Consider the following 72,089-nt stretch of genomic DNA (forward strand, 5'->3'; position numbering starts at 1 on the left):
TGATTATTGCATTTTTGTTTGCAAGCAAGGCATTTCACTGTTCTTGTGCATGTGACATTAAAAACTTGAAACATTAGTCAAGAGCAGGATAACTTTATTGACAACAGAACACAACATAGCTAACAAGCTTTCCAGCATGAGGAAATTTATACAGGTTGGGATTTATTGGTATGACTCATGTAATGGAGGCAGCTCTGCAGAGTGGTCACTACACTCACACTCTTAGAGAAAAGGAGAACCCTTTTTGGTTCCAGATATATCCCCCTCTGTTCTACATAGAACCCAAAAGGGTTCTACCTTGAAGCAAAAAGGGTTATTCAAAGGGTTCTCCTGTGGGTACAGCCGAAGAACCCTTAAAGGTTCTAGATAGCACCTTTTTTCTAAGAATGTAGCTGGCATACTCACAAAGTCATAAAACCTGATTTGAAACCTTACCCTAACATTAACTTTAAGTTTTGAGATTATGCTGCGGGACATAGAGGTAATTTGTGGTTTAGTACGGTACCCTTACGCCTAACCCTAACCTTAAACTAACCCCCCAAAATAATCAAATTTTCCCCCATTCATTTTTACAATATAGGCAAATGATGACTTTGCAGCTGCACTCGTAGGGGAAAAAAAGGTGCTATCTAGAACCCCAAAAAGTTATTTGACTGTCACCATAGTAGAACCCTTGGAAGAACCATTTTCTGTTCCATGTAGAACCATTTTGGTTCCAGGTAGAACCTTTCGGAGTTCCATGTAGAACCATTTCCACAGAGGGTTCTACATGGAACCCGAAAGAGCTACATAGAACCAAAAAGGGCTCTCCTACGGGGACAGCCAAAGAATACTTTTGGAACCCTTTTTTCTAAGGGTGTGGCGGAAATCTCTCAGTTCTGCCTCCAGGGCAAGATTGATGACAATACATGTCAACCTGCATTTTTGATGAATAAGCCTTCCCATAAGCTTTAGTATACATTTATTGGTATTATCTAACATAATAATGTCTTCCACATTCTCCCCCTGTAGCTAGAATCATTCTTCATCTGTATGTCTCGACAAGGGGTGGAGTGGTCATCTGGTCCTCTATAAACACAGGAAAACACATTACAGTCCTTGTAAGTCCCGGGTCTCTTTAATAAAACCTTATGGATTTGCAGCTATAAAGCCAGAGACTGAAAACATCCTTCTTGTTAAATTAAAGGGAGTCAGCAATAACATGACAGGAGTCTTGAGGTAAGCAGAGGTTATGTCATGTTGCCGGGGGAGATACGTTTATTAATGACAGTTAGAATCAAAGGCGCCACAAGAAATATGATCTTCGAAAGCAGAAACATGACAAGCAAAACATCCTTTCCCCCTCCAATTATATTCCAAACAATTCAAGATTACTCTTTGGGGTTAAGCGGAGAAGATAAATGAATTCATGATTACTCTTTGGGGTTAAGCGGAGAAGAGAGATGGACACAAGTATCCATGTAAACAGTTTTTTCACTCACACTGTGTAAAAAGTTGCACAATGTTGTTCTGATTCAGCAAACCCAGTGGTCTTTTAAATTCTTCCAAACCAAAAGTTCCTGGAAACTTCCGCAAAACCACCACACAAATATGGTTGTTTGTTTGTTTTACACTTCCTCATGAGGTTCAACAGCTGCACCATGAAGAGCATCCTGACCGGTTGCATCACCGCCTGGTATGGCAACTGCTCGGCATCTGACGAAAAGGCATCTGACAGAGGGTTGTGCGACCGGCCCAATACACACTGGGGCCAAGCTTCCTGCCATCCAGGACCTATATAATAGGCGGTGTCAGAGGAAAGCCCATAAAATTGTCAGAGACTCCAATCACCCAAGTTATAGACTGTTTACTCTGCTACTGCACGGCAAGCTGTACCAGAGTGCCAAGTCTAGGACCAAAAGGCTCCTCAACAGCTTCTATCCCCAAGCCATAAGACTGCTGAACAATTCATAAAATCGCCACCGGACAATTTACATTGACCCCCCCCTTTTGTACACTGCTGCTACTCGCTGTTTGTTTGTTACCTATGGATAGTCACTTAGCCCCCACCTACATGTGCAGATTACTTCAACTAGCCTGTACCCCTGCACACTGACTTGGTACCAGTGCCACTTGTACAGAGCCTCGTTATTGTTATTGTTATTGTTATTGTTATTGTGTTACTTTATATTTTAGTCTATCCCTGTAAATATGTTCTTCTTCTTGAACTGCACTGTTGGTTAAGGGCTTGTAAGTTTCACGGTAAAGTCTACACTTGTTCAATTCGGCGCATGTGACAAATAAAGTTTGATTTGATTGAAGAGGTTCATGGGTCATTGATAATGAAGGCACCAATATTATATCCAAGGTTCATCCCAAGTTTGCTCTGTGAATGTGAGTGATTAGGTTATGGTTAAAACCTACTTAATGCTCTGAGTGATGATGAGGGTTAGCTGGAGTGCCAGAACGCTGGCCTTGCCTCTTGCCTGCATGGGCATTAAAAGGGCTGTTGACTGATGTGTGTGACGATAAAAAACTGCCACAACATCCTTTTCCGAACACCAACTTGAGCCCCTTTATGTGGCATTTTAGGCCTGCTTTTCATTAGCGTTCAACAGCCTCTTTAACCCAGCAGCTGAATCAGTCAAGTTCCTGCATGGTGGGAAATGGGAACCTGGTGGACAAGGGAAAGCCTTTTCCAAAGCTAAAGAGCCTTATTACCAGGTTTAAATGAGCTCCATTACTAATGTTTAGGATATTTCCCAGACAGCTATTGAGCCTCTGTTCTTTAATAATGACTTTTCTGAACTCTTTGGAGCTCAACCTTCAAGAGTTACATCCTCCATTGCATTTCACCTTCTAATGTGACCTCTCCTGTGCTTACGCACTCCCTCAAGCCTGATGATATCAGTGGGTTTAAAGTACTTTGGGTTTATCCTAATAGTCCAATGTTATGACTGATGGGGGAATCAAGTATCCCATCTCCTGTATGCGTTCAGGGTAATATTGGCTGCAGTTGAAAAGTACTGCAGTCTGTTTCCTGAAAACCACAAACACAATCCTATTTGATTAATCCCTTGGGTACCTGGGGAGAGGCAGCTGTTTATCTTGCAATTACCCCTAAATTAATCTGTCCAGAAGAGTTTTAAATGCAGCACTTACAGATGCAATTCACAAATGCTCTGCACAGTATTTGCAATCTGCTCATGTTCATGTGAGGTGCTGAAGGCTAGCTGTGATGGAATGCACTAGCATCTTTAGGTGCAATGCACCACAGTTCAACTAATCATAGCCACAATGCAATTCAACTGTATTATTCTACTTGTTGGCCTTTAACAGTGAGAAGACAGAACATGAAGGTTCGCATCAACGCTACGGGCGACACCATCGTGATGAAGTTTGTCCGGCCCAACCCTGACACCAAGCTGGAGGGTTACATCCTGGGCTACGGCAGCAGCATGTTCTCTAAACAGTTCATCCAGCTGCCTGAGAATGGAGAGCCCTACGAGACTGAGATAGGTAAGACCAGTCTATGGTAAGACCACGCACACACACTAACCTATTGACTTTCAGGGATTCATCAGATAGTCATGAGATAACAGTGTATATTGTGACTCCAACATACGTCAGTAGATAACCCAGGGGAGAAACCGTTCCTCTGAGAAACCTAGCAACCTGTCTTTGTACAGCACAGAGATTCTCCAAACAGGGTGAAAAGGGCAGGAGTTACACTAAGCACGCCACAGTGTTGACTTTCCTCTTTAGAACCCTTTCCTGCAGCTCAATGGGTTCCATTCATCATCAACCACAGGCTCTCATGAGATACTTTCATCATCCCAGCATCCCAGCCCACTATGGCACCTTAGCAGGGCAGCACAGAGTCAGTGGAAGATTACCTTACAGCTTGTGTAGATCATCTATTGAGCGTGAAACCACATGCTTATGTTAGAAAGCTTATGATTATGCTTATTTTTCTTGATACTCCCACTCACTAAAATCACTTGAGATAAAGTAAACATCGGAGTGTTTTCATAATTAAATCAAACAAATACGGTTCCTTTATTGCTGTTTTGTGTTGATCTGTTTGGATTTATGATAGGCACGAAATGAGAGCAGGTCAGGAACAGGTTTCCTCTTGTTGTATGAAAAGGTCTCAATGGCCATTGGCTATGAAGTGTTGGAGTAGAAAGGAACCAGAGACTAAAGAGAATGGAACAACTCCCTTGGCTGGCTCCCCAATCAGTGAAGGAGCGCTGTTTGTTCAATGCCGAACAGCTTTTACATCACTTTTCCTTGAGCCCTTTCACCTGTGTGAGAGACAACAGAAGTGATCAAACATCATTTCTTACTGGTACAAGCTGTGACCTTCCACGTACAAAAACAACGACGACAGAGCCGAGTTAAATGGGTCTCAGGTGCCCCTCCAGAACACCTGATGGAAATACCTCATCACAAGAGAGCCCCGAGGGATCCAACGAGAGAGCAGAGGGTAGACAGAACCTTCTCAGCAATAATGACACACTTAGTTGTCCAATAGGGTATGGTTGTGTTACTGTGACTCTCTGGGATCCTCTTCTGTGCTGACTCTTAACTTATTTAAAGTGTTTCCCCACACCCAACAGTTTGCTTTATTTTAAGCAACCAAGTGACTATCATTTGTCCAATGCCCCACCCATAACATTGTGCCAGCTTCGATCCATGCCAACCTACTCCGGCTCCTGGCATGCCAGCTCAAGTGCTCTGGCTTTATGTTCATCCATTGCTCCACCCTTCACATCCTGTCTATTTTGTTCTGTACAGTTATTCATTAATGAGCTCGCCATTCGCATGCAATAGAAACACAATGTTTTTGGATCACTGTTTTTATAGCACATTGAATCCAAGCGGCCAGATGTGTCTTAACTGTGTTCTAGATCCATACCCATATTTCACCCCTCCTAGCTGGCCTCAGACATTGTTTGCATTTGGTCAAGTATTATAACAATAGACAACTGTTAGTTTGTGGCTGGATAATATAAACCCCTTAGAGAATTTACTGTATGTATTAAAGTCTCTGGAGGTTGGACAACGTTCCATTGTTCCGAGGAGTTCAAGCAACTCAATTGCATTTCAATTTACCATCCGAACAACTGTTTGTTTTCATCTGTTGTGCTTAAAGTCAAGCCCTTTCATCTGTGTATCTGTTCTGTTTCTGTTTACAGCTGATTTGAATAGTTTCAGCCCATCTCCCTAACACCAGAGACCTGGCTGGGTAGTGACTCACCAGGCGTCAGCAGGACTCTTTCTTCCCAAACCCTTCTTTCACTGCCCAGGAGAATATTTCCCCCCTTCTGGTATATTCCTTTTTCCAGGACAGAGAAATCAATGTGACAACGTTTTATTTTTTAACCTTTTAGACGCTGAACCCAAGTATCTTGTTGCTGTCCAGCCAATCCCGAGCAACGACGTAAAGAAACAATGCACAGGTACCGCGGCAGTCTGTCTACGCATCTAAAAGGTTAAATCAGGTCATCAAATCTGTTGCAAATATAGTGTATGACCCTTGACCTTTGTCCTCACAGGAAAGGTCTACCTGGAGAAGCCACTCCACCTGGTTATTGGCTCCGTCACCCCAACCTCTGTGCTGCTGTCCTGGGGAACCTTCCTGAAGACGCCCTACGAAGCAGGCAACATCATGAACGACTGTTTGGAAGACGGGTGAGTTATACCCTACCGCACCGCCAGCCAGGCATCTGGTTCCAGTTCCATGTTGCATTTTTCAGGCCAAAGCTTCCACAGAAACAGCCTCACTCAGCTCAAAATGGATGACAGGTGAATACAGTTACACACTGTTAAGGCATTCAGACTATCTGGTTTTCACAAAAGAGAAGGATCTAGTTGAAATCAGGTGCACACACTGAGATCTGAATACCAGGCTGTTATTGCTAGCTAAGTATAAAGATGACATACTTTATGAAGGCTTGACTAGATTTAAACTCATACCGTGCATTCATTGTACTGTGCCGTCGAACCTTGGAGGATTTATGACGCATAACAGTTCTGTAGAGAAACGTTGAGGAAGTGTGCCATTTATTTTCTATGGAAAATGGAGCATGGGAATGGACCGAGGTCTTTTCCAACGCAGGTGTGTGCAGGAGTTGACTGAGAATACATGGAATGTACTGCTGGGACACAAACACACTTTTCCATCACTCGATTTATGCTGCACCTTAAATACATTCTAGAATTTCCCCCACTCCGTAAGTTGGAGGAGTCGTTGGAAATCTCGACCTAAGTTACAGCTGAGAGTTCCCCCTTCTATCTGGTGGCTTATTAAAAGCTAATATCAGTTTCTTCTGTTTATTGCTTGGCTACCGCCGGCAGCGCTACCCAGAAAGACAATCCCTGAGGGCATGAAAATGGATCGGTTGACACTGACGACATGACCGGAGATACCGGAGCCAGAATTAACAATAGCTAATGGAGGAAGCTTGTTTAACATATTAGTCACTATGGTTCATCAGACCACAGCCGTAGAGCTGGAATAGCCACCCATACTGTATGATGTGGAGCACACCTGCTGTGCTTTATTGGTCGATGAGAAAAGAAGGCAGAATTTTCCAAAGGTTAGAGTTTGCCATAAAGATGCACAGCTACTGTACAAGAATCAGCATGTTGTTTACTGTGCCTTGTTTGTCCCTCCCATGCAGACACTACACCGTTCGCTATAGGGAGAGGAACAGGAAGTGGATCTACCAGACCTGCCCCACCAGCGACACTGTTATTGACAACCTGAAGCCCAACACCCCATATGAGTTTGGGGTCCGCTCCAACAAAGACGAACGCAGCGGAATCTGGAGCAAGCCTGTCATTCACAAAACCAACATGGGCGCAGGGTTGGGTAGGTTACTTTCTACATGTAATAGTTACTAGTTACCTGTCCAAAATTGTAATCAGTAATGTAACTTTTGAATAGCCCAAACTCAGTAATGTAATCTGATTACATTCAGTTACTTTTGGATTACTTTCCCCTTAAGAGGCATTATAAGAAGACAAAAAGGATCCATCAAACACATTTGTTGTGTCATCAAAGTGGTCTCTGACTTGTGGTCAGACTTGCTCCAGTGGAACAAACGTAAACTTACCGGCTTCTTTTCAATGCTGAATTGAATGCCATTGAGAAAACAGAAAGGTGTCATAATGTATTTATTTTTTGAGCAAACATCCTTCCCGAATTTAAAAGTAATCCAAGAAGTAGTCATCTAGTTTTTAAAACGTATCTGTAATCTGATTACAATATTTCAGCTGGTAATGTAACTGATTACATTGACAGTTACTTCCCAACCCTGCATGGGCGGTATGTACATCATACTTAGGAAAATGAAAATCAGAGAGTTCAGGCAGTACTTCCTCGTTTTATTTTTGAAGAAGCCTGTAAGAAATCTTTGTGGCTCAAGAACAAAGAATAAAACATCCATATCATGTGAGCCATTTTGTGCTTTATTGTTCCTACTTGCCAGACTTTCAAAAGATCACCTACCGACACTCTCTTCTCAGAATAGCAGTTGTTTACATCTTCTTCTCCATGTTTTGCAGACAAAAGCATCCAGAAACCCTACAAGCACCGGACCCCTATTGTGAAGCCAATGGTATGTGCTGTGTTTGTTGGCCATACAGCATAAGAACCTACGACCTACGGGACTCTCAGTCTCTGCATTAAATTGCTTCCACAGGCATACGTATTCTCACACTACAACTTTACCCTACCACTCATTTATTTTTCTTTAAGAAAATATTTTTCTATTTCCTGCTGTCACTATGGAGGGAGAATGTACAAAGGTGGTGAGAGAGGGTGAGAAGCAGAGCATAGCTGAGCTGTATAAGACCAGAGTAGAGTAGATAAAATGCTGTCTGCTTGCCCTGTCTGACCCCAGCACCCGGCCTGAGAGACTCTTTAACGTGGGTTTAAGAGGGTCACCCTCACAGCCCAGCTGTGACAGGCAGAACATCGCAAATCAACACATGACACGCTGGCACTGATATAGTCTTTCTGCCTACAATCAATCAATCAATTAAATGTATTTATATCTAAAGCCCTTTTTACATCCGCAGATGTCACAAAGTGCTATACAGAAACCCAGTCTAGTCCTTTATCCAATCGCTTTCATGGCGGCTATTTTGATTTTGTAGCTAATATGCAAGTGTGACTGTCATATGGCCCATGACCGTGTGTGTGTGTGTGTGTGTGTGTGTGTGTGTGTGTGTGTGTGTGTGTGTGTGTGTGTGTGTGTGTGTGTGTGTGTGTGTGTGTGTGTGTGTGTGTGTGTGTGTGTGTGTGTGTGTGTGTGTGTGTGTGTGTGTGTGTGTGTGTGTGTGTGTGTGTGTGTGTGTGTGTGTTAGGCTAAGTCAGGTACCAGTGAGTGAAGTGTAGACAGCAGACTATAAATGTTTTCTGGTGAAATGGCTTTTCCAGGCAGAAGTCAGGATTGATGTAAGTGCCGTTAAGGGAGGTTGAAGGGCACGTTAGAAGTCTCAAGGGAGACTCTCAGTGATGTAGCACTCAAGGTGAGACAGCCCAAAGCACAACGCTATCCTCACCATAAAATGAAAACATGGCTTTAGCACGGGTAGCGTGTTAGCGTTGACATATGGCTGTGGATCTGGTGGCAATAAAAACGTCCACCAACTGTAGATTGTTTTTGTTTCTCAGAAACCACCCATGTCCCGTGCACTTTTCCCACCTCGTCCAGGTAAGCCATTTCAGTGTAATCATTTGAAACCAGAACTTTTATATTGCATCCAAATGAAACAACGAGGAATGCTACATGCCCATATGCATGTCCAGGCAACACCGTTACATAGGCTTTATTCCAATATACAGGAATGTAGAGTATGTCATGATATTGTTCCAGGTGTGTAAGTCCAGACAGCTAAATGCTTCTTACCCTTGTTACACCTGTTTTCTGAGGATATAGCTGCATACTACACTGTTTGACACTGTTTTAATATGGTATAATGCCTATGTAATGTAAAGTGTTGGTTTACAGCATCACTACGTTAGACATAGGGAGTATGTTGCAGCTACTTGAAATCCTGCCTATCTCCTCTTGATTCCCTTTCTCCCCCAGCTATTCACAATAGGACTCAGCCTAGACTCTCTCTGACCAAAAACCAAGCTTTCCCAGGAGCTCCCAAGACATCTTTTGGTGATTACTCTCTCTCTCATTCTAAAGCACTTAACTTTTCATATATATATATTTTTTTATTGTTGCCAAAAACACTACTATTTTCACTGTCTTTAAAGACCTTCTGTGGTCAAACACATTTCCTGCCCAACACCTTCGCTACCTTTGCACTTCGTTCCTATTCACACTTTATGAAACGTGATATTATTTTCTACAGCACCACCAGAGAGCCACCTGGAAGCTAGACCTGACCCCCGCTCCAATGAGCCTCAATGGCCACAGTTCCCACTGGGTAAACGGAGACTGACATTTTGAATCATATCAAGCTTAATTCAAAGTCAGTCATCGCTTGGCTATGTCCACTACGCTGCTGCGAGGGGAGGGGTGGGCTGGGGTGGGGGGTGAGAACCGCAGCTGTTTGTTGTGATTGGTTGCATGCTGGCATGCCTTGAGTCCACTGAGAGGTAGAAAGTCCCTGGATCGTGGAGATGGTGGTGGCACAGGATGGTGCCGCCACAGAGTTGAAGTATGCGCGTAAGTTTCTTCCAGAGCAAATGCGAAGGGCACGCATGACGGTGATTTTGTTTTGCTTAGACCTCAGGCGCTGTGAGAGGATTGGCTGCTTGTTTTGCTCAGTTTCCCTCCATACTGTATCAGTCCAACTCTGCACTTTACCTCTCTCTTACACTCTTTTTTTCTTTCACCCATAGCTCATTCATTGATCTACACATCCATCCTTTTTCAATCTTTCTGCTGTTTGTTCTAGAGGTCGACCGATTAATCGGAATGGCCGATTAATTAGGGCCGATTTCAAGTTTTCATAACAATCGGAAATCTGTATTTTTGGACACAGATTAGGCCGAATTTCTTTTATTTTGTAATATTTTTTTTACATCTTTATTTAATCTTTATTTAACTAGGCAAGTCAGTTAAGAACACAGTCTTATTTTCAATGACGGCCTAGGAACGGTGGGTTAACTGCCTCGTTCAGGGGCAGAACAACAGATTTTTACCTTGTCAGCTCGGGGGATTCAATCTTGCAACCTTACAGTTAACTAGTTCAACGCTCTAACCACCTGATTACATTGCACTCCACGAGGAGCCTGCCTGTTACGCGAATGCAGTGGAAGTCAACGTAAGTTGCGAGCTAGCATTAAACTTATCTTATAAAAAACAATCAATCAATCAATCATAATTACTAGTTAACTACACATGGTTGATGATATTACTAGTTTATCTAGCGTGTCCTGCGTTGCATATAATCGATGCGGTGCGTATTGTTGCTCCAATGTGTACCTAACCATAAACATCAATGCCTTTCTTAAAATCAATACACAGAAGTATATATTTTTAAACCTGCATATTTAGCTAAAAGAAATCCAGTTTAGCAGGCAAAATTAACCAGGTGAAATTGTGTCACTTCTCTTGCGTTCATTGCACGCAGAGTCAGTGTATATGCAACAGTTTGGACAGCCTAATTTGCCATTTTTTACGTAATTATGACATAACTAAGTCTATGATTTGATAGAGCAGTCTGACTGAGCGGTGGTAGGCAGCAGCAGGCTCGTAAGCATTCATTCAAACAGCACTTTCCTGCGTTTTGCCAGAAGCTCTTCGCTGTGCTTCAAGCCTATCAACTCCCAAGATTAGGCTGGTGTAACCAATGTGAAATGGCTAGCTAGTTAGCGGGGTGCGCGCTAATAACGTTACTCGCTCTGAGACTTGGAGCAGTTGTTCCCCTTGCTCTACATGGGTAACGATGCTTCGAGGGTGGCTGTTGGCGTTGTGTTCCTGGTTCGAGCCCAGGTAGGAGCGAGGAGAGGGGTGGAAGCTATACTGTTACACTGGCAATACTAAAGTGCCTATAAGAACATCCAATAGTCAAAGGTTAAAGAAATACAAATGGTATAGAGAGAAATAGTCCTATAATTCCTATAATAACTACAACCTAAAACTTCTTACCTGGGAATATTGAAGACTCATGTTAAAAGGAACCACCAGCTTTCATATGTTCTCATATTCTGAGCAAGGAACTTAAACGTTAGCTTTCTTACATGGCACATATTGCACTTTTACTTTCTTCTCCAACACTTTGTTTTTGCAGTATTTAAACCAAATTGAACATGTTTCATTATTTATTTCAGGCTAAATTGATTTTATTGATGTATTATATTAAGTGAAAATAAGTGTTCATTCAGTATTGTTGTAATTGTCATTATTACAAATAAAAATAAAAAAATCGGCCGATTAATCGGTATCGGCTTTTTTGGTCCTCCAATAATCGGTATCGGTATCGGCGTTGAAAAATCATAATCGGTCGACCTCTAGTTTGTTCTTCCCATGTCTATCCCCACAACCTCTGTGACTCTCTCTCTCTCTACAGCAGTGTCCATCAAAATCCATAATTTCATATGTTTGTGTCCACACACCATGACGTCTTTCTTGACATCAGTCATCTCAATCATCTCTCTTCATGTTTCATCCCTGTCATCTCATTGGTTTACAGAGTTGTTGCACTTAAAGCCAGTGGCAATGCTGGGTTTGAACAGTCTGCATGACAACACTGCATGCAAAAAACGTGCTTGAATTTCCCATTAGGGAAAGGCAGCACACAGTTGCTCTGTACCCCTTCTGTCCCTCTAAATACTCCTTCCAATTATATTTTCAAGACTTTCTGTGTGTATTTCAATGAGATACAACTACATTATGTGACAAAGTTAAATCAACCTGAATCCACTATTTGAAAAAGATAAATAACTACAATCTTATACAGTCAATGAAAGGCCTTCAGAGACATTCATCTCAGAGCCAAAGAGATGGATTTGAAAGCCTGTCTATGAACTGTTGATATTGACCTCAACAATTTGGCATGAAAATGTTCCATAGGGTACGTCCTTATATGACTCCATAGTTTCCAGTCCCCATAATCAAAGTTTACCTCCCTCTTCTCTCTCACCCAGACGGAGGAAACAGTATTAGAAATGCTTCCTCTCATCTCGTGGACCTCCCTCCTGCCCCCCCCCAACTCCTGCCCACCAAAACCCTCAGTACCTCCTCTGCCACCCCTGTCCTTAACAACCCCTCTCCACATGGTGAAAAGCAACAGGGACAGACCCAACCCAGGGGACCTACTAGCGCCACAGAGAAGCCACATAACCCTTCCTCTGGTAATTTCCACCTTTCAACTCTTTTACCTTCCCCTTCTTTTACAGAGTCTGTCATGTCATGTTAAGGGCATCAGAGTATACTCTGGTACCCCTCAAAAAAGTGATCTAAAATGCCTAACTCTCTTTGGAGCAAACGCCTAGACGTTTACTGAAACCGAAAGGCGTCCTGGTATCTAAGCTATTAGGGACATTTGAACTTTTTATGAAGTGCGGCAGGAATCCTTAACTTTCCTTTACCTCAATGGGTAGTCTTTGAGAGTGCTGCCTGAGTAACAGATAGGCAAGGAAGCTCTATCTTGAATTTCTCTACAAACCACTGTAACCCAACCCTCCAGAAACAGATAAAACCATTTTTTTCCCACACAGCTCTCAGCGAATCACAGAAAGGAGCATCACTGCTAACCCCCGCCCTGGGCAGTGAGAAAGCCAATAATAACAACTTGGGTAACGATGACCTCATCGTATGAATGCCCTCACTGTGTTTTGCCTCAGCTGGTCTACATACACTCCACTGTCTGTCTGCTGTCCACTGTGTCACCATCATCTCAGACCACAGCTTCAGTGTTGTTGTCCAGCTTTAATGCACACTCATTGGTTCACAGCTTCAGTGTTGTTGTCCAGCTTTAATGTACACTCATTGGTCCACAGCTTCAGTGTTGTTGTACAGCTTTAATGCACACTCATTGGTCCACAGCTTCAGTGTTGTTGTCCAGCTTTAATGCACACTCATTGGTCCACAGGTCATGATCAGGAGTTGGACTAAATGCCTGTTATTGCACCATCCACCACATTATCAACCACATTAACTGCATTATCCATGTCTGCATGGCATACACAATCTGACAGTCATGGTTACGCTGCACTGCTTAGCCCCAGCAGCATCTATGACTCTATTCCTCAAGATTGTGGAAGCTTTAGGATGAAAAATTATTGAAAAATACTACAGTAAATATTGTTAACATCACAAAATTAATTAAAAGTACACACAAAAACATGCAACACTTATAAGAACAAGGCTAACATGAGTTAAGAGCTCATGTTAGGGAACTACAGTAGATGCCTTCAATCAAACTACACTATTGAATGCTGCAGATCATTTGAGAGATCATTGATTGAATCATCCTCACTAACCCCACTATTCCACTCCTAAAGGCCGTGGCTCCCAGCACACCTGAATGGCACAACACATTTGTCATTAACAGACATTGAAACTACACATTGTAACAGGTTCTACAATTGTTTTTGTGGTTTTCTAGGTCAAGGCAGCCAGAGAAATTTGAAACCCCTTGGCCCGGCCATCACACTGATAGCAAGGACCATGAAGTCTTCTGCTGCCACAAACCCTCTCTTTCCCTTCACTGATGGCTCAAGACAAGATACCCCATCCTCCTCCTCCTCTTCTTCCTCCTCCTCCTCCTCATCCCTTCTTCACAGGGCTAATAACTCATCACAGACCTCCAGGACACCAGGGGGTAATGGAATCTCTCTCCCTCCCCTTTTCCTTCCTTCCTCTCCTCCTCCTCTTCCTACTCTTCCTGCTCCTCCTCTTATTCCTCCTACTATGTAATCTCCTTATGGTTTTCTTGAAATCTCCCCTACCCCCACAAACCCTGTGTAACCAGTGTGCAGTACTTCCTCCAAACCAACCACAAATGTTGTCATATCTGGGCAGAGATTGAGGTCAGGCAAAGATTGCAGAGTTGGTTTGGCATCAAGTGCCTAATTTCACCCTGCACAACATGTGGAGAGCGTGATCGGTCATGTTTTCGACATAGCTTTACATCTCCGCGGTCAAGATTTGTCATGGCTGTCCAATCTATCCATCTCTCGACTCTCGCACCATCTGAAGAAGTCACTGCTACTTTTAGAAAGATCTGTCAGATACGGTCAGCATGTGGTAGATTCTGGTTGCAGCACGGGTCAGCCATGTTAAGACAGCGCTTTCCACTGTCTATGGGGAAACACGTTGTTCACTTGAGACTGAAGCGCTGACAGGACTCTCCGCTGGTCCATCACCTCCTTTTCCTATTTATTTTCCTCCTCACAAGGCCAGTTGGGAGATTCATCTCAAATCGGTTTCTTTCCTGAATAATTAAGTCTGAGCTAACAATACTAGCCGATTCAGTGTTGTTGTGCAGCTTTAATGCAGACTCATTGGTCCACAGCTTCAATGTTGTTGTCCAGCTTTAATGCACACTTATTGGTCCACAACTTCAATGTTGTTGTCCAGCTTTAATGCACACTCATTGGTCCACAGCTTCAATGTTATTGTCCAGCTTTAATGCACACTCATTGGTCCACAGCTTCAATGTTGTTGTCCAGCTTTAATGCACACTCATTGGTTCACAGCTTCAGTGTTGTTGTCCAGCTTTAATGCACACTCATTGGACCACAGCTTCAGTGTTGTTGTCCAGCTTTAATGCACACTCATTGGTCCACAGGTCATGATCAGGAGTTGGACTAAATGCCTGTTATTGCACCATCCACCACATTATCAACCACATTAACTGCATTATCCATGTCTGCATGGCATACACAATCTGACAGTCATGGTTACGCTGCACTGCTTAGCCCCAGCAGCATCTATGACTCTATTCCTCAAGATTGTGGAAGCTTTAGGATGAAAAATGATTGAAAAATACTACAGTAAATATTGTTTGCGACACAAAATTAATTAAAAGTACACACAAAAACATGCAACACTTATAAGAACAAGGCTAACATGAGTTAAGAGCTCATGTTAGGGAACTACAGTAGATGCCTTCAATCAAACTACACTATTGAATGCTGCAGATCATTTGAGAGATCATTGATTGAATCATCCTCACTAACCCCACTATTCCACTCCTAAAGGCCGTGGCTCCCAGCACACCTGAATGGCACAACACATTTGTCAAAAACAGACATTGAAACTACACATTGTAACAGGTTCTACAATTGTTTTTGTGGTTTTCTAGGTCAAGGCAGCCAGAGAAATTTGAAACCCCTTGGCCCGGCCATCAAACTGATAGGCAGGACCATGAAGTCTCCTGCTGCCACAAACCCTCTCTTTCCCTTCACTGATGGCTCAAGACAAGATACCCCATCCTCCTCCTCCTCTTCTTCCTCATCCCTTCTTCGTAGGGCTAATAACTCATCACAGACCTCCAGGACACCAGGGGGTAATGGAATCTCTCTCTCCCCTTTTCTTCTCCTCCACTTCCTGCTCCTCCTCCTCTTCCTCTTACTATGTCATCTCCTTGTGGTTTTCTTGAAATCCCCTCTACCCCCACAAACCCCGTGTAACAATTGTGCAGTACTTCCTCCAAACCAACCATAAATGTTTTCATATCTGGGCAGAGATTGAGGTCAGGCAAAGATTGCAGAGTTGGTTTGGCATCAAGTGCCTAATTTCACCCTGCACAACATGTGGAGAGCGTGATCGGTCATGTTTTCGACATAGCTTTACATCTCCGCGGTCAAGATTTGTCATGGCTGTCCAATCTATCCATCTCTCGACTCTCTCACCATCTGAAGAAGTCACTGCTACTTTTAGAAAGATCTGTCAGATACGGTCAGCATGTGGTAGATTCTGGTTGCAGCACGGGTCAGCCATGTTAAGACAGCGCTTTCCACTGTCTATGGGGAAACACGTTGTTCACTTGAGACTGAAGCGCTGACAGGACTCTCCGCTGGTCCATCACCTCCTTTTCCTATTTATTTTCCTCCTCACAAGGCCTGTTGGGAGATTCATCTTTAATCTGTTTTTTTCCTGAAGAATTAAGTCTGAGCTAACAATACTAGCTGCTTTTTCTATAACAGTCACTCTTCTTCTCCACAGCCAATGGTAAGCATCACAAAGGAACCGGCCTTCCCAAACCAGTGGTTTGGAACAGACTGAGAATGGGTAAAAAGAGCTGATATTTCTCCTCTGTGTCTCTCATCCATTAACCCATACAGTTTGTTGGCGTTGTGGCGGCATCATCAACCAATATCGATGTCCTTCACCCATTCATTTTGTTTGTCAATAATGTGTCTGTCTCTCCATCCATCCATTCATCAGCCCGTCAGTCTGTCTATCCATGCGTTGCCATCTGTCCAAGGGTCTTGGTGTTCTTGGTTTTCAATGCAAGCTTCTGCAGATTCAATGCTGTTGCAGGCTTGAAAAGCTTATGACAACGAGTAATCAAAGGGGTATTAAGTAATCACTGCTCTTTTTAGGGAGGTAAGCCTGTGTTAGTACCCATTTGTGGTGGTGGGGAAACTCAGTTCATGTTTTCCAAGCAGAAACTGAAGCAGTTTCAGAGGCCTTCAAAGATCAGGCTCTTTGTATGCCGAGCTACATAACCAATGCTGTTTCTCTGTCACAAACTGGCAAACTGGAAGTCAAATCAATGTTGAGCTGCTTATGGTTGGGGTTCACCCTGTGCATGATTGTATGCTTGTCAGTCCTGTACTGTCCTTATTGAGCATGAGATGTGGTTGGGTTGTCTATCATCATCATTCACTGTATGTTTGTGCTCTGTTTCATGTTATGGTCAATTGGTTGTGTCTTTACTGATAATGCAAAACAGTGGAATACTCAAGGAGGATTCTTTGAAAGATCTTAATTGATATGTTCAGATACCATCGATGTCTTCAAGTGTCTGGACACGCCACATTTCCCTCAAAAGACACAATAGGTTTTAATCTTAGTACTTTTCCTGCAGCAAACACAAACAACTCGCTGTTGGAGGACATAAACCCTGATGTTTCGGGCCGTTCAGGCTTCTCTTCCATTGAGGACCAGTTCTATGGTAAAATGGCATGAATCCAGTCTTATCTGCACCCAGCGCAAAGCTCGCCCTGCCCACGCTGACACACGCTAGCTTCCATCGCCATCATTTCCGCCCAGACTGCATGAGTCGGACATGTTGGATGTAAAATACGTCTTGTTTTGATCAAAACACTGGACGACCATCACTAAGAATTCCACCATAGGCTTCAGTTCAGCCGAGCCTCTGGAAAATACTTTCCTTTTTTGGAAAGTATGACGTCTGAGGGTCATTAGCTTATTTTTAAGAACCTTATTTTGGCGTGTTTCTCACCAGGCTTTGCACTTTCTCTTACCACATGTTAAGAAATAAAGTGTTCTATAATAGCCCTGCCGCCGTGGAATGAACTTGACCTTTTGTTTGGAGGGCGGCTCAAATGTTATTTTCATCTATTTTCCTGGGTAGGTTCCACATGCTTCTGGCTTGATCGCAAGTATTGACTTAAGAAGAACAATAATCTACACAGGCTAGTGCATCACTGTGGAGGTGCCAGTGTTTAGAGTACCCATCATGCAATCAGGAGAGCATGGCATCAGCTTTTCATCAGCTACAGGAATTCAATATTTGCATTTGGTTACAGATTTGTGTTTGTATGAACTAGACTTAGTGGACTAATATTTTTTGCATGAGTAGACAGGTCACAGTGCAAAGGCAGAACAAGTCAGCAGTCAATAATGATTGTGTTTGGTGGCTTGTCACTTGATCATGCAGTCACCTATGATCAAGCTTCACTGCATGTTCTGTACCCTGTGAAACATTTGCAATCTTGATCTATGCTGGTTCCATGTGGCTAGAAAAATGCAATGTTTTAAGATGACGTAGAACACTGTCATTGCAGAGAAATATCTCTTTTTACTCCGATTTCAGTAGACTCACAGTTTTATAAATGTACAACATATGCTATCCTGAATGACAGCATGAAAAAAGTTTGGGAAAGCTTTTCTTTTTAAGTAGAACCATGTTTTCTAGAAACTGTAGAGTTGGATAAAGCAGTGCTAACTGCAAACTGGCAGTATTTAAAACATGGATATTTACATGTAATTGATGGAAAGTAATGGACCCATATTGTTTTATATTACCAGCTAAAATGTTTCAGAGCTACACCAGCTTTTATGTACTGGGCCTTTGCATTTAGCATATTTTCTTATGGATTAGGAACAATTCTTTGATTGTGAAGAATTTGGCCTCAATGCAACAGAACGCTAATTGGCAACAGGTTAAGCATTTCGTTCTGGGTAAATTTAAGAACATGTGTAAAACCTCAAGGAATTACAAAGGATTGTTCATGTTTTAAGGTTCATTGGGCGTAGGGTATGGGGTTTTACCATCCGTTTATTTATACAGTCCATATAGAGTTCCTCCCAGGTATAGAGATGCCAAAATAATTTTCCACAGCTCATGGTCATCAGTATGATGTGCTATCTAGAACCTAAAAGGGTTATTTTGCTGTCCTTAAAAGAGTTCTACCTGGAAGCAAAAAGGGTTCTCCTATGGGGACAGCAGAAGAACCCTTTTTGGAAAGCTTTTCTCTAACAGTGTATAACAGATGGCGCATGTCAGATACGTGATGAAATCCTGCTGTTGGATTTTCTCTAGATATTGCCGATTGTGTCAACAAAAGGTATTTGGGTTATTCTACAAGTGGCGGTGAAAGAGTGTTCCACTGTTTTTCATTTAAGATGACCTCTTCAAGGCAAATAATACCATCAGAGAGACAAAGGAATGGTTCTCGCAGAAATTGTAATGTTTAGTGATTATGGGATTGACTGTTGTTTCCTTTGATTTCTATTTTTCAGGATCTCGTCCGTCCATTCCTGTCAACAAAAAGACCAACCTGTTTGGCAAACCTGGTGATATGAGTAAGGTTTAGTTGGATGTAATAATAACACATAATTGAACATTGAGCAGTTTTCTATACATCATCCACTGTCTGAAATGGGGGTGTACACACCAGTTCCAGAACTCCATTAGAAACCAGCTGTTAGTGAAAGACTATTTTGTCACTTGGCTGAGCTTATGTTTACAACCTCGAAAGGCACTTTTCCTCTAAGCAAATATAGAAATATTGAGAAAGCCAAGAAAAACTACAAACTTTTTTTGTAAACAACGTGCTTTGCCAAACTCTGTTCTCTACAGACAAGCTGAATGTCTTGAAGCAAACGGACAAGGCCTCCATTTTGAAGAAGTTTCCATCAGTGACGGCTAAACCTGCCAAGCAAGACCGCAGACACACAACAACGACTACACCATCAGTCAACGGTATAATTGATCACAATTCAGAGCTAAATTATGTCCTAAGAAGACCTACATTACTGGTGCCCTATGTGAGGACAATCCTTAAATGTGTTTTGTGGAGCTCGAAAGCATATCCTTGTCCTTTCTCATCCTCTCACAGACATCTGGTTTGAAACCTGGGAAAACTCCTCATTATTCAGCTCCCTACCAGCCTCTGATGTGGACGCATTGGGAAAGAAACGTTTCGTTGGTAAGTAAAAAACCCTTCTTGTAACTATCATGTACTTCTATTGTCCCTGGCAGAAAATTACTAAACGGTTGCTTTGAACCAGCAGTGCAGGGATCCTTTAAATGTGATCTCTCTTCCCTAAGCACCCCATGTAGTCTACAAGACGGACAAGAAACCAGACGAGCCGTGTTCCATCACAACCTCTCTCAGCTACTTCCCAGAGGAGGAAGGCGGGGAGACAAACGTGACAGCCCCGCCCAAGTCTCCGCCCTCCAACCTCACCGTGGTAACGGTGGAGGGATGCCCCTCCTTCATCATTCTAGACTGGGAAAAGACCGACAATGACACCACAGGTGGGGAGAGTGGGACACTGTACACGTCTATGTACTCCAACTACAATGCAAATGCATAGCAACATACACCACCGTTCAAAGGTTTGGGGAAACGTAGAAATGTAATTATTTTTCAAAGAAAAAAAAAGAAAAAAGTCCAGTAAAATCACATCAAATTGATCAGAAATACAGTGTACAATAGACATTGTTAATGTTGTAAATGACTATTGTAGCTGGAAACTGCATTTTTTAAATGGAATATCTACATAGGCGTACAGAGGCCCATTATCAGCAACCATCACTCCTGTGTTCCAATGTCATGTTGTGTTAGCTAATCCAAGTTTATCATTTTAAAAGGCTAATTGATCATTACAAAACCATTTTTCAATTATGTTAGCACAGCTGAAAACTGTTGTCCTGATAAATAAAGCAAGAGCAAGAGGACAAGTACATTAGAGCGTCTAGTTTCAGAAGGCCAGCATCCCGTAGTCGCCTCTTCACTGTTGACGTTGAGACTGGTGTTTTGCAGGTACTATTTAATGAAGCTGCCAGTTGAGGACTTGTGAGGCGTCTGTTTCTCAAACCAGACACTCTAATGTACTTGTCCTCTTGCTCAGTTGTGCACCGGGGCCTCCCACTCTCTTTCTATTTTGGTTAGATCCCGTTTGCGCTGTTCTGTGAAGGGAGTAGTACACAGCGTTGTACGAGATCTTCCGTTTCTTGGCAATTTCTCGCATGGAATAGCTTTCATTTCTCAGAACAAGAATAGACTGACAAGTTTCAGAAGAAAGTTTGTTTCTGGCCATTTTGAGCCTGTAATTGAACCCACAAATGCTGATGCTTCAGATACTCAACTAGTCTAAAGAAGGCCAGTTTTATTGCTTCATTAATCAGTACAACAGTTTTCAGCTGTGCTAACATAATTGCAAAAAGGTTTTCTTATGATCAATTAGCTAATCTAAGTTTATCATTTTACAAGGCTAACACAACGTGCCATTGGAACACAGGAGTGACGGTTGTTGATAATGGGCCTCTGTACGCCTATGTAGATATTCCATAAAAAAATCTGCCATTTCCAGCTACAATAGTCATTTACAACATTAACAATGTCTACACTGTATTTCTGATAAATGTTATGTTATTTTAATGGACAAAAATGTGCTTTGAAAAACAAGGACATTTCTAACTGACCCCAAACTTTTTAACGGTAGTGTACATTGGAAAGTTTGACTGAATATTGGGATACTTGGTGAATTCTTGAATTCAACAGTGATTTCCTGGTTGTTGTGTAGAATATGAGGTAATCTCCACGACGAAGGGACCAGATGGTACTCAGGTCTCCATCCTGACCACCAACCAGACTCACACTGCAGTGGAGAACCTCAAACCCGAGAGCAGGTATATAACATAGCATCTTTGTGCCTGTGTTTCAGATTGATACAACACATTGTATTCTCTCGGTATGCTCTCTCTCAGTCCTCAGACGGTAGCTTTTTTCAGAGCTTTGAAAAAGTATGAAAATGCATGCACTCGCTACCGTAAGTCTGCTAAATAACTCAAATGTAAATGTTTGTGAAACTTAAACTTTCTGAAAGGCTTTCGTTCATGGAAATAATACAACATTTTAATTATTCATTGTATTATTACTACTTTTGTCAGAAGGATTAGCTAGCTAGCTATGTCTGGTTAAGATCAGGACCTGCACTTCTCTCTGGCGTAGTTGGAGAAGAAAGGTTCTTCACGTGCGGAGAGCAGAGGAGGGCCGCCACGCTCCCAAGGTTTTTAATGAAGCCTGAATATGGGACTATTTGACATTAAAGAAGTGATAGAATATAAACCAGCGCTTCCTGTGAGCTGAGCCTGCTGAGGCTACTGGCACGTGGTGGACCAATCGCTGTGTCTGAACATCTCATATGGAAGAGACATTACCGGGAGGGACTCTCTGGCTCTCCTGGCTCTCTGGACTGCACTGTCTGGAGAAGAGATAAATAGGGAGGCAATACTAGAGCCTCATTTTTCCTTCCTGTAACAACAAGGCCGAACAATAATACACTACCTTTCCATCAAAATACTGTGTCCACTTTAAACGCTGTGAGGATTTGAGGAAAATCTGAGTCTGTGGAAATGATTGCTTGCAATTGGAGCGGAAATTGGAATCTGGAGCGAGTCGGTTGGATAATCGCTGTGAGACCTTCTGATAGTGACACTTCCTGCTCTTACCTCACAGCTACGAGTTCAAGGTGAAACCCAAGAACGAGCGTGGAGAGGGGCCACCCAGTGAGCCTGTGTCCTTCAACACTGAATCAGGTACAGTATGGGCCACATTGTTTTCTAGGCCAGCACTAATGCGCCTCATTAAACGACACAAGAACTTGGTGATTGGTTGTTTCATTGAATCGCTGACTTACACCATTACCTATTAAGGAGTCAGTTAAAAGTTCAAGAGCCACATCTGGCCTTTGGCGTAGGCCATCTGTTGACTAGGTCAGGCATTTGGCGTTAAACAAACAAACAAGCATCCACTAAAATACGCACGTACAAACGTACTAACGCACAGCCTCGTCAGCCAGCTCCAGTCATGTCTGGCGGTTCACCACTTACCGGTGTAGGGGTCTGTAATTAACTAGCTGTTATTAACCTAATGATTTCAGCATGGCCCCTCCATTTCCATAACATTGGCTGCTGCCTCTCCATGTAAACTGCCTCCAACCCCAGGAGTGCTGTCCGGCTGCCAGCTCTCCCTCATCCTGCATTGCAGCTCACAACACACTCAATCAAACTCACTAATACAACAGCGTATCATAAATGAATGGCAAGTAGGGAATCAGGTCATTTTTATGTTTCTGGGAGGACCTCACCGCTGGGCCTCATTGGCTCACAGAGGCTTACCCTCTATGTGAGAGATGATGAGGAGTTTGAAGGCAGATGATTTGTCCTGGAGTCTCCTGGAGTCCCACACTAGCATATCAGACCGGCTCTTCAGTGACAAAGTGGACTAAATTACTTGCCATAGATTTTGTATGGCTTAGCTACAAGACGTGTGGTTTTGTGGTCTTTTATTTAGGAGAATCACCAACTTATTTCAAAATCGTTTCGGAACCATTTGTACAGTCTATTCTGAGACGAAGACATTTGAAAGCACCTACTAACTCACATTTCTCTCTCTGCCTCTTTCTCTCCATCTCTCCATCCCTCCGTCCTGCAGCGGACCCACGTGTGAGTGAGAATGTCTCAGGTAAGCCCCTCAGTCTGTGGTCTGTTCTGAGCACCGGTCCCAGGTGACACATTCCACCAGGATGAATGAATGGATGATCTAATGAAGGTCTGGCCTGGCACAGTGAGAGTCTGTGGAGACTCAGGCCACAGTGCCCCAGTGCAGCAGTACACTGCTCTCCATCCAATATCTATGAGCTCACTTCTTCCACACCCAACTCACAGCCAGACCAAACATTTACACAGCTAAATGAATGGAGACATTTTTATTTTCCCTTTCTTTTCATCAGTAGTAAAAGGCTGTGATACACTAAAAAGACAACTCTGATTGGGAATGCAAATATACATTTGGGCTTCTACATATCTCTATTTTCTTAATTATTATCTTTGTTTCATGCTTCATGCCTTTGATATTCCACGTTCTAATATGTTGTTATCTCTTTCCTGTAGGAAAAGATGCCATCTGGACCCAGTTCCCCTTCAAGACAGACTCATACTCAGAGTGCAATGGCAAGCAGTACGTGAAGAGGACCTGGTACCGCAAGTTTGTGGGCATCCAGCTCTGCAACTCCCTCCGATACAAGATATATCTGAGTGATTCTCTCAACGGTCAGTTCTGCTTCCGGCGCTCAGTGTCTATGGTACAGTACAGTACTGTATCTCAGTTTAAATTGCCATCCCTTTTGACAACTTTTTCCCCTAATAACTTCACAGGTAAATTTTACAACATTGGGGACCAGACTGGCCATGGTGAGGACCATTGTCAGTTTGTAGACTCGTTCCTCGATGGAAGGACAGGAAACCAAGTCAGGGCTGACCAGCTGCCAGCAAGAGAAGGTACAAGCTACAGCACTGACAAATCTATCTGAATTGTTGAAATGAGAACCTGTTAAGAATATGCTTAATATCCATGCCTGAAAACAACTACATTTTCAACATGTCTAAAACGACTCAAAGTTCAGCGCCTCACTTCATTTTGTCTGTCACATACAGGGTATTACAGGGCTGTGAGACAAGAGCCTGTCAACTTTGGTCAGATAGGAGGGAACTCTCACGTCACCTACGTGCCATGGTACGAGTGTGGAACAGCCATTCCTGGCAAATGGTAGGACCCCCCAAAGCTGTCTGTGGAGAAGCCCGAAGGATATACAGTACATATCAAACCGGCTGGGAAGGTGGCAGGAGGGGTCCTTCTACGCATCCAATCAGTCTCTGGATGCTACATATCCCCCATCCATCCGCCTCCGAACCCCAGCCATGTAAAAACGTGTACAGGATCTCCGTGTCAGGTTAATATAATGTCCATATGTAATAGCCTTCTCTTATTTATCAAACATGACAAAAAGGCAAACGGATAAATAGAACATAGTATGAGATAGATGGAGAAACTTCTAACTAACAGTGTGAGGTATCAAACATACAGTAGATATCTTTTTTTTTTTATAATGGGAAGCTGGCTCCCTGAAACTTATTTTGATAACGTGTATAATATTATTTATCAAAGTGTTTGATGCCATGTTCCGAGTTCTAGGAAATGGGTTATAATGCAACGCTTTTGCTGTACAGTACGAGTTGTAAAGTTTCAGACAACCTGCCGGAATTTCATGGTTTCATTCAGTGACCGATTCATGGTGCAAGAATTGTTCCATAATTTGGTCAGTCTTAGGGCTCTATTCAATCCGTATCGCTGAACCTCAGCATTGCGGCGCGATGGAAATTTAAAGGCAATATTCCCGAGTTAGCGGAGACTGCATTCATGGTAAACGCTGCATATGTCGGCTCAATGGGAAATGACCTTTACATTTTCATCACGCAATCTGTAAAGCTTCAGCGAAACAAATTGAATCCAGCCCTAGTTCAATATACACCTTCAGAGAAGATAATGCTGTATATATTAACATGAAGTCCACTCTCACACATATCCACTAACCAGTGGAGGCTGCTGAGGGGAGGACGGCTCATAATAATGGCTGGAACGGAGTAAATAGAATGACATTAAACATATGGAAACCATGTATTTGTTGTATTTGATAACATTCCACTAATTCCGCTCCAGTCATTACCATGAGCCCGTCCTCCCCAATTAAGGTGCCACCAACCTCCTGTGCCAGTAAAGTTCATTGTATGAATGTTGACCGAGCAATGGCACATGGTGCACCTGCATCTTCCCCTCGCAGTCACCTAAAACCAAAAACAAGCATTGGAAAATAAGCACATGCAGAGGACGTCTTGTACCAAACCAATATTTCTCCTTCATTAGCCCTGATATATGGGGTGGCTATGCATGGGAGGTCTTTACACTTGCAATTTGCACAGCATAAATGTATTTATATGTATATGGAGAGAAAGTATTTTTTCAACTAACTTTTTCAAAAGACACGTCCCTTAAAGCGAACGTTCACACTTCACAGTGTTCCACTGGCAACATTTTACAGCCTCTGATACAACACGTTGTATATATATCATGTTGGAAAATAAGAGGGATATCTTATCTTCTTAGTAGCCTTGATAAATGGTACAGAGAGGAGTCCTGTTGAATGATTTCTTAGTTTTGTACAAAAATACACTTTTGGCTCAATGCGCTTGCAGATCAGTGTTTTTATACTTATTTTTTATGGAAAATGTTTGTCATATGGAACTGTACTCTTGTTTTTTTAAACATACTTTCATTCCTGTATCTATTTTCAATAATAAAAACAGAAGGTCTGTTACTTTTTTATTTAAAAAAATATGTCCTTGCCATTTTTCACTTTGGGTAGCTAGAGGGAGAAAGTGTTTTACAGTTGAAGGAGCGTACAGGTGGAACTTGAAAAATAAACTGCCTTCCTTAACTGGGCTGCTCTGTTTCAGCCATAGAATTTATATTAGGTCTAAAAGAAAATGTAGTGGTTATTCTGGTCTGTCTATGTTGACATGAGATGTTGACCACCACTGAGCCGATCCCGTTACAGCTCATACATCCTGGTGTACTTTCCCCATGTCAGAGTAGAACCACATCGCCAATTAGAAAAATCAACAGACATCCATGGATTACCACACTTTTCCAGAGAGAGCCCAACGAAGGCCAAATTCAACACAGGGACATTCTTAGAAATCGCAGGGGCAAGGGGAAAAAAAGTCTCTCAATGTCTGTATTGGCTTTCCAAGAGAAAGTTATAGTCTGGGCATAACAGCTAATGTCACATCAAGGTGGAGCGTTCCCTCAAATAGGACAGTAGTCTGATCCCAGGAACCTGACTGCATCTCCCACAGCTGACCTATATACGCTTTTAAAAGCAGTCTTTCAAAAGGAAGTTCAAGTTATGTCACTCATACAAAACCAGCAGGTTAAATACTGCTAAAATAACCACTTCATACAAAACCAGCAGGTTAAATACTGCTAAAATAACCACTTCATACAAAACCAGCAGGTTAAATACTGCTAAAATAACCACTTCATACAAAACCAGCAGGTTAAATACTGCTAAAATAACCACTTCATACAAAACCTACAGGTTAAATACTGCTAAAATAACCACTTCATACAAAACCAGCAGGTTAAATACTGCTAAAATAACCACTTCATACAAAACCAGCAGGTTAAATACTGCTAAAATAACCACTTCATACAAAACCAACAGGTTAAATACTGCTAAAATAACCACTTCATACAAAACCAGCAGGTTAAATACTGCTAAAATAACCACTTCATACAAAACCAACAGGCCAAATTCTACTGAAATAACCACTTCATACAAATCCAACAGGCCAAATACTGCTAAAATAACCACTACAGAAAAACAAACAGGCCAAATACTACTAAAATAACCACTTCATACAAAACCAACAGGCCAAATACTACTAAAATAACCACTTCATACAAAACCAACAGGCCAAATACTGCTAAACTAACCACTTCATACAAAACCAACAGGTTAAATACTACTAAAATAACCACTTCATACAAAACCAACATGCTAAATACTGCTAAACTAACCACTTCATACAAAACCAACAGGCTAAATACTACTAAAATAACCACTTCATACAAAACCAACAGGCTAAATACTACTAAAATAACCACTTCATACAAAACCAACAGGCTAAATACTGCTAAACTAACCACCTCATACAAAACCAGCAGGCCAAATACTGCTAAACTAACCACCTCATACAAAACCAGCAGGCCAAATACTGCTAAAATAACCACTTCATACAAAACCAACAGGCTAAATACTACTAAAATAACCACTTCATACAAAACCAGCAGGCCAAATACTGCTAAACTAACCACCTCATACAAAACCAGCAGGCCAAATACTGCTAAAATAACCACTTCATACAAAACCAACAGGCTAAATACTACTAAAATAACCACTTCATACAAAACCAGCAGGCCAAATACTGCTAAACTAACCACCTCATACAAAACCAGCAGGCCAAATACTGCTAAAATAACCACTTCATACAAAACCAACAGGCTAAATACTACTAAAATAACCACTTCATACAAAACCAGCAGGCCAAATACTGCTAAACTAACCACTTCATACAAAACTAGCAGGCCAAATACTGCTAACCTAACCACTTCACCCTTGTTGCTTTAGTAATAATAACACTGCTCTGTATTAAGAAGGATGGACCAGTCTGTGCAGGCAATGAGACATTACCAGCTGATTTATTTATTTTTTACAATAAGATTTGCAGAATGATAAAGATAAGCTTCAGCTAACCAGTGACATCGGGGACACTGCCAGACCTGGTGCCAAGCTGATCCATGGGGAACAACTCAGCGGTACGAGTTACAGAATGGGAATGTTATACAGATATAGGATCTTCATTTGAAACAGTTTGCTACAGCAGGAAAATAATCCTGCAGCAACAGGACATGTGATTTGTTTTGTGGATTATAATTAATGGGAATTTTTGTAGGTGTTGCTAATTTTTTTGTAAGGGAAAATCAAATCTGAAATTTCAAAGTGGATATTGCAAACTTCAAAAGCCGTTTAAAATCACAAATATACTACAAATAGCTTACAGTACATTCGACCCCTTGACTTTTTCCACATTTTGTTATGTTACTGCCTTATTCTAAAATGTATTAAATTGTGTTTTTTTCTCATCAATCTACACACACAATACCCCATAATGACATCACAATACCCCAGAATGACATCACAATAGCCCAGAATGACATCACAATTCCCCATAATGACAAAGCAAAAACAGAAAAAAATATTTAAAACAATGAAATATCACATTTACATAAGTATTCAGACCCTTTACTCAGTACATTGTTGAAGCACCTTTGGCAGCGATTACAGCCTCAAGTCTTCTTGGGTATGACGTTACAAACTTGGCACACCTGTATTTGGAGAGTTTATCTGAATCTTCTCTGCAGATCCTCTTATGCTCTGTCAGGTTGGATGGGGAGCGTTGCTGCACAGCTATTTTCAGGTTTGATCGGGTTCAAGTCTGGGCTCTGGCTGGGCCACTCAAGGACATTCAGAGACTTGTCCCGAAGCCACTCCTGGGTTGTCTTGGCTGTGTGCTTAGGGTCGTTGTCCTGTTGGAAGGTGAACCTTTGCCCCAGTCTGAGGTCCTGAGTGCTCTGGAGCAGGTTTTCATCAAGGATCTCTCTGTACTTTGCTCTGTTCATTTCCACCTCAATTCTGACTAGTCTCCCAGTCCCTACCACTGAAAACAACCCCACAGCATGATGCTGCCACCACCATGCTTCACCGTAGGCATGGTGCCAGGTTTCTGCCAGACGTGACGCTTGGCATTCAGGCCAAAATTTCAATCTTGGTTCCATCAGACCAGATAATCTTGTTTCTCATGGTCTGAGAGTCCTTTAGGTGCCCAAGCAGGCCGTCATGTGCCTTTTACTGAGGAGTGGCTTCCGTCTGGCCACTCTACCATAAAGGCCTGATTGGTGGAGTGCTGCAGAGATGGTTGTCCTTCTGGAAGGTTCTCACAGAGGAACTCTGGAGCTCTGCCAGAGTGACCATCGGGTGCTTGGTCACTTCCCTGACTAAGGCCCTTCTCCTCCGATTGCTCAGTTTGGCCGGGTGGCCAGCTCTTGGTGGTTCCAAACTTCTTTCATTTAAGAATGATTGGAGGCCACTGTGTTCTTGGAGAACTTCAAGGCTGCAGACATTTTTTGGTACACTTCACCAGATCTATACCTGGACACAATCCTGTCTCTGACAATTCCTTTGACCTCATGGCTTGGTTTTTGCTCTGACATGCACTGTCAACTGTGGGACCTTATATAGATACGTGTGTACCTTTCCAAATCATGTCCAATCAATTGAATTTACCACAGGTGGACTCCAATCAAGTTGTAGAAACATCACAAGGATGATCAATGTAAACCAGATGCACCTGAGCTCAATTGCGAGTCTCATAGCAAAGGGTCTGAATACCTCTGTAAATATGGTATTTCTAAAAAAAATTATTAAAAACTGTTTTCGCTTTGACATTTTGGGGGTATTGTGTGTAGATTGATGAGGATTTTTATTTATTTAATACATTTTAGAACAAGGCTGTAACATAACAATGTGTAAAAAGTCAAGGGGTCTGAATACTTTTCGAATGCACTGTAACAGTACATAGAGGCTTCTGTCCAAGCATGCTGGCAAGACAGACTACATACACTGTACTCTCTGCTGACATTGTTGTAAGTGGCCATGTCTCACTACACCACTACACCACCCACCCACGCCGCTTTACACAAGGGAACCACAAAAAGGAACCACAAATCCCACGCAGCTGTCTCAACAGCAGGACATTCACTGTATATAGGAACAGTTTCACAGTAGGGCCTTTATAGCTAGCTGGTTTCTCATGTTTACAGGGGTAGAACTGCAGGGCTTGGCTGTTAATCAAATATACTGTACTCATTAATGATCACAAGCTGAATTTAGCCTCAACAGTTGATAAATAAGCTCTGTGGAGTGTAAGGCCAAAATGCCAGTGGTGGAATCATTATGCAGGGACATTACATCATTGGGTGGTGATTTCTCATAATTTCAGGCATTAGGCAATGCATGTGTTAAAAAACTGTAGGGATTCTGTTTAGTTTAGGAATTAGACTTAAGGTTAAGACTGAAGGTATAGGGGCAAGTCATTTGGGGTTGAATCCTAACTAAATTATTGATAAAGCCTCTTTCAAACAACATTGTGAAGCCCAAAGTGTATACAGAGACAGAAATATAGGAGCATGTCAAAACAACTGAGTGTAGTGGAAAAACAACGGAGCAAGATAACAGATATCTGTATGTGTTGTACTGAAATCAGTTCTCAAATCATGGAAATGTGCGCCAGACACCAGTCCACAGATCTCCATTCAACGGTCAGTCAACCACTGTCTAACACTGTTATGAAACTAATGTCTCGTTCGAAAAACCAAGAAAATCAAAGCGTCCCATTTATATTTGAATTGTATTGAATTGAGTTCCATGTGTCATAAACCGTCTCGAAGCCCGTAACCAAAAGGGAGATGACGTGGAGATAAGGAATAACAAAATATATTTATTAACTAAAGTAAACTAAATACAGTTAGCAATTGTGTGTGTAGTCAGTAGTGTAAGTGAGTGGTTGCGTGCATAAATGTGATAATGAGGGGTGTTGAAAGGTGCCAACGCAAACAAACAAACAAACAAACAAACAAACAAACAAACAAACAAACAAACAAACAAACAAACAAAAACAGCCACAAAAAAATGCCACAACCAAAATCTACCAGTGTCTGCATGGAGAGAGTCTCCTCAATGAATGGTGAAGAGGTGCATTTATCCTGGGACACAACCGAGCCCAGGTGTGTCCCATTTCGCTGACGACCCTCCCGGCTCCGCCCACCGACATCCTATTAAGGAAAACAAGAGCAAAGAGAAAGAATTCGGCAGACAGAGTGGGAGGGTCGTCACAATGTCTATGGGATATTCCAACTCACAAGCCCTGCATGTAATGTATACAGTCAGTATTGTTGAGCCATATGCAGCAAACTTTTACTATGATGAAACATGAGCACCAGAGAAGAATGTCTCTGCAGTCAGAATGAATCAGCATTATAAACACACACACAACACAAAGCATAAAAACGTGCAAAGCTAATCCATCTGTGGTCTGACTAGACACAATGGAATGACTGTCATTTTTGATGTGTGCGCGAGTACGTGAGTGCCGACATGCGTGTGTGTGCTCAGATCTCGGTCAACACTAACAGAGGAAAGGATCGGGGACCACATGAAAAGTCACTCACCAGCCTTGGGAAAGTCTTTTCATGCGATTATTGGTAGCCTAGTGGTTAGAGTGTTGGGCCAGTAACCGAAAGGTTGCTAGATTGAATCCCGAGCTAACAAGGTAAAAATCAGTCGTTCTGCCCCTGAACAGGGCAGTTAACCCACTGTTCCTAGGCCGTCATTGTAAATAAGAATTTGTTCTAACTTGCCTAGTTAAATAAAGGTTCAATGAAAGAAGAAATGTGTCTGTGAGAAAATAAAATGAGCTTATCAATGACTTGGACTTGAATGGGATCTGACTGTCATTAACTAGGACGTGTTCAGCACTCTGTGAACAGCACATGCTGGTACTGTAACCAATCCTCTAGTGTTCAGGGGATGTGATAAAAGTCCACTTCCTGGTTACTGACAGTGAGTACATGGCCCTGGGGAGTTTAGACAGCAGCCCTCTGGGAGGGTCTGTTCTGCAGCCAGCTGGAAATGTTCAGTCTCTTTATCTAGGGCCACATCCAAAATGGCACCCTATTCACTATATAGGCCTAGTGCACTACTTTTGACCAGGGTCCATAGGTGGTTCGACCAGGGCCCATAGGTAGTGTACTATATAGGGAGAAGGGTGCCATTTCAGATGCAACCGTAGTGTGTTCTGCAGCCAGCTGGAAGTTATCTCTCTCTCTCTGAGAAGGCATGTGTGTACTGGGGTCCCTCATCACATCCACATCCAGCTGTATCACCATCACATCTCTAGAGCAGGGTTTCTTAAACTATGGGTCGGGACTCGAAGCGGGCCCTGGGCATGTGAGAGGTGGATCACAAGTTATGATAATACATCTATAATCACATACAATTTCATCTTCATTTGGGTCGTTGGAGTACGATTTGGGTCACAGGAGGACGGTAAATTTCTAATTTGGGTCTCGAACTGAAAAAGTTGAAGAACACCTGCTGTACAGGACTGCTGGCAAAAATACCATTTGATTGAAGCTGACTTCTCTCTTCTCTGTGATTTGTCTCAGTAGCAATCACTGTGACTATTGTGAAATAAAACAGGGATAGTACAGGGTTAATCTCAGTACTGACTGTCGTACTCCTCACCACAGTCACTCTGCCACAAAGTACATTGTGTGAAGGAGGTTCTGATAGTAAGTAAAAATGTTTGTGACAATGCTCTTGTCTAGCAATTAAACAGCATGGATGACATTTGCAGAGGAGTTGTGAAGAATGACATTTCCCTTTCAACGACATACATAGTAGAAAACACTGAAAAGATGAAAAAACAGAGCTGTCCAGCCACTCAGTATTCGGTCAACCGAAAACACATGTTGAATGTGTTTGTTTCTGTTGTCAGCTCCCCTCAATGCAAAGGGGAGACGCTTTGTACCAGATGTATAAAAGCATATCCCCAGTGTCCCCCATATAATCACTACCAACATGGGCTGTGTTAAGACAAAAGCACTCCTAAAATGAAAAGACATATAACTGTTTTACTAGCATTACAAATACGGGGTAAAGCTTGTGTGGTCCATTTTCTATTTTTATGTTATGAGCTATAACGCTTCATGTGAGTACAAACTAGACAAAGGCCCATAACCAACCTGAATCACGGAGCAACACGTTAGCACAGTGCTGCAGTGAACAGACGAGGGCTGTGAAAACAATCACAACACTAATCTCTATGCAGGGATCCCATGCTTGTATGAGGTAGTCATCACAGAGCAATACCACATTAATCTCCATGCCCTTCTTCACTGTCATCCACCTTCCCCGGAGCCAAGCACCCTTCATCCTCTGCTCTCCTTCCATCCCTCCATCCTCCTTCCATCTCTCCATTCATCCCTCAAAAAAAATGTTTTTTCCTTATACAGGGAATCCCTGCCCAGATAGGATTAGGGAATTTCCCTTGGACCACAACTCATCTATCAAGGAAGCCCTTGAGAGAAACATGACAGGGAGAAAGAATAACGGAGGGGGTGAGAGTCCTAATCCGACGCAGTGTTTTCCTTCTACACACTCCATTCCCCTCAGCTCTGATGCTCTCACACACACACACACACACACACACACACACACACACACACACACACACACACACACACACACACACACACACACACACACACACACACACACACACACACACACACACACACACACACACACACACACACACACACACACACACACACACACACACACACACACACACTTTCAACACAAAACTGTTTTCCTACAAACAAGCCAGCCTGTGAAGTTCAGAGAACAAAAGCTCAGCGGTCTTAATGGAGAATTGATGTTGAGAAAATGTGGGACATTCCAACTGTACTGACTAATGACCACAAGTTTATAGTCCTGAACCTCTTTAATGACCACCATTAATTAAAGAGGATTAGAAAGTGTGAGGAAAACAGAGGGGAGGGCTAAAACGACAGGGAATCGATGGAGAGAGAGCAAACACCAAATACAACCCATATTCATGTTTATTTATTTTCCATTTTGTACTTTAACTATTTGCACATCGTTACAACACTGTAAATAGACATAATGACATTTGAAATGTCTCTATTCTTTTGGAACTTGTGTGAGTGTAATATTTACTGTTCACTTTTATTGTTTATTTCATTTTTGTTTATCCATTTCACTTGCTTTGGCAATGTAAACATATGTTTACCATGCCAATAAAGCCCATTGAATTGAACTGAGAGTTAGAAAAACAGACCGAGAGAGAAAAACAGACCGAGAGAGAGTGAGAGCGAGAGACAGACAGAGAAACAGAGAGCGAGAGAAACAGAGAAAGAGAGAGAAAGAGAGAGAGAAAGAGATACAAAGAGAGAGAGCGAGAGAGAGCAAGAGAGAAAGAAAGACAGAGAGACAGAGACAGATAGAGCAACAAGGGGCATTTCTAGAGAAAGCGAGAGAAGAGGGTGGTGCTGAGACGCCATAGTCTCCATGATGATAAATGAGAGAGTGTGTTATGCCAGAGGTGGGCAGAGCATTACTACATCACAGAGAGTGTGAGCAAATTCCAGACAACATGGAAACTGTTGGGCAACCAGGACTCAAATGTTTTGGCCGAGTTTTGCCATTTTAAGCTCCTAATGCGCACATCAAATCACTGGCATGTCAAAGTAGGGCATAAACCTAAAAATAAAAACACAGTAAAACAATGAGCAAAAGCAGTAGAAACGGTTAACAAATGTTTTATTTACCATAAAAAATAAATGGGCTTTCCATGCTTTGAGCGACTGTGGATGCATGCAATGGTTTTCCTGCCTGAGCGAGTCTCTGTTCTCATTTTCTCACGGGGAGGTGAGTTGACTCATATTATGGGCCTAAATAGAGAGACAAAGTGGATTGTGGGTGTTTGGCGATAGTGTTACAGTGGCTGAAGTTCAGACTAACATTCTGTTGGTGTTGAGATGATGATTTAGGGCTGAGAAGGTTATTTGTGGCCACAAATAAAATAACAAATACAGATTAGTATTAGTCCCAAATGGCGCCCTATTCCCTACATAGTGCACTACTTTTGCTACTGCACGATATATGGCACTATAGGGATTACGGTGCCATTTGGGACGTAGGCTTAGCCCTAAATCCTCTTGAACCTACCCATAAGGCCTTGGTTAGTTAGTAGCAGATAGTAGTGATAAAGTGGTGACACTCTGCTGTCTCAACATCTCTGATACAATGAGTTTAGGGTTGGTTGGGTGTTCTGATACAATGAGTTTAGGGTTGGTTGGGAATCTGATATTATGAGGTCAAGGTTGATTGGGGATCTGTATAACGAGGTTAGGGTTGGTTGGGTATTCTGATACAATGAGGTTAGGGTTGGTTGGGTGTTCTGATACAATGACCAAAGGTTAGGGGATTGGGCATCAGAAACAGATGGAAAGTAAAAACGACATAATATAAATACGGTTCTGCCGGGGAGTATCCATTGCAACTAAAACCAAATGCATTAGACTCAAGTGGCAAAACATAACAACCATTGGGCTGTTTCATCCAATGACATACCTAACCTCTTTGAGAGACTCTGAAGGCACCATGACCATGCCAACGACCGGACGGTTGAGAAAAAAACCTGTAAGTGCGGTTGGCGTGGTGGGCGCACCTCAATGTGACACATGTCAAAGGACTCGTAGCCTTGAACTCTGAGTACCTGTAAGGGATCCTGTGTGTGTGTGTGTGTTTAAATCCACTTGGCTGACTCTACTACTCCGTGGCCTGTTACCCATCAACTCTGTTACATAACTCAAGACAGGAGTCCAGTTTCCCCAGTCACTCTTGTCAAGGCTCATTGCAATAAGAAGTTCATGTATTTTCAACAGAAGGACGACAGAGGAATGACAAGGGAGCTTTTCCTTCAATCACTCCTATTATCCAGACACTATCTACCCTTATTAGGTGACTGTACCTTCTCCAGCTGTTGATTGAGTTGTGACTAGAGGTTTTGACAGTACCGAGGACAGACGGAGACATTCCATAATACATTCCTTGGGTAATTGTCTGTATGGCCTCAGTCATGAGTGTAAACCCACAGCATTCAAAGCACCTGTTCTCCAGACGTCTCCATTGAAGACACTGTACCTCATCTCTTTCGAAAACATACATTCTCAAATTTGCCACTGCTGTCATGAGTGATTTCTTTTCAAATAGGCCCAGAGACAAAACAGCTGCCATTTCTTTCATTTCTTCTCTTCCTCCAAAAAAACATGTAAAAACTATGAAATACAGTCTGACACTATCAACTAATTTGTTCCTGAGAGGAATTTCCTGATCAACTCCAGCAACTCTTTCTTCATCCTGTTTGGATCAGAACATTTTCAGAGTTGGTCTTCCACAGCTGGCTTTCAAATAAGATTGAAATGTATTGTATCAAATTACTTCCCCACCTGTCCTCCATCCTACTTTAGTCCAACCCTTAGAACAATCAAACCTCTCAACAACTCTGAAAAGTCACTGCGTGGCTTAAAGGTTGAATTACAGATCTGCTATCTTAGTTTGATCACTCTGTTGTCGCAGGAAATGCACATTGTAGTCTATTAAAGGTTTATAAAAGCTTCTAAAGTTTGTACTTTCCACTTGAACATTTCTGACTTTATTTTCCCTAATGAAAAATGTTTCCACACTTACAAAAATATCCATTAATTATAATCCACATAATAATTCACATTTCCTGTTTCCATTTCCTGAGAAGCAGAGTCAAATTAAGATAGATCATCTGTACCTGTACAAGATATAATAAATAATATGCATTTAATGTATTCCCATAGTTATGATGCTTTACTGTGAGAAACATTGAAACCATTTAACCTGTAGACTCTAGCGGATGGACTAATGTTGCCGAAAGGCTGCACAAATGATCAATCAATCCTGCGATCCAGAAACAATCTACCCTCATTAGACGACTGTAAATTCTCCAGCTGTTGATTGAGTTGTGACAAGAGACTTTGACAGTACTGAGGACATATGGAGACATTCCACAATACATTCCTTGGGTAATAATCTGCATGGCCTTGTCAGTGAATGAGCTTGACCTCATGTATTACTGTAAACCCCATAGCATTCAAAACACCTGTTCGCCAAACGTCTCCATTGAAGATAACTAATTTCTTTTGAAAACATACATTCCCAAATTTGCCACTGCTGTCATGAGTGGACTCATTTCTTTCATTCATCCTCTTCTCTTCCTCCAAAAATGCATGTAAAAACGATGAGATACAGTCTGAAACAATTCATTATTTTGTTCCTGAGAGGAATTTCCTGATTGACTCTAGTAACTCTATCTTCATCCTGTTTTGATCAGAACCTCTCTTCACCTTTAATTTATTTTTCAGAGTTCATCTTACAAAGCTGGCTTTAAAAAAATGATATATATAAACATGCTTCTCCACCTGTCCTCCATCCTACAGTAGGTTTGATTCTTAGAAGAATCAAACCTCTCAACAACTCTGAAAAGTCACTGAGCGGCTTAAAGTTTGAATTACCTGTACAATTGTTCCAAAAGGGTTCTCCGGCTGTCCGCATAGGATAACCCTTTTCGGTTTTAGGTAGAACCCTTTTTGGTTTCAGATATAACCCTTTTGGGTTCCATATAGAACCCTCTGTGGAAAGGGTTCTACATGGAACCCAAAAGCGTTATACCTGGAATGAAAAATAGTTATTTAAACGGTTCTCCTATGGGAACAGCCAAAGAAGCTTTTAGGTTCTAGATAGCACCTTTTTTCAAAGAGTGTACAAGAGTTGGGTCCAATAATGTTCATATGATGTATTCCCTTAGTAGATATTCTTTACTGTGAGAAACATCCTAACCAGGGTTCACCAACCCTGTTCTTGGAGAGCTACCCTCCAGTAGTTATTCACTCCAAACCCAGTTGTAACTAACTTGATGCAGCTGATCAACCAGCTAATTATTAGAATCAGGTGAGCTAGGTAGGGTTGGAGTGAAAACCTACAGGACAGCAGCCCTCCAGGAACATGGTTAGAGAGCCCTGATCCACACCATTTAACCTGTAGACTAGCGGATGGACTCCAACTGATCCGCAAGCAGCCGATGACTAATAGCTGATAAATCAGTCATGCTGTTTAATGTCACTAGAAAAAAAAGACACGGGAAGCAGCACATCCCAGAATGTATTTATTTACATTACATGCTCTAGTAGTGCATGGTCTATCAGTCACCTTATGGTGATCTGAATAGCATACCATCCCTGTGTTCGTTTTGGGGAGGGGAGAACGTGTCGTTACTCTGCCTGCGCACCATCTGTGCTCTCGTGGAGATTTTCCTTGGAGTTTCAAACAAAAGAAATAACTAAACTAATGGGGCTTCCAAAAGACATCAGTTAATCAACGCTGGACGCAGATCCTCCAACCCCAGAGACTCTCTGTGCCTGCGCTGCCTGAGGTGGACCGCCAACTCACTGTCATGTCCAGGACTTGATTGTTGAAACAGACGAAAAGATCGAGGTGGACAAAATCGTCCAAATATCTGATTGTTTCTACAGAAATGAGGAGAGGAGACTCTGCACACCGTGCCAGTGGAGAGGCTGGCTGTCAGGAACGAGGGGGATGAATTCCCAGAAGAATGATTATAATCTGAAACGTTTGGCAGAGCCAGAGACGCTAGATTTATGTTTGAAATTACGATTGGACATCCACACAGAGAGTGGGAATGGTTTGTAGAATATTTTGTCTGGTGTAGGTTCCACAGGAGGTTGGTGGTACCTTAATTGTGGAGGTTGGGCTCATGGTAATGACTGGAGCGGATTCAGTGGAACGGTATCAAAAAATCCAACACATGGTTTCCAGGTGTTTGATACCATTCCATTAGCTCCGTTCCGGCCATTATTATGAGCAGTTCTCCCCTCAGCAGCCTCCACTGGTACGTTTCACTGCAGCATACAATCCAGAGCGTCTCTCGTTCCACGAACAATCCCTGCTTGTCCTTATTACCCATTTCTGAGAACTGGTATTTATTGAGGTCTATTTGAAAAGAGTTTATTTCCAAAATGCTATATCCACCAAGTTTTCACATGTGTGTTTTATTCATCATAAATGAATGGTTATGGGTATCTTCATGTGTGTGTCAAATATTACTGATCTCATATTTTTTCGATGTGTATTAAAATGGGTATTTAAAGTAACCATTGTTTAGCTGAAATGAAATGTTGGTATCCTGTGTATTTAACATATGAATTGAACACATCATAAATCTAGCCTCATGCTATAGTGTTTGGTTAGAGTAAGATCTTGTACTAAATGGCACGCTATTCCTAACCCTTCACCTCCACTGTGACCATAGTGTCAATGACTATTCCTAAAACTTCAGCTCCACTATCAGCGTAGTGTCAATGGTTATTCCTAACCCTTCAGCTCCACTATCAGCTTGGTGTCAATGGCTATTCCTTACTCTTCAGCTCCACTATCAGCTTGGTGTCAATGGCTATTCCTTACCCTTCAGCTCCACTATCAGCTTGGTGTCAATGGCTATTCCTACCCCTTCACCTCCACTGTGACTATAGTGTCAATGGCTGTTCCTAACCCTTCACCTCCACTGTGACCATAGTGTCAATGGCTATTCCTTACCCTCCAGCTCCACTGTGACCATAGTGTCAATGGCTATTCCTAACCCTTCACCTCCACTGTGACCATAGTGTCAATGACTATTCCTAACCCTTCAGCTCCACTATCAGCGTAGTGTCAATGGCTATTCCTAACCCTTCAGCTCCACTATCAGCTTGGTGTCAATGGCTATTCCCTACCCTTCAGCTTCACTATCAGCGTAGTGTCAATGGCTATTCCTTACCCTTCAGCTCCACTGTGACCATAGTGTCAATGGCTATTCCTAACCCTCCACCTTCACTGTGACCATAGTGTCAATGGTTATACCTTACCCTTCAGCTCCACTATCAGCTTGGTGTCAATGGCTATTCCCTACCCTTCAGCTCCACTATCAGCGTAGTGTCAATGGCTATTCCTAACCCTTCACCTTCACTGTGACCATAGTGTCAATGGTTATTCCTTACCCTTCAGCTCCACTATCAGCTTGGTGTCAATGGCTATTCCTTACCCTTCAGCTCCACTATCAGCATAGTGTCAATGGCTATTCCTTACCCTTCAGCTCCACTATCAGCTTGGTGTCAATGGCTATTCCTTACCCTTCAGCTCCACTATCAGCTTGGTGTCAATGGCTATTCCTAACCCTTCAGCTCCACTATCAGCTTGGTGTCAATGGCTATTCCTTACCCTTCAGCTCCACTATCAGCTTGGTGTCAATGGCTATTCCTAACCCTTCAGCTCCACTATCAGCTTGGTGTCAATGGCTATTCCTTACCCTTCAGCTCCACTATCAGCATAGTGTCAATGGCTATTCCTTACCCTTCAGCTCCACTATCAGCTTGGTGTCAATGGCTATTCCTTACCCTTCAGCTCCACTATCAGCGTAGTGACAATGGCTATTCCTAACCCTTCACCTTCACTGTGACCATAATGTCAATGGCTATTCCTAACCCTTCAGCTCCACTATCAGCGTAGTGACAATGGCTATTCCTAACCCTTCACATCCACTGTGACCATAATGTCAATGGCTATTCCTAACCCTTCACATCCACTGTGACCATAATGTCAATGGCTATTCCTAACCCTTTAGCTCCACTATCAGCGTAGTGACAATGGCTATTCCTAACCCTTCAGCTCCACTATCAGCGTAGTGACAATGGCTATTCCTTACCCTTCAGCTCCACTATCAGCTTGGTGTCAATGGCTATTCCTTACCCTTCAGCTCCACTATCAGCGTAGTGACAATGGCTATTCCTAACCCTTCACCTTCACTGTGACCATAGTGTCAATGGCTATTCCTTACCCTTCAGCTCCACTATCAGCGTAGTGACAATGGCTATTCCTTACCCTTCAGCTCCACTATCAGCGTAGTGACAATGGCTATTCCTACCCCTTCACCTCCACTGTGACCATAGTGACAATGGCTATTCCTACCCTTTCACCTCCACTGTGACCATAGTGTCAATGGCTATTCCTAACCCTTCACTTCCACTGTGACCATAGTGTCAATGGCTATTCCTAACCCTTCACTTCCACTGTGACCATAGTGTCAATGGCTATTCCTACCCCTTCACCTCCACTGTGACCATAGTGTCAATGGCTATTCCTAACCCTTCACTTCCACTGTGACCATAGTGTCAATGGCTATTCCTTACCCTTCACCTCCACTGTGACTATAGTGTCAATGGCTATTCCTAACCCTTCACCTCCACTGTGACCATAGTGTCAATGGCTATTCCTTACCCTTCAGCTCCACTGTGACCATAGTGACAATGACTATTCCTTACCCTTCAGCTCCACTATCAGCTTGGTGTCAATGGCTATTCCTTACCCTTCAGCTCCACTATCAGCTTGGTGTCAATGGCTATTCCTTACCCTTCACCTCCACTGTGACCATAGTGTCAATGGCTATTCCTTACCCTTCAGCTCCACTATCAGCTTGGTGTCAATGGCTATTCCTAACCCTTCACTTCCACTGTGACCATAGTGTCAATGGCTTTTCCTAACCCTTCACCTCCACTGTGACCATAGTGTCAATGGCTATTCCTAACCCTTCACCTCCACTGTGACCATAGTGTCAATGGCTATTCCTAACCCTTCACTTCCACTGTGACCATAGTGTCAATGGCTATTCCTAACCCTTCACTTCCACTGTGACCATAGTGTCAATGGATATTCCTTACCCTTCACCTCCACTATCAGCTTGGTGTCAATGGCTATTCCTTACCCTTCAGCTCCACTATCAGCGTAGTGTCAATGGCTATTCCTTACCCTTCACCTCCACTATCAGCTTGGTGTCAATATGACATTCTACCTGCTACACAGAGCTCATTGTTTGAGAGTGGAGAGCAACAGAGGGGAATGGCATCTTTATTCTATTTCCCCTATTATATTGTACCATATTCATCGATTATGCGTAAGTACAATAGCTTTGGTCCAGTTTTCGCAAGTACTTATTCATTTTTTGCTAGTGCTAAATGATACTCTAATTACACAAGTTTCTTTTGTTTACATTATGAACATAGTCAATGTAGCTAGCTAGAGTTTCTGCTAGCTAGAAGCTTCTTGACTTCATACTGCCAGGACCGACGCCGGAGATGAGAAGCAGGTACGGGGAGTCAACATTTAATCAGGAAACAGACAAAGACCAAGACAAGAACAAAGCTGTTCTTGTCTTGGTCTTTGTCTGTTTCCTGATTAAATGTACACAGGTACAAAACGACAAACGACAATTAATGCTGTAGCAGGGAACAGAGCGGGGAACCAGACCGATATAGGGGAGGTAATGACAGAGGTGATTGAGTCCAGGTGAGTCCAATAATCACAGATGCGCGTGACGGGGGGAAGGCAGATGTGTGTAATGATGGTGGCAGGAGTGCGTAATGTTGGGGAGCCTGGCGCCTTCGAGCGGGAGCAGGTGTGACACATCCAACTTAGTAAAATAACCAGTGGTGTCTAGTCCAGGCCATATGCAACAAAAATCAACTTTATTTCTCATTATTTTAATTCACAAGATAAAATTAACAGGTGCGTCAGCCATCATTGAACCTTGGCAATTCTTGAGCTTAGACGCTGCCAATGGAAGTGACGCAGTGCGTGCGCAACACGGGCAGTATAGCAGCTTTCATTTATTTTAAAGGAAGCATTCTCTAAATGGCAGATGGCTGATGGCAATGCCAGATGCCCAATGGCTGTACTGTAGTAGGGTGGTTATATAGTGACCTGCTTTTGACCAGAGCCCATATTACTGTGGGTACATTTTTTAACATGTATTTTTTTAATATTGATGTCACAAATGTATCATTCGTACCGTTTTTTTTATTTAAAATATTATTACTTTTCACACCCTGCAGTGCTAGTTTTTTCTCTGAGTGAGGCAGATATATCTAGTTTTGCAACAAAATGTGATTGTTTGTCTCTCTGAAATGAAACTACCTAGTGATAGTATTCAAACAAATACATGTCTGTCATTTACCAACCCTATGCCATGATTAGATTGGGAAAAAAACACGCCAATCTCTTACATAATTTCTTTAAACAAAAAAAGTGAATTTACCCATATTTTTGAAAATGGATATACTGTATAGCGTTTTGGAATGAAACTTAATTTCTACACACAGGGAGATGCAGGATATGTGAGATTGTAAATGTGCGGTGTTGATCATATCTGCTTGAATGAGAGTCATTAACATGGAATGAGGATGATGTCAAAGATGGCAGGTTATGGTTCTAAGACAGACTGTGAGTTTAACAAAATACAAAGCATTTTAGAAAAGTGAATCACTGAAAAAGGCCAACGGATGGGGTAGAAAGAGGTAGACAAATGAAAAAAGCCCTGGGAGAACATACTGTATATTTGGCCTTTTCTAAGCAGGGGGCAAGGTTTCAATTAGGAGGACATTAGCCTGTCCTCCCTGGGACCAGAATTGTGGGCCGGCTAGTGTCTCTTGATGTTTAATGGCGACTTCTATGGCTTTATGACATCCAGAGCCATGACACACTGCACAACACTGCAATCAATGCATGTTTCTCATTTTGGAGGGAAAAACTATCTCGGAGAAAGAGGTTACATAACAAAGAGATGCAAGAAGGCTATCAGCAACTAATGATTACTTATGAACTGACTTGTCTACAATCCTTCAACATCGGGATGAGGTCATTCCCACATTCTTATTTTTTATTTTACAGTAGTTAGTTATACTCCTGCTTGAAATAATCTGGCATAATGTTTTTGCACTTAGCTGTGCTGATGACAACTGTGATTGACTTATCCAACTTTCTGAAAACGTGTGATTGCTAATGTCCGTTCACTGTTATTGCAGGCCCCAAATGTATCACTTTATGACCAGTCGAATGAGAACAGAATGTTTTCATATGTTCGCCTTCATCTGAGTGGAAGAGTTGTCTCTGAAATGGGGAATCAAAGAATTATACTGTATGACATATTTCCATCACATCTTGGCTAAAATGAGAATGTACTCAGTACAGTACAAGAACTTGTAATTGCACAAATGTTCCACATAGGGGCCAATATAATAATGGTAACCAGTGACGTTCACCCATGGCAAAGCTCAAAAGCTTTTTGCAGTTTTTTTTATGTCATCATCAAAGCGAAGCAGGGGGACACAATGGTGACATAACGAGATCCCCGTTCATCTAGCATTATAAAAACACAACATCAAATGTCAATCAATTCTAAACCATATCAATAGCTGGCACCAGGGACTTACTAATATCAGACTCAAGTCATACTTTACCAGACAAAAGGCAACAATGTATGAAAGAAAGTCTCCCAGTCAAACTGTGTCCGTTTACAGTCCATACAACAGGCCCACAAAGTTTTAAATGCAGAGTACAATTAGTCACGCATGGTCTGCTCTGGCACAGAAACCATACCGTAGAAACAGACTGTAAACAACATCACATTTCACAGCACTTGTGGTTATGGTTTCAGATCTGAAGACTCCTATACAGCTTGCCAGTTACAGCTACTCTGTGGCTGCAGCTGACCCCAAGGTCAGGCCTACTGTACACTCCACGTGTGACAGACACGTCTCGCTTCCAGCTGACATGACACATTTGGCTGGCGGTGGCGACGTTGTGTCATTGTCACTCAGGAAACCTCTGGCTGGGGACAAATGACCTCGTCCACCTAATAAAAGACATCTGTAAGCGCCGACATCATGTCAAGACTGGAGCAAAAATAAATGGCGAAATCAAGAGTGAAATATCACTGGGGTCAGCATGAGCTTTTTAAATCATCCTATGATTAGCAGCTGAAGACAGGTGGACAGTCTCTAACGTGTTAAGTTAATGTGTGTGTAGAGTTGTGTTGGCTTCCACAAAAGCTACCTGTCACTGTGGCCGGATTTATGTTCAGTGCTCCTAAGTTACGCAATGCATGATTTAAACAAAAGTCCTGAGTTACAGTACGCGCAGATCTCAAGTTAGGACGCTAATGGAATTATGGTCGTCTTTTGTAACCCATCCTGCTTTATCCACCTCCTAGTGGAAAGGTGTAGGAGTACCAATATCACACGGCAGACCTCGCCAGACCAATCCTCGCCAAAGATCAGTTTAGAGCTCACGATCAATAAATCTCACCGCAGCCTAGAGCTGCAGGGCCAAACACCAGGGGGATCGATGTCTTCTGAACTTCTCCAATAGGAAATACTGTGTTCTCTCTCCCTCTAAAATCAGTCATTCTCACAGTCATGGATCTGGGTCAGTTCCCTTCACCCCATGGATAGCATCTCCAAGTCACCACCCCCTCTCTGTTTACCTGGCTGTTCATAACTGCTCTTACATAACCTGCACTTTAAGGTTATGAAAACATAACAGCTAAAATAAGGCAGAGAAGTGCGTCATACTGTAAGTTCCCCGTTTATAGACCCGTCATCACACTAGGGGCTCTGGACCGGGAAGTGCCGCCTGCGCGAGGGAGAGCTGGGTTGTTTTTCCACCTGAGGGGGACTGGGGTCAATTTTAAAAACACTACTTTCCCACACGGCTCTGTAAATGAAAGTTGAAGTGCAGTGGGTTGGAGAGCGTAGATAGAAGAAAGCACTGGAAGGTGTCCATGGAGAAGGTTTCATCTGTGAACCTTTGACACTTAGTAGTAAACTCTCCAGGTGACTGACTGGGTTTAGGTCTCAGAGAGTGAACCAAAGGCCTGTAGAGTGAAGCAAAAGCCTGAAGGTTAGCATCCTGCAAACACCTACTTTGTCAAAACGGAGTGAATGATAGAGGGTGAATAGGGCCTGTATTCAATCAACATGGACAACCTGCTCAAACTTCTGGGTATCAAAAAAACATACATATTCACATGGTATCGACATAGCAACAGTGTTATTACAGTGCAGGTACGCATTGTTACATAATACTTGCTGTACAGTACCGTTATACCTCTTTGTGCCAAGCACAATAAACAGATCACTTCCTCCTACAGTGCCCGAGGTGACATAAAACCATCAGGTAGATGATTAGTAGCCATTTTAACAGTAACTACATCCGGGCACTTAGTCTGCTAAGTAATTTACAAGGAGCAAGTATGAAGAGCTCATTTCAGTACATTGTTCCCTCTGGGCTCGTCAGTAGCTCTGACTGCTCCTGTCATTCTTGCTCATTACCTTTTATGCACCATTTCTTATGATTTAATTACCATTTAGGTACATAGTTACCAAGTATTTACATGGTTGAAAAAGGTATTGCAAAAGGATGTGATACCAAAATAACCTTTGACTTTAACAGGCTTTTCAATGGTTGTTCAGCAATGATGATGTTGCCTAGCTCTAGCTTATACTGCAATAAAGCATTTACATAATTCCCTCATAAGTGGAAGATGTGTTTGCAGCAAGCTGAATCGTCTGCTTCTGATGAGCAATTTGTCATGTTTAAATGTGCTTTTTATACATGATACAGGGCACTTGAGAAAGTCCCTTTTTCTAATCTAAAACAGTTCTCCTAAGGGAGTATTAGACTAGATAAAGCCAGCCCCTGGCCTCGCTACATTTTCCTCTCCTCATTCCCACTTTACTCCAGCTGCCAAGCCCTCCTCTTCCTTCTCTTCTTCGGCGAAGAGGAGACAGTAGACGTAACCAATCTGTGACTTTCAGTAAATGGATTAAAGTCAGAGACAGACATGGTGTCTTCAATCTAACATACATTGTTGATAGATGTCCGTTAAGGATGATTGGTTAATAATTTTTGTGAAGTTTCCTTTTTTGTGGTTTGCATGTTGCAACACAATACATCTGTTTGTCACACCCTGATCTGTTTCACTTGTTCCTGTGATTGCCTCCACCTCCTCCAGGTGTGGCTTATTTTCACCAGTGCATTTATCCCTGTGTTTTCTGTCTCTCTGTGCCAGTTTGTCTTGTATGTTTAAGTCAAGACAACCAGCATGTTTTTTCCATACTCCTTTTGCTATTCTCCTTTTTCTACTCCTCCCGGTTTTGACCCTTGCCTGTTCTCTGGACTTTGTACCCGCCTGCCTGCCTTGACCACGAGCCTGTCTGCTACTCTGTACCTCCTTTTGCCTGTCCACGACGATTCTCTTGCCTATCCCTTTAGATTAATAAACGTTTTAAGACTCCAACCATCTGCCTCCCGTGTCTGCATCTGGGTCTCGCCTTGTGTCAATACTGTTCTCTTACTGTGGAGTAAATCTACGTCAAACCCATCAGCAGAGGGGCCTCACCGTTTTAGGTAATAAACAAACAACCAAAATCTGTATTTGAACTTTTTTTTCTTAGATATTGAGCAGAACATCTAACTTCCTTTTGTACATTTTTAGGATTTGTCAGGATTTGAAGACATCTGCCACGTCTACTCTCACTCCCCCTCTCCGGTGCTTGACGTCGCCGGTCTACTAACCACCGGTCCTGGCAACCCATCTTTACACACACCTGGCAACCTTCATTACGCACACCTGTGCCTCATAATTTCCCTGATTACTTCCCCTTTATTTAGCCCTCCCTTGTCATCCATACTTAGGTGTTATTGGTTTGTCTCTCACGTGCAGAACGCGTCCCAGGTTTGTTCTTTGTATCTGTTCAGTGTTAAAACTCACCTTCTGCACCTGCTTTCTGACTCCCTGCGTATACATTACAGAATAACACCTCGAAATATGGAAGCAGCAGAAGATTCAACTCTCTTCCAGACGGTTAATGAACAAGGTAATCTACTCCAACACCACGACCAGCTGGTGAAACAGAGTACGGCCATGGAGGAGGTCCTCTGTGTTCTCCACCGCCTCGACACCACCAACGAGGCTCTCCATACACCTATCAGAGGGCCTCCTACCACGGGTCGTACAAGTGAGCCAGTCCCCCATCCTACCCAGCCGTCCCCCCAGGTCAGAGCTGCCCGACTGTCCCTTCCGGAGAAATATAATGGTACTCCATCAAAATGCCGTGGCTTACTACTCCAGTGCTCCCTCTAGTTTGTCTATCAGATGGGAGCTCCCACCACCAAGAGGTCCAAGGTTGCCTCGGTCATTTCCCTGCTGACCGGATGGGTGTTGGTGTGGGCTACGGCCATCTGGGAGGAAGGAGAGGAGGAGCTGGGTTCGCAAGAGAGGTTCATGGCTTTGTTCAGGGCAGTCTTCGACCATCCTCCAGAGGGCAGAGAGGGAGGTGAGCGATTTTTCCAGTTCTGGCAAGGTGCCCAGACCGGCAGGATGCCAAGAGCCTCACCTTTCGCCTGTGGCAGCCTCCAGCCGATGGAATGAGCCGGCGCTCCGCATCTCTATTCCGTAGTGGTCTGCGAGAGGAGGTCCAGACAGACTTGGTATGTCGGGATGACAACATATCCTTGGACACTCACCTCGATGGCTATCTGTCTGGATAACTTTCTTCTGGAGCTCAGATGTCCACCTCGCCACTCGCCTCCATCCTTTGCCTGTCCTGAGGCAGAACCTGAACCCAAGGAGTTAGGGGCCACACATCTCTCTGCGGCAGAGCGGCGTTGCCAGAGACAGCTGGGGCTCTGTCCCTATTGCGGCCAGGAACCCGCTAGAGCAGAGATCCGTGATCATCCGTCTCCCAGGGTAGACGTGAATATTCCATTATTATTGTTATCCCGCCAAACCCTTTCTTGTTCCTAATTCACTGGCTGGCTGTCCCTCAAGTGCTGTCTATACAGCTCTAGTGGACTTCGGTGCTGCTGGGAACCAGGCCCTCGCCTCCTCCTTGAACTTAACCTCATGCCCGCTCTCCTCTTCTCCTTTTCCTGTCCAAGCCCTAGATACACGACCATTGGGATCCGGCATAATTACGCACATCACCGCACCACTCATCCTCACCGTGGGACCCACGCACCAGGAAAGCCTTTCCTTATTCATCCCCACCGCACCCGTACACAAGGTAATCCTTGGCCTTCTGTGGATCCAACGTCACAATCCCACTATCTCATGGTCAAGCATGAAAATCACCACCTGGGGACCGGGATGTTGGAGGACCTGCTTCCCTGTTCCATGCCGGTTGAGAGTCCTGTATGTGCCCACCAATCGTACCTCCTGTATCGTTGGCCTCGTGTTTTGTGACGTAGATGTGGACATCCACCAGGCTCTGCAGAGGGAACCTGCTCCTGCCACCTGCCCTCCAGAGCGCTGCTATCTGTCCCTGGATCAGGCCAGATTCCATATAGGGGGAGAGAAGGCGAAAGCCCAGCTAGCCTAGCTGGCTCGGTGGTCTCAAATGGAGGCTGCTATTGAACGTTTCCAGCGTTGCAGGAGCTGTGTTTACTTTGCTTTGTTCCGGGACAATGTGGACCGCGCTTACTTTCAATGTTGCAACTTCTTGCTTGCGGAGGACTACAGGAGCGAAGTAGCTACTCTTCGCAAGCAAGTAGCAAACCTACATATGCTACTGGGGAACCCACGCCCACCTACTTTTTATTTTCTTCCACCCCAGTAGCTGGACGACGCTTTGGTCTGGTGGAAGTTTCGCCACTGTGTCGGCTCTCCACAGCCGACTGGCCGATGCTAGGCAGGGTTCCATCCCCGAAGTGGTCTCCCCCTTCCCTGGAGAACAGAGCTGTTCTCGACCCAACCAACAAGTCGAAGAAGGCGTCCTCTGGCAACGGGGGTCTCCATGGAGATGTTGAGCCCGGAACTGACACAGACCAGAAACAGCTTTGCCTCCCTGGATCCAGAGGTTCCGGCGCCTTGGTCCTTGGTGACGTCAATAAAGATCGGATCCAGAGGTTACCTGCGTCCTTGTTTTCAGTTTTGTCGCCCTCTCCGGTGGCTTCTACCTCAGGTTAAGATCCCTGGAGCTCCCAGCCTCACAGTCTGGTGAGGCCTGAGAGACCGGCCCAATCAACATCACCAGCTGTCATCAGAGGCAGCTCTATGGTGAAAAATATCTTGGTCCCTAAGACAAAAACCCTGTGCTACCCAGGAGCACGAGTACAGGACATCACAAGGCTGCTTCTGACTGTTCTACCACAGATGCCGGGAGCTGACACTGTCGTAGTCCATGTGGGCCGCGGGAGTGAAAGATTCAACAGACTGCTGGCATTACACATCTGGCTAAAGACTACTGTAGCTCTGCTTTATTGACAACTTTGACACCTTCTGGAAACAGAAAATACTCTATAGGAATGACGAAGTCCATCCAAATCATCTTGTCTCCTGGACTCTGTCCATGCATTTCAAGGCTGTGTTGAAACAATGACTGGTAAATGATCCAAGACCAGCTCAGTTAATCCCTACTATTGTGACAATGAGTCGTCATAATGTTGCATCAAATGTACATGATCTTAGGGGCATTGGCAAACACAATGTAAGTAATTTAATTTATGTACCCCTAATTGCACCAAATCTGTTTATCCTACAGCTATTGTAAGCAGTAATCATGAACCTATAAACCAGAGTTACACTGTTAGCACTGAGGTGGTGTGCTATAGTAGGAAGACCACTTGCAGCTCGCCCTGCACTATCAGCTCCAATGTAAATAACATGAGTAAGTCTACGTCTAATAAGCTTCCCAGTAAAGCATTAAAAACAATAAAGCAACCGAGAAGTGCTAAAATATAGCCCATATTAACATATGTAGCCTAAAAAACAAGGTCCATGAAGTCAATAACTTGCTTGTCTCTCTAAAACTCACTTAGATAATACCTTTGATACAGTGGTAGCAATACATGGTTATAACATCTACCGAAAAGACAGAAATGCCAACGGAGGCGGTGTTGCGGTCTATATTCAAAACCACATTCCTGTAAAGCTTAGAAGCAATTTAATGTTAAATACTGTTGAAGTAATATGGCTACAGGTTCATCTGCCTCACCTAAAGCCCATTCTTGTGGGAAGCTGTGTCACGTTCGTCGTAACAATGAGACCAAGGCGCAGCGTGATTGGAATTCATTATTCTTTATTAAAAGAATAACACTTAAACAAACTAACAAAATAACAAAAACGAACGTGAAGCTATAAACAACTAGTGCTGATATGCAACTACACATAGACAACTACCCACAAATACAGGTGGGAAAAGGCAACCTAAGTATGGTTCTCAATCAGAGACAACGATTGACAGCTGCCTCTGATTGAGAACCACACCCGGCCAAACACACAGAAATACAAATCATAGAAAAAGGAACATAAAATACCCACCTAAATCACACCCTGACCAAACCAAAATAGAGACATAAAAAGCTCTCTACGGTCAGGGCGTGACAAGCTGCTATAGACCACCAAGTGCTAACAGTCAGTATCTGGATAACATGTGTGAAATGCTTGATAATGTATGTGATATATAGAGAAGTATATTTTCTGTGTGATTTAAATATTGCCTGGCTATCATCAAGCTGCCCACTCAGGAAAAACATCAAACTGTAACCAGTGCCTGCAACCTGTATCAGGTTGTTACAAATAGCACAGTAATTAAATCAACATGTATTGATCACATCTTTACTAATGCTGCAGATATTTCCTTTAAAGCAGTATCCAAATCCATAGGATGTAGTGATCACAATATAGTAGCCATATCTAGGAAAACCAAAGTTCCAAAGGCTGGGCCTAATATAGTGTATAAGAGTGTTATGCTGATGAAGGAGGACCCAAAAGCGACGTAATAGAAACAGAGTCTTTATTCCAGTCTTAAACAAACAATGATGTTCCTGGATATTATCCAAAGGTAATCCAAAACAGGAAACTGAAAACCTCTTGTCAGTAGAGAGGAACGACTGGAGACGCGACCACCGACTGCAGGTCGCTTCAGGAAGGCACAGACCGTAGCTGACATAGACACCTGCTCACACGCAACATCTGACAAATGCAAAAACACAACAGGGCGGAACAAGGACACAGAGCAGCTAACCTCAAACAAGAATCCGACAAAGACAGAAGCAGAAAACAGAGGGAGAAATAGGGACTCAAATCAGAGGGCAAAATAGGGGACAGGTGTGAAAGAGTAAATAAGGTCGTTAGGAGAATGAGAACCAGCTGGGAGCAAGAACGGAACGATAGAGAGAGAGAGCGGGAGAGGGAAAAAGGGAGGAGGAGAGAGAGGAATAGAAAGAGGGAAAGAACCTAATAAGACCAGCAGAGGGAAGCACAGGGACAAGACATGAAGATCAAAGACAAAACATGACAGTACCCCCCCACTCACCAAGCGCCTCCTGGCGCACTCGAGGAGGAACCCTGGCGGCGACGAAGGAAATCATCAATCAACGAACGGTCCAGCACGTCCCGAGATGGAACCCAACTCCTCTCCTCAGGACCGAAACCCTCCCCATCCACTAAGTACTGTTGACCACGTCCCTGAGAACGCATGTCCATGATCCTCCGTTCCTTGTAAATAGGTGCGCCCTCGACAAGGACGGGAGGGGGGGAGGGAAGACGAACGGGGGCGCGAAGAAAAGGCTTGACACAAGAGACATGGAAGACAGGGTGGACGCGACGAAGATGTCGCGGAAGAAGCAGTCGCACAGCGACAGGATTAACGACCTGAGAGACACGGAACGGACCAATGAACCGCGGAGTCAACTTGCGAGAAGCTGTCGTAAGGGAAAGGTTACGAGTGGAAAGCCACACTCTGACCGCGACAATACCTAGGACTCTTAATCCTACGTTTATTGGCGGCTCTCACAGTCCTCCCCGCAGACGAAGGCAGACCGGTAATAAAGTCTAAGGCGATCTGAGACCATGGTCGAGAAGGAATGGAAAGCGGTCTAAGACGACCGGCAGGAGGAGAGTTACCTGACTTAGTCTGCGCGCAGTCCGAACAAGCAGCCACGAAACGGCGCGTGTCCCGCTCCTGAGTAGGCCACCAAAACCGCTGGCGAATAGAAGCAAGCGTACCCCGAACGCCGGGGTGACCAGCTAACTTGGCAGAATGAGCCCACTGAAGAACAGCCAGACGAGTAGAGACAGGAACGAACAGAAGGTTACTAGGACAAGCGCGCGGCGACGCAGTGTGAGTGAGTGCTTGCTTTACCTGTCTCTCAATTCCCCAGACAGTCAACCCGACAACACGCCCTTCAGGGAGAATCCCCTCGGGTTCGGTAGAAACCACAGGAGAACTAAAGAGACGGGATAAAGCATCAGGCTTGGTGTTCTTATTTCCCGGACGATAGGAAATCTCGAACTCGAAACGAGCGAAAAACAACGCCCAACGAGCTTGACGTGCATTAAGTCGTTTGGCAGAACGGATGTACTCAAGGTTCTTATGGTCAGTCCAAACGACAAAAGGAACGGTCGCCCCCTCCAACCACTGTCGCCATTCGCCTAAGGCTAAGCGGATGGCGAGCAGTTCGCGGTTACCCACATCATAGTTGCGTTCCGATGGCGACAAGCGATGAGAAAAGTAAGCGCAAGGATGGACCTTATCGTCAGACTGGAAGCGCTGGGACAGAATGGCTCCCACGCCCACCTCTGAAACGTCAACCTCGACAATGAATTGTTTAGTGACGTCAGGAGTAACAAGGATAGGGGCGGATGTAAAACGCTTCTTGAGGAAATCAAAAGCTCCCTGGGCGGAACCGGACCACTTAAAGCAAGACTTGACAGAAGTCAGAACTGTGAGAGGGGCAGCCACTTGACCGAAATTACGAATGAAACGCCGAAAGAAATTAGCGAAACCGAGAAAGCGCTGTAACTCGACACGTGACTTAGGAACGGGCCAATCGCTGACATCCTGGACCTTAGCGGGATCCATCTGAATGCCTTCAGCAGACAGATAATCCTCGAGAGCCTTACGTTCGGGAGCCGACAGAGAGAATAATCTACCCCGAGGGGAAGTGGTCCCCGGAAGGAGATCAATACAACAATCATACGACCGGTGAGGAGGAAGAGAGCTGGCTCTGGACCGACTGAAGACCGTGCGTAGATCATGATATTCCTCCGGCACTCCTGTCACATCACCAGGCTCCTCCTGAGTAGAGGGGACAGAAGAAACAGGAGGGATAGCAGACATTAAACACTTCACATGACAAGAAACGTTCCAGGATAGGATAGAATTACTAGACCAATTAATAGAAGGATTATGACATACTAGCCAGGGATGACCCAAAACAACAGGTGTAACAGGTGAACAAAAAATCAAAAAAGAAATGGTCTCACTGTGGTTACCAGATACTGTGAGGGTTAAAGGTAGTGTCTCACATCTGATACTGGGGAGAGGACTACCATCTAAGGCGAACATGGGTGTGAGCCTCCCTAACTCTCTGAGAGGAATGTCATGTTTCCGAGCCCATGCTTCGTCCATAAAACAACCCTCAGCCCCAGAGTCTATCAAGGCACTGCAGGAAGCAGCCGACCCGGTCCAGCGTAGATGGACCGACAAGGTAGTACAGGATCTTGATGGAGAGACCTGAGTAGTAGCGCTCACCAGTAGCCCTCCGCTTACTGATGAGCTCTGGCCTTTAACTGGACATGACATGACAAAATGTCCAGCAGAACCGCAATAGAAGCAAAGGCGGTTGGTGATTCTCCGTTCCCTCTCCTTAGTCGAGATGTGAATACCTCCCAGCTGCATGGGCTCAGTCTCTGAGCCGATGGAAGGAGATGGTTGAGATGCGGAGAAGGGAAACCCCGTTAACGCGAGCTCTCTTCCACGAGCTCGGTGACGAAGATCTACCCGTCGTTCTATGCGGATGGCGAGTGCAATCAAAGAGTCCACGCTGGAAGGAACCTCCCGGGAGAGAATCTCATCCTTAACCTCAGCGTGGAGTCCCTCCAGAAAACGGGCGAGCAACGCCGGCTCGTTCCAGTCACTGGATGCAGCAAGAGTACGAAACTCTATAGAGTAATCCGTTATGGATCGATCACCTTGACATAGGGAAGCCAGACCCCTGGAAGCCTCCTTCCCAAAAACTGAACGATCAAAGACCCGTATCATCTCCTCCTTAAAGTTCTGATAAACGTTAGAACACTCAGCCCTTGCCTCCCAGATAGCTGTGCCCCACTCCCGAGCCCGCCCAGTAAGGAGTGATATGACGTACGCGATCCGAGCTCTCTCTCCAGAGTATGTGTTGGGCTGGAGAGAGAACACAATATCACACTGGGTGAGAAAGGAGCGACACTCAGTGGGCTGCCCAGAGTAACATGGTGGATTATTAACCCTAGGTTCCGGAGACTCGGAAGACCAGGAAGTAGCTTGTGGTACGAGACGAAGACTCTGAAACTGTCCTGAGAGATCGGAGACCTGAGCGGCCAGGGTCTCAACGGCATGACGAGCAGCAGACAATTCCTGCTCGTGTCTGCCGAGCATTGCTCCCTGGAACTTGACGGTAGTGTTGAGAGAATCCATAGTCGCTGGGTCCATTCTTGGTCGGATTCTTCTGTTATGCTGATGAAGGAGGACCCAAAAGCGACGTAATAGAAACAGAGTCTTTATTCCAGTCTTAAACAAACAATGATGTTCCTGGATATTATCCAAAGGTAATCCAAAACAGGAAACTGAAAACCTCTTGTCAGTAGAGAGGAACGACTGGAGACGCGACCACCGACTGCAGGTCGCTTCAGGAAGGCACAGACCGTAGCTGACATAGACACCTGCTCACACGCAACATCTGACAAATGCAAAAACACAACAGGGCGGAACAAGGACACAGAGCAGCTAACCTCAAACAAGAATCCGACAAAGACAGAAGCAGAAAACAGAGGGAGAAATAGGGACTCAAATCAGAGGGCAAAATAGGGGACAGGTGTGAAAGAGTAAATAAGGTCGTTAGGAGAATGAGAACCAGCTGGGAGCAAGAACGGAACGATAGAGAGAGAGAGCGGGAGAGGGAAAAAGGGAGGAGGAGAGAGAGGAATAGAAAGAGGGAAAGAACCTAATAAGACCAGCAGAGGGAAGCACAGGGACAAGACATGAAGATCAAAGACAAAACATGACAAAGAGGTCATACAAGAAGTTTTGTAGTGATTCATATGTTGATGTAAAGAATATTTGCTGGTCTGTGGTGAGTAATGAAGAGCAACCAGATGCTGCACTTGACGCATTTATGAAACTACTTATTCCAGTTACTAATAAGCATGGACCCATTAAGAAAATTACTGTAAAAACTGTTAAATCCCCTTGGATTGATGAGGACTTGAAAAATTGTATGGTTGAGAGGGATGAGGCAAAAGGTATGGCAATTAAATCTGTCAGCCCAACTGATTGGCAAACGTACTGCAAATTAAGAAATCATGTGACTAAACTAAATAAAAATGAACTACACTATGAAACACAGATAACTTATATAAAGAATGACAGTAAAAAGCTTTGGGGCAACTTAAATGACATTTTGGGGAAAAAAAGCCAACTCGGCTCCTTCATTCATTGAATCAGATGGCTCCTTCATCACAAAGCCCACTGATATTGCTAACTACTTTAATGACTTTTTCATTGGCAAGATAAGCAAACTTAGGGATGACATGCCAGCAATAAACGCTGACACTACACATCCAAGTATATTGGACCAAATATATGAAAGACAAGAATTGTACTTTTGAATTCCGAAAAGTCTGTGTGGAAGAGAGGAAGAAATTATTGTTGTCTATCAACATTGACAAGCCACTGGCAATCTGGATGGAAAATTACTGAGGATAATAGCAGACGATATTGCCACACCTATTTCCACATCTTCAATTTAAGCCTACTAGAGAGCGTGTGCCCTCAGGCATAGAGGGAAGCTAAAGTCATTCCGCTACCCAAGAATAGTAAAGCCCCCTTTACTGGCTCAAATAGCCAACCAATCAGCCTGTTACCAACCCTTAGTAAATTTCTGGAAAAAATTGTGTTTGACCATATACAATGCTATTTCACAGTAAACTAATTGACAACAGAATTTCAGCACGCTTATAGGGAAGGACACTCAATAAGCACAGCACTTACACAAATGACTGATGATAGGCCAAGAAAAATTGATGATAAAATGATTGTGGATTATAATGAATGGACATTTTTGTAGGGGTTGATATATTTTTGTAACGGAAAAAATCAAGCATGAAATTTCAACGTGGAAATTACAAACGTCAGAAACCTTTTTTAAACCTCAAATAAACTACAAGTTCTCTGCCGAAAAGGTGATCAAATTAAGATCCTACATCTGTATAAAACAGTAGGCCCCAGACTACAGGGGGATGCCAGCTGCTGTAACTGTTGTGGACACACTTTGGTGAAACCACTGATGTCATAAGGTGAATGCACCAATTTGTAAGTCGCTCTGGATAAGAGCGTCTGCTAAATGACTTAAATGTAAATGTAAATGTTCCCAAATGATTACAGTAGCACCTAAACAGAGGGCAGAGAGAACTTTGCTGAGAAAAGAAAAGGTCTGGCTTCTATCAGTCAACAAGTGAAAATACTTTATCGCTCAATTAACATCTCCTGGTTTATTCATTCACTCACTGAGCCAGGAACAGAATAGGCCTAAACAGCATCAAAGTAGTCACAACATCCCTCTAATCTGACGGAGTCATTGATCAACGTAAGGGGATTTTTTACCCTTAGAAAAACCTTCACTGACCATCTGGCCCCTGATATTTTTCCTCAGAAAAGACCCAAGTCTTTCACCTGTCATCTGAAAGGTTCTGTATAAAGGAAGGTGGTACATCTGTTACAGAACCTTGACAGGATGCTCCATCATCTTGACTTGAGGTTCAGCATGTAAAGTAGCTACATGTACAGTGGGCCATAAAAGAGACCGTACCAAGGTCTGCTCCTAGTTAAAGCTGAAATTTGTAACTTTTGGGGCGACCTGACCAAATTCACATAGAAATGTGAGTTATAGATCTGTCATTCTCATTGAAAGCAAGTCTAAGAAGTGGTAGATCTGCTCTATTGTAACGGGCTTCCTCCTTTTCCTCATCCGAAGAGGAGTAGCAAGGATTTGACCAAAGTGCAGCAGGTTGTGAATACATAATGATTTATTAAAGCAAACGACGAAACACGAAAACAAACACTTGGAAGGATTACAAAATAACAAAACAACGTAGACTGACCTGAACGTAAGAACTTACATGTAACACGAAGAACGCACGAACAGGGAAAACAGACTACACAAAAACCGAACGAACAAACATACCGAAACAGTCCCGTGTGGCGCAACATACACAGACACGGAAGACAACCACCCACAACAAACAATGTGAAACAACCTACCTTAATATGACTCTCAATCAGAGGAAACGCCAAACACCTGCCTCTAATTGAGAGCCATACCAGGCAACCCATTGACCCAACATAGAAAACACATAACATAGACTACCCACCCAAAACTCACGCCCTGACCAATTAAACACATACCAAACAACAGAAAACAGGTCAGGAACGTGACAGAACCCCCCCCCCCCCCCCCAAGGTGCGAACTCCGGGCGCACCCCTACAACTCAAGGGGAGGGTCTGGGTGGGCACCTGTCCGCGTGGCGGCTCCGGCGGTGGACGAGGACACCACTCCACCACTGTCTTTGTCCCTCTCCTTCGCGTCCTTTGAGTGGCGACCCTCGCCCCCGACCATGGTCCAGGAACCTTCACTAAGGCCCCTCCTACATAGAGGAGACAGCTCAGGACAGAGAGGTAGCTCAGGACAGAGAGGTAGCTCAGGACAGAGAGGTAGCTCAGGACAGAGAGGTAGCTCAGGACAGAGAGGTAGCTCCAGACAGAGTGGCAGCTCCGGACTGAGTGGCAGCTCCGGACTGAGTGGCAGCTCCGGACTGAGTGTCAGCTCATGACTGAGTGTCAGCTCATGACTGAGTGGCAGCTCATGACTGAGTGGCTTCTCATGACTGGAGGGCAGCTCATGACTGGAGGGCAGCTCATGACTGGAGGGCAGCTCATGACTGGAGGGCAGCTCATGACTGTAGGGCAGCTCATGACTGTAGGGCAGCTCATGACTGTCTGGCGGCTCTGGCAGCTCCTGACTGGCTCTGGCAGCTCCTGACTGGCTGGCGGCTCCTGACTGGCTGGCGGCTCTGGCAGCTCCTGACTGACGGACGGCTCTAGCGGCTCCTGACTGACGGACGGCTCTAATGGCTCGGGACAGACGGGCGGCTCTAATGGCTCGGGACAGACGGATGGCTCAGAAGGCGCTGGGCAGACGGATGGCTCAGAAGGCGCTGGGCAGACGGATGGCTCAGAAGGCGCTGGGCAGACGGATGGCTCAGAAGGCGCTGGGCAGACGGATGGCTCAGAAGGCGCTGGGCAGACGGATGGCTCAGAAGGCGCTGGGCAGACGGATGGCTCAGAAGGCGCTGGGCAGACGGATGGCTCAGACGGCGCTGGGCAGACTGATGGCTCAGACGGCGCTGGGCAGACAGATGGCTCAGACGGCGCTGGGCAGACGAGCAGTGCAGGCGGCGTTGGGCAGACAGCCGACTCTGACCTGCTGAGGCGCACAGTAGGCCTGGTGCGTGGTGCCGGAACTGGTGGTACCGGACTGGAGACACGCACCTCAAGGCTAGTGCGGGGAGCAGGAACAGGGCACACTGGACTCTCGATGCGCACTATAGGACTGGTGCGTGGTACCGGAACTGGAGGTACCGGGCTGAGGGCACGCACCTCAGGGCGAGTGCGGGGAGAAGGAACAGTGCGTACAGGGCTCTGGAGACGCACAGGAGGCTTGATGCGTGGTGCCGAAACTGGAGGCACTGAGCTTGAGACATGCACCACAGGGAGAGTGAGTGGAGGAGGAACAGGGCTCTGGAGACGCACTGGAAGCCTGGTGCGTGGTGTAGGCACTGGTGGTACTGAGCTGGGGCGGGAAGGTGGCGCCGGATATACCGGACCGTGCAGGCGTACTGGCTCCTTTGAGCACTGAGCCTGCCCAACCTTACCTGGTTGCATGCTCCCCGTAGCTGTGTTGGCGAACCGGGGACACCATGCGTAAGGCTGGTGCCATGTACACCGGCCCGAGGAGACGTACTGGAGGCCAGATATGTTGAGCCGGCTTCATGGCACTTGGCTCAATGCTCACTCTAGCCCGGCTAGTGCGGGGAGGTGGAATAACCCGCACCGGGCTATGAACACGTACAGGAGACACCATGCGCTCTACTGCGTAACACGGTGTCTGCCCGTACTCTCGCTCTCCACGGTAAGCCCGGGAAGTTGGCGCAGGTCTCCTACCTGACTTCGCCACACTACCCTTTAGGCCCCCCCCCCCCCCAAGAAATTTTTGGGCTTCCAGCCTTGCTTCCGTGCTGCCTCCTCATATCGTCGCCTCTCCGCTTTAGATGCCTCCAGCTCCGCCTTGGGACGGCGACACTCCTCTGGCTCTGCCCAGGGTCCTTCTCCGTCCAGAATCTCTTCCCATGTCCAATCCTCCTTGACCCACTGCTGCTGTCGTTGCTGTCCGTTAACCCGCTGCTTGATCTGGGTTTGGTGGGTGGTTCTGTAAAGGGCTTCCTCCTTCTCCTCATCCGAAGAGGAGTAGCAAGGATTTGACCAAAGTGCAGCGGGTTGTGAATACATAATGATTTATTAAAGCAAACGACGAAACACGAAAACAAACACTTGGAAGGATTACAAAATAACAAAACAACGTAGACTGACCTGAACGTAAGAACTTACATGTAACACGAAGAACGCACAAACAGGGAAAACAGACTACACAAAAACCGAACGAGCAAACATACCGAAACAGTCCCGTGTGGCGCAACATACACAGACACGGAAGACAACCACCCAGAACAAACAATGTGAAACAACCTACCTTAATATGACTCTCAATCAGAGGAAACGCCAAACACCTGCCTCTAATTGAGAGCCATACCAGGCAACCCATTAACCCAACATAGAAAACACATAACATAGACTACCCACCCAAAACTCACGCCCTGACCAATTAAACACATACCAAACAACAGAAAACAGGTCAGGAACGTGACATCTATGTGCGTTATTTATATTCTTCCCATTATTAAATTTTGTTTTTGCATATTACTTTCAGCTGAAAATACTATATTTTGGTTATGGAAAATATATTTCACAACAGTTTAGATAATCATTGTACTATCTACACTATACTTGCTTGTTTTGTCACAAACTGAAGTTTGGCGAACTAATAGAATTTTAGAAACCAGGAAATGGCAGAGTGATTTCTGCATAGTGCATCTTTAACATTTCAGAATATGAATTAATGATGAAAATAACTGATTGAATCAACGTTGTTTCAATGTCATTTCAACCATGACGTTGAATCAACATGGAAAACTGATTGGATTTGAAAAAAGTAATTTCATATTTTTTTGCACCCAATTTTTAATCTTAATCCAATGACATGGTTAAATATTTTGTTGATTTCACATTGAATTGACATTAGTTGACAACTCAACCAAATGTAAATCAAAACTAGACGTTGAGCTGACGTTTGTGCCTAGTAGGAAGGGTTCCAATCATAAGTGAAAACATTTATATGAAAGTACACACTGGTACGACGTAATTTATTTAAATACGAGACAAAACTGTAAATAAAGTGTGGTAGCCCTAGCCCTAACATTAATATAACCATTGTCTCATAACTATCTGAAGATGACAACAAACCAAGACAAATAACCGCCCTCCCAGGAGTTCCTTGGCTAGGACAGTCCCTCATCCGGGGTTAGGAGAGACAGACTCAGTCCTGGTGCCAAACCACAGGTCCCCGGCACACCGTCTCGCCAGAGAGCCTGGTGATTGATCCTGGAAGGGATGAGCTAGCATTCTAATTGGTGGATAGTATCGCGCCAGGCCAGACAGCAGCAACGATGGGGGACGGACACACATGGAGTATTTCGGACCACACGGTGACAAACAGACTGGAAAGTAATAATGCTAGCAGCACAACACCTTGGAGATGCAGCCCCGTGCGGACAGTGGAAAGATGACTTCAGAGGGCTGAGTTCCACTAAGCCAGCCAGCACAGGAAATACAGCTAAGTACTTCTATATGAGGATAGCTCTCCCTGAAAAATCATCAGGATTAAACCTCCAACTGGGTGTCATTGGCATAGTCTCTGCTACAGTGCTGCTCTCTCATCCTTAAGAAAATACTGTAGATCAGACCTGGGCAATTATTTTCCATGGAGGGCCACATTAGAATATATTTTTGCCATCGCGGGCCAGAATCATATTACAGGATTATACATCATGTCTATGACTGTTGACAGATATATCTACTGTAAATCACATCCAGATGTGCTACTTATTTTACTTTTTTAACATGCACAGAAATAAACCACATCCATGTTCTCCTTTTGGTAGGGATTTTCATTATTAAACATGCAATGAACTACATGGAGGGAAAAGTACACTGTGCATTCAGCACCACGGACAGAACTCTTGTTAATGGGTATGCACAAAAAGCTCAACATTACATTTAAATTACTCAAATCAGTGTGAGGAGTGAAGTCTCTGATGGGCATTGACTAGAGCAGTGAAGTCAGGGATAGTTTCTGACGTCGCTATGCGCAGGATTGCTGAGAGGTGAGAGTCAGTAAGAGATTATCTGTGCCTTGACTTGTTATATTTCATCACTGAAAATGTCTGTTCACATACATAGGTTGACCCAAACAGTACAAACATCTTCTGAGCATAACTTCTAATCTTTGGAAAGTTTTGTTCATCGAGAGATGCATAGAACCTCGTCAGTGACATTGTTTTGAATAGTTCTCCAATCACTGCATCAGACTGAAGATCGATAAGCTCAAGTTGCAGGTCAGTGGGAGAGTTATCCATATTGAAGGTGAAAGGAGCGGAAACCAACAGCATGTCATTTTCCAACACTTTGAAATCATCAAAACGATGAGAAAACTCACCATTCAAAGCACGCAGCAGTGATGTATACTTCTCCCGCTGGTCATCTGATGGGGAACAGACTAGTAGTGTTGGAAGGTGGGTGAGATTGTTGGCTTCTACTTGGCGGGTCAGGAGGAGTAATTTTCTCTTGAAGGCTTTGACAAGGCTGTACATCTGATGTGCAAAAAGGCCCTTCCCTTGTAGTTTGGAATTCAGTTCATTCATGAGGGCCATGATGTTGAACGCACGTTGAAGGCACAATCAGCCAACCATTCTTTATCTTGCAGTTGAGGGAAATCCACATATTTTCCTTTAATTTGCAAAAACTCAGCAATCTCCATCTCCAGGTCCCACACCTTTTTAAGCACCTTCCCCAAACTCAGCCATCTCACGTTTGTGTGGTAGGGGAGATCTGCATGACCCGACTCTGTCTCTTCCAACAGAGACAAACTGGTTTAGAGATGTTGCTCTTATGAAGTGTACCACTTTAGTGACTGTATCCACAACATGGCTCATTTTCAGAACACATTTCCAGAGCACCTCCTGATGAATAATGCAACGCAGGAAATGTATTTTCTGATCTGGGTTCAGCTCAGCTACTTGATGTTGTATCCTTTTCAAAAAGGGGGGCACCCGTCAGCAGTCACACTGGATAACTTTCAAAACTCAGTCCTAGCTTTGTCACACACTTATTAACCTCCTCCAATAAATCTTTCACTGTGGTTGTGCTCTTCATTGACTGCACTGAAGCAAGCTCCTCTGTAATTTCAAAGTCTGGGGTTATGCCTCGTAAGAATATCAACAACTGCGCCGTGTCACAAGCATCACTGCAATTTAGCAATTTTGTGGGACAGTAAATAGCTAGCTCTTGTAGTCTCGTTGTTTGCTGAATGCAGATTTGTGAAAAGTCCTTGCTGCTTTTGCAACTAAGAAAGCAACTCTTTGGATGCACTTGCCCTCTGCTCAGAAGACATATTCCTATATTTCTCTGCATGCTTCATCTAAAGTGTCGAAACAAGTTGTAGTCTTTCAAGACAGCGATGCTCTCTTTGCACACTAAGCACACAGCTTTCCCTGATTCCTCAATAAAGGCATATTTCAATGTCCACTCTCGCTGGAACACCCTACACTCATTTTTGCGCAATTTCTGGCTAGCTACTACTGTGACATGTGTGTCAGTCACTGTCTGTCCTCGTGCAGTTGTTATTTATACGTGCCTTCAAAATAAATGTCCCACAAGCAGTGGGAGTTAAATCATTACACAAAGGTGAGTATTCAACGGGCTTTTCATTTGTGTAACAAATACGTTTTTCAAAACCTTACTATCACAAAATCTTTGTGATCTGAGCATGATTCTGCTGGTCGTATTGAATCAGGTCGTGGGCTGCATATGGCTCCCGGGCCAGCCTTAGCCCAGGCCTGCTGTATATCATACCTGATTTGCACTCTGTCGCCAATAAGACCTAAATACAGTACGACAACACTGCATGGCAAATAATTGTGCAGAAGTACCAGAGATGGCCTAAAATAGATATGACAGAAAGAAATGACAGAAATATGCCTATATGTCATTGATAGGGTTGATAATTCTGCCTCAGACTGTAAACAAACCAATTGGACAACTCAATAGTATCTTAATTTGTGGGAAAGGGGACATTTGGTGTATTCTCTTCCCCTGTATGGTGAGTTCACCCATTTCACCGTCAGTAAGGGCTAACTGCCTCTACCACAAGGATGTCTGGCTTACCACAGCAACCCATCTTTGGGATAACTGTAGCATAACATTGATGGGTCTCACCACATCACTGTGTCTTTGAGTGTATCAAACTCCAGTAGCAGAGCAGCTGAGGATCAACAAGATGAAAGACGGTACCACAGAATCACCACTGGAACATCCTAAAATGGCTCTGTGTCTGACAGAGACTACTGTGGCTGGGCATTCTTGTGTTTGGGTTCATGGTTGAGATGGGCGATGATCTAATGTTGTGAGCTCAGAGAGAGAGACTGGCATGGACTTACTGCTGTCTCAGCCTCCCTCCTCTGCTCTCTCCTCTTGGTCACCTCTTTCCTCTCCTCTCCTCTCCGCTGTCCTTTCTCCTCTCCCTCCTTTCCTCTCCCCTCTCTCCTCAGTCTCTTCTCCTGTCCTGTCCTCTGCTTTGTTCTCTTTACTTCTCCTCTTCTTTTCTCCTCCTCTCCTCCCCACGGTCGGCCTCAATGAAATTCCCTGCAGCCTCCCGTGAGGCCTACTCAAAGTCATCGGGAGAAGTTTGATGACCAGACCGCGCTTTAAAACCCAGCAGACGAAGGGAGGATGATGCTCCTGTTGCAATTGAGGAGTGAAATACCACCCTCTTTAGCGAACGTCCTGATAAACGATCTGTCGACACACTGGGATCCTGGGAAGCGTGCGGTAGACTGCTTGCCCGGGGTATTATTCCTAAAAACAAACACATCCTTCCAGATCCCTCCACCGCCCTCGTAAAATAGGTCTCCTTCTTTCAGACACTCATTGGTGGAGAGGTAGCGAGGCCAGTTGCCAGGTAACAGGAAGCCAGTTTCCTGGTAAAGGGTACAAGTGTAACCCAAGAGCCATTGGGACCCCTGGCATAAAAATAAGATAATATAGGCCCTATTCAAATGTCTAGAAACGGAGGGGTAGAAATGGAACCCGCTCGTAAATCTCCTGAACAGACTGGAAGATGGCGCAGACCCTCACAGAGAAAGACCTGGAGCACCGGGGGGAGAGAGTGGATGAATCAGTCCAAACCACCTGTAAACAAGTTTTCTCCAACCCTCGAGTCACAACAATGGACCGGTCCACTGCCAAACCAGATCTTAAATGAGCCACACAGAAACAAGTGTTATTAGCAAGAGCCTTGGGGAGGTAGAAACAGTGATTCCAAACAGTAATGAAATCATTAAGACTACTCTTGTTCCAAAAGGGTTCATTGGCTGACCCCATAGAAGAACCCTTTTTGGTTCAAGGTAGAACTCTTTACACAGTGGGTTCTAGATGGAACCCAAAAGTGTTCTACCTGGAACCAAAAAGGGTTCTTCAAAGGGTTCTCTATGGGGACAGCCGAATAATAATTTATTCCCTAAGAGTGTATATTAAACCTCTGAGACATGGTAGGGTCTGTAGTCCAAGGTCTGTAGACCTAGGTCTGTAGTCCAAGAGAGGAATACATACAGTACATTCCAGGAACTCTACTTATACACTATATCTTAAAGGTTGAGTATATCCTGTGAATATGCCTCAAAGACCCTAAAGATCGACAAAGCTCAAGCTGTAAAACTTTAGAGACTCAATCGCTACTCTGCTCTGAGACTCCAACACATACTGCCATTTAAAAATGTATTTTGACATGACTGTCTTACACACTGATAAGAATATATATATATATATAATTGTGAGTTGAAGCATTTCCTTGTGAGAGCATAACTTGGCTGGGGTTGAGGCCCCCGGAGGACGCCAGGAAATTAAACACCAATCACTTGTCAGAATTTTTTCTATTTCTTCGAGGAGAAGGCATCCGTTTCCCCAGTCATGTGTGCTGAAGAGGGCTTAATCTCAATGTGATGGACAATCATGGGAATGGTGCCTTTCAGGAAACAAACCCACTCAAACAAAGGTTTAATTCACCCAGAGTGAGCAGCAATAGTAAATTACTTAGCAGACACAGGAAGTCACCTAAGTGGAGCATTTGGAAAAAAAAGTTAACTTGATTACTGCACACTAAGTGCAAGGATCGTAGCAAATTTTTAAATCCATCTTTTTTCAATGTTTGTTCAACTTCGATGGCAGTGATAACTGAGAGCAACACCTTTCAGTCTAACTGCTGTTTGTTCAAAAAATGAAAGTGTGGAAAACCCTTATCCCCTCTCAGCTAGAATGTTCCTTCCGAGCCGGATATCATACAAATAACAGCCTTGTTCGAATTTGATCATTGAGACACTCTGGACCGCTCATGTGTGTCTAGTCTGAACACAAGACCTAAACCAGTTCAGACAGAAAATCAAAGAGCAGAGCAGTAAAATACAGAAACTGGAGATAATCCAACCTGTGGTATAATTACAACGATTCTCTGAACGCATCAGACAGAGACGTCTGTCTGCCGTCATCATGTCACGATGCAGTAACCCCTCAACTATTTCAACCATCGCAGCTGTGAGCAATTATGAAAATTATATTTGATGTTTAGATTATTTCTACAGACAGAGCACTGCTAATCCTCTCCTGACTGTTCCAAGACCTGCTGCCCCAGTGGTCCGTCACAACCAAAACATGTTTGCTCCAAGAAAAGTCCCCGACCTCTCGACTCCCACGCTAAACGGGTGTAGAAACGAACCTCTGCGGACGGAGTTACCTCCTGTTCAACCCAACGGGGGAAGCACAGGCTGGTGCTGACCGCATCTCCAAGAGGAAAAACTGAAGAAAAGATACAGTGGGTCTTAGGTTGATAGAGTAGTAAATGAACAACTTGATTCCCACTGTCAAAGAAGACCAACGCATCTGACATCTGTTTCCATATTTTACAAGGCATCTGAAAGTCTTTACATGGTCTGAAAACAGAATTAGGAGCAGTAATTGCAGGGTTACAGTACCTCATACCTAGTGTAAAATAATTTTGCAGTTACCCCGGAATAATGTCTATGTAATATGGTTGCATACCTATATGGTTGCATACGGTTCTATGTAATATGGTTGCATATCTATATGGTTGCATACGGTTCTATGTAATATGGTTGCATTCCTTTGCACCCCAGTATCTCTACTTGCACATTCATCTTCTGTACATCTATCACTCCAGTGTTTAATTGCTAAATTGTAATTATTTCGACACTATGGCCTATTTATTGCCGTACCTCCCTTACCTCATTTGCACACACTGTATATAGACTTTTTCTATTGTGTTATTGACTGTATGTTTGTTTATTCCATGTGTAACTCTGTGTTGTTGTTTGTGTCGCACTGCTTTGCTTTATCTTGGCCAGGTCGCAGTTGTAAATGAGAACTTGTTCTCAACTGGCCTACCTGGTTAAAAAAAAAATACAAAAAATAATCTATGAGTGCTTGGCTTCTTCATCACAACTATTATAGAGATACTCTAATACCAGATGAGCAGTATAATGGCTATAAAACAAGTCTCAATTCCAGGCACCATAAACATGGTTATTGGAACCCCCAGTGAAGTGTGGCAAAGACCTTACATATGGCTATTAAATACATTATACTCTTGATCATGATTTTAAGGCATTAGAGACACAGGGGATAAATAACTAGCAAAAATGTCATAAAGAGTAATTCCACCTGTTGTCTGTCTTTTTGATGGTGGCCAACGACAGACTCTTTCAGTGTACATGATCTAAAGCAACAGTTCTCAATGCCAGTCCTGAAGCATCTGCAGAAATGCATTCAAATCTGTAGTGCAACAACAATGCTTGTGACTTTGATCACATCAGCCAGAAACCTGGTTACTGTGCAACTGCATAGGCTTCCGGGTTGGATGGGCATTGTGTCAAGAAGCAGTGCAGCTTGGTTGGGTTGTGTTTCGGGGGACGCATGGCTCTCGACCTTTGCCTCTCCCGAGACTGTACGGGATTTGCAGCGATGAGACAAGACTAACTACTACCAATTGGATACCACGAAATTGGGGAGAAAAAATGGGTAACATTATTTTTATTTATTTTTAAACTGCAGAGGACCCTAAAAAGTTGTCAACAGTGTATGTTTGTGATGACTAGCACCCCTAAAGGCTTTATCAATGTGGGTGTTTGTGATGACTAGCACCCCTAAAGGCTTTATCAATGTGGGTGTTTGTGACGACTAGCACCCCTAAAGGCTTTATCAATGTGGGTGTTTGTGACGACGTCATAGAAATATAGAATTCTGAGAATCAAAGGCATGGATAGTCAGTTCACACTCCCAGAATCACACATGATCACTGCCTTTTCATTCCTCTTCTCACAGTCAAACATTCTAGACTCGACATATCACATGACATACAGCTGTATTTAAGGAGAACAAAGCTGAGGGAATCTCCCTCCCCACTCTAAACAAACACCATATGTGTCTGCTTTATCCAGCCCTGTGGCATAATGCAGTACCACCACCTCTCACTCACTCACACAACCGGGCCTCTTAGAGAAAAAGTGTTTCATTTTCCAGAACAGGAAAATACATGTTTTGACATTAACACTGTGGAGTGATATTTTGGTGACAACTTAATTATGAGGAATCAATCATCAATGTTCTCCGTAAAATAACACACAAAACATTCTGTAAATGTAATCACTATTCCAGCGGTCTCACTTCAGAGGTGATTTCTCTACTCTATTGAGGTGGCTGAAAAAGCTGTCGTGTGTCTGCTTTGTTTGACTGACAGAAATACTATACCAGGGGAGCCTTCGCACAAAGTCCTTTAAATACTAGAGTCCTATGAAACTTGATTACCTTAGACTCTGGAAAGAGAAACACTTCTGTTTCAGTTTTATCAGAATGGAGAACTCACCTGTTCCACTCAAGCTGTTCCAGCTCCACCACATTCACTTGCCAACTCAAGATATCCTCACTATAGCCCATGCTCTGCTGTAGGAGTGGTTATGCTGTTAGATCACGCACATACAGTATAGTTCAGACCATATCACAGGTCCACCAGTTGAGTGTTTATATGGCTCTGAGGTCAACATGGAGAGATGGCTGTAGCTGAAAAGGAAAGTCATTGAAGCACAAACCAGTTGTAGAAACCAGAAGTGGTTAACTAACTGAAATGAAGTGTGTCGACAAAACACAAAGATACTGTGTATAGTTTAACGCCGTAGTTCCCAGTCAGCTGATACAGAATGTATAGATCACAGGAGGCTGCTGAGGGGAGAACGGATCATAATAATGACCGGAACAGAGCAAATGGAATGACATCAAACACCTGGAAACCATGTGTTTGATACCATTCCACCTATTCCGCTCCCACCATTACCACAAGCCCGTTCTCCCAATTAAGGTGCCACCAACCTCCTGTGGTATAGATTATACTGCTATGTGACAATAGCCTCAGATACTCCACGATCTACTATCGCTATGGCAACACACTGCTTGCCAGCCTCCCGATTTAAAGGGAAGTCTTTTGCATTGCTGCTTTTGTTGACACATGCCTGAATTGAAAACACAGGCAAGGAAAAATCAGACTGGCCAGGCAGTCATCCATCTTTGTGATTTAACGCTAGCTGCTTGTTCGCCAAACACCCAGGAATTCCTCTCTTTAAAAGACACAGAGAAGAGAGGAGACCAGATTCACGGGGAGAGAGCTAATTTATGAGTTGAGTCATCATCCGCACAATATCAATCACTTCACAAGGGCTTTTTCTTAAACCCAGTTCAGCTCAGCTCAGCATGAGTCCTGCAGGACAATAAAAGGGAGGAATATTTTCAATTAGCCTCTTCACAGGTAGAGTAGTGGATGTTGACTGCCGCCAGAGTGGTGACCTGACATCACAGAGGGTGTGAATGAGAAGAGAACGCCTTCCAGAAAGGTACTTGAGTCTGCAGCAGTCAAATATAATTTTAGTCATTGAGCATTTGCTCTTCTCCAGAGCAACATACAGTAGTGAGTGCATACATGTTCATACTTTTTTGTGTACTGGTCCCCCATGGGAATCGAACCCACAATGCTGGCACTGAACGCACCATGCTCTACCAACTGAGCTACACAGGAGGGCAGAGTGATATGCAGACCCTCACTGAGTGTTTACATTTACATTTTAGTCATTTAGCAGACGCTCTTATCCAGAGCGACTTACAGTAGAGTGCATACATTTTATTACATACTGAGACAAGGATATCCCTACCGGCCAAACCCTCCCTAATCCTCCCTAACCCGGACGACGCTAGGTCAATTGTGTGTCGCCCCACGGACCTCCCGGTTGCGGCCGGCTGCGACAGAGCCTGGGCGCGAACCCAGCCCAGCCTGGGCGAGAACCCAGAGACCTAGACCACTGCGCCACCCGGGAGTGTTCCAATTCTTTACAAAGAGCCAGTGATGGGAGAGGAGGGGAGGTGGAGGGGGCATGTTTATGAGCTTCAGTTCCTCTGTGAGATTCCACAGGTCTGACTGCTGTTTTCGGGTCTCTCTCTCTCCCCGCAGCAGCATAGCGTGGTCGGGTAACAGGACAGGAGACAGCTTCAATATAGCAGTAAGGATCAGGGGCACATCATCGTCCTATTAGCCTGTGTCTGTGGTGAGCCCCGCACCACTTCCAACACAGCAGGGTCTTAATAGGGGAGAAATCTTATAGAATGCACTCAGACGTATTAAAATGACTATGACCACTTTGATGGTAAACCCCAGTTCAGACTGAAAACAGGACATGATTCCATATGTTCCATAACACCACAGGAATATTCTATCAGCCATTCCACTGTTCTTTCACATGCTAACTAACGCTCAAGTTCTTCCATGTTCGCAAAGGAGACACCAGACCAGACTATTCATGTGTCCTCTCCCTTCCCTTTTATTGCCAACTGGTGATGTTGTATGTTAATAAATGGTTGGAAATAGCTGTACACTTTAACCATAAAAGTGTGCACAGGTGCTTGATGAAATATCAATATATCTCTACAAACGAGATTTCCAAACCACAACAACAGCAATTAATAATGGCTTAGTTTACACTTAGCATTATATTTCATCAAGTTCATTTCATGAAACCATGTGTGATGTCATTTCTACTGCTCCTTTCCCAGTCCTTGGCATCTTCAGGTTTGAACTGGGAAAGGCCTACTGATGCGGTGTAGCGCCCATCAATCCTCCTCAATGGCTCACAATTAAACCCCACAATGGCTTTAAATAAAAGCTGACATATGAAAACAGGCAGAGGCCGGGATCCTCATCATCAGAAGCATTATTCTGTAATGTTTCCACCCTGGGCTGGTTTTAAATCATCACAGACCATTTTGTAATGGAGATGATTCTCTTTATTGAGCAGGGCAAGAGTAGAACCCCCGTGGCTCTGTTCAGAGGAGTCACCTTTTCCATCAGAGAAAGAGATAGCCGTTACTGATGGGCAGTGGGTCTGGAGCCCAGCGAGAGAGGAGAGCGAGAGGGGGAGATAGAGAGACAGAGAGAAGCTACAAGCTCAGCGAGAGAGGAGAGCGAGAGGGGGAGATAGAGAGACGGAGAGAAGCTACAAGCTCAGCGAGAGAGGAGAGCGAGAGGGGGAGATAGAGAGACGGAGAGAAGCTACAAGCTCAGCGAGAGAGGAGAGCGAGAGGGGGAGATAGAGAGACAGAGAGAAGCTACAAGCTCAGCGAGAGAGGAGAGCGAGAGGGGGAGATAGAGAGACAGAGAGAAGCTACAAGCTCAGCGAGAGAGGAGAGCGAGAGGGCGAGATAGAGAGACAGAGAGAAGCTACAAGCTCAGCGAGAGAGGAGAGCGAGAGGGGGAGATTAAGAGACAGAGAGAAGCTACAAGCTCAGCGAGAGAGGAGAGCGAGAG

General features: G+C 43.9%; 1 protein-coding gene across 8 annotated transcripts; it reads left to right on the forward strand.

Moving 5' to 3' along the window:
* Positions 1-2,059: 2,059 nt before the first annotated feature.
* Positions 2,060-25,835, forward strand: abi3bpb (ABI family, member 3 (NESH) binding protein b). 8 transcript variants are annotated; one of them, XM_055930206.1, is made up of 24 exons: positions 2,060-3,498; positions 5,376-5,444; positions 5,541-5,676; positions 6,669-6,859; positions 7,555-7,607; positions 8,669-8,708; positions 9,087-9,164; positions 9,361-9,435; positions 12,104-12,310; positions 12,677-12,754; positions 13,567-13,782; positions 15,268-15,471; positions 16,131-16,196; positions 16,999-17,085; positions 18,900-18,962; positions 19,240-19,362; positions 19,499-19,588; positions 19,711-19,920; positions 21,192-21,297; positions 22,127-22,206; positions 23,105-23,134; positions 23,563-23,721; positions 23,827-23,949; positions 24,106-25,835. In XM_055930206.1, exons 1-24 carry the CDS (start codon positions 3,246-3,248, stop codon positions 24,219-24,221), a joined length of 2,853 nt encoding a protein of 950 aa, XP_055786181.1. In that variant the 5' UTR covers positions 2,060-3,245; the 3' UTR covers positions 24,222-25,835. The 8 variants fall into 8 exon arrangements, with proteins under 8 accessions (XP_055786181.1, XP_055786184.1, XP_055786183.1 ...); XM_055930209.1 differs by lacking the exon at positions 16,999-17,085; XM_055930208.1 differs by lacking the exon at positions 12,677-12,754.
* Positions 25,836-72,089: the final 46,254 nt, after the last annotated feature.

This window comes from Salvelinus fontinalis, chromosome 7, assembly GCF_029448725.1.
Source record: "Salvelinus fontinalis isolate EN_2023a chromosome 7, ASM2944872v1, whole genome shotgun sequence".
NCBI classification, from domain to species: domain Eukaryota; kingdom Metazoa; phylum Chordata; class Actinopteri; order Salmoniformes; family Salmonidae; genus Salvelinus; species Salvelinus fontinalis.

Coding starts and splice junctions, on each gene's coding strand:
- abi3bpb (XM_055930206.1), top strand. CDS start 3,246: ATGCACCACAGTTCAACTAATCATAGCCACAATGCAATTCAACTGTAT. Junction 3,499..5,375: donor GCCCTACGAGACTGAGATAG/GTAAGACCAGTC, acceptor TTAACCTTTTAG/ACGCTGAACCCAAGTATCTT. Junction 23,950..24,105: donor CCAGCTGCCAGCAAGAGAAG/GTACAAGCTACA, acceptor TGTCACATACAG/GGTATTACAGGGCTGTGAGA.